Source organism: Mus musculus, chromosome 13, assembly GCF_000001635.26.
Source record: "Mus musculus strain C57BL/6J chromosome 13, GRCm38.p6 C57BL/6J".
Lineage (NCBI taxonomy): Eukaryota > Metazoa > Chordata > Mammalia > Rodentia > Muridae > Mus > Mus musculus.
This window is the reverse complement of record NC_000079.6, coordinates 73,182,787-73,254,875: the sequence shown is the minus strand read 5'-3', so window position 1 is coordinate 73,254,875 and position 72,089 is coordinate 73,182,787. Positions and strand designations below refer to the sequence as shown.

At 44.0% G+C, this 72,089-nt stretch overlaps 1 long non-coding RNA gene and 1 pseudogene across 1 annotated transcript; one reads left to right on the top strand and one right to left on the bottom strand.

The window, feature by feature from the left end:
- On the bottom strand, positions 21,002 to 21,541 carry Rpl31-ps2 (ribosomal protein L31, pseudogene 2; annotated as a pseudogene).
- Positions 25,776 to 48,785, top strand: 4930555K05Rik (RIKEN cDNA 4930555K05 gene). Its single transcript, NR_126459.1, has 3 exons — positions 25,776 to 25,983; positions 43,999 to 44,146; positions 48,598 to 48,785. It is a non-coding gene; the product is annotated as an RIKEN cDNA 4930555K05 gene (long non-coding RNA).
- The last annotated feature ends 23,304 nt before the right edge of the window (positions 48,786 to 72,089 follow it).

The following is a 72,089-nucleotide window of genomic DNA, read 5'->3' as shown; positions in this document are numbered from 1 at the left end:
CGTAGTGTGTGAGTGTGTAAATGTGGCCAGGAAAATGAAGACCAAGCAGGATTCTCAGTCTTCTGTGGCTTGGCCAGACACCGTAGCTCACAGAGAGTGATGGTGAGAACCAAGAGGCAGAGATCCTGGGGTCACCATGAAGCCTTGTGCTACTGAGGACAAAGAGGCAGCAAAGGAGGCCAGGTCCATGAGTGGGGATGATTCTGGCACTTCCCCCCTGCTGGGCAACACTGGGATTTCCCTAAAAGGGTTTTCTTGACCAGACCTGCCCCATGGTCCTGCTGGGGAGCTGTGGCACACTAGCAGCAGGTAGTGTGAAGTCCTAGTGAAATTCAACCCATTTTGTTCCTCACTGCCTCAGAATGCCCTTGGCTCGAGGAATCAAAGCAGGTAATGTCTGACCCTTCCACACATACCTTTAAGAGCTCCTGGGAAATCCATCCCTGTCCTTTCCCCTATTGACGCAAGCAGTGTTCCTAACAGCCGAAACCCTGCAGTCTGGCTCCCTGATGTGGAGCCATGGATCAGAGCCTCTGCCTCTCTCCTTGGGCTAGAAGCCCCATGTGATCCAGGGGCTGCTAGTTAGAGTAGCACAGGCCTGCCTGCTCCAGCCCACTGATACAAGTCAGATGAATAAGATCACAATATGGTTATATACCATTATGGGATTATACCGTAATAGAATTGTGAGTTGTATAATTATATATTACAGTAAATTGTGGATTATGTGCCTGTTATAAAAGATTATAATTTTACCACAGAGAAAGCAACTGGACAGAAGTGTTATATATATTCTTTTGTGGTTCTGTGGCTCTTGAGGCGAGTGTGTTTCCCACTGGGCTACCAGTCCAACCAAATACATTATCTTGAAGGGGAAATGTAATGGAAAGGCAGCATATATAATGTCAAGGGTGTAGTTCAGTGCTAGAGTACTCATTTAGCATGTGCAGGGTTTTGATCTTGATCTTCCTCAGTGTAAAACTGCAGCAGCAGCAGCAGCAGCAGCAGCAGCAACACCACCACCACCACCACCACCACCACCACCACCACCACCACCACCACCACCACAGGTGTAAGGACGCACACACAGCAACACAAACTAAAGGCTTAAAAACCAAATTCACTGTCTTTCATTTTCACAAGAACCTTGAACAAGAGTACATTATTTTCAAGGTTTTTTTTTTAAAATCTCTTTTTATCTCCTTCCCCATAGGAAGGAGGCTATTCTATGATCACAGTTGTGAGCAAATTGTGTGGACTAAGGGATCCCTCAGCATATCTAGAAAAATATTAGTAAAACTCAGGATGCTGGCTCAATGTGCAAAAGACCAGAGACATTCTAATATTGCCCTAAAAATCCCGAGCCTTCTTTTGTAGGTTTTTTTTTTTTGTAGTTTAAGGCAAGTAAAAACATTTCATATTTGATAACTTTAATACCAAAGGTTAACACTAATCGTTTAACACAAATGTTTTATTTTGATGTGGCTAAATCCATCACCTCCTGTTAGATATCTGCTCTCTCTATTTTTTTTAAACTTTTATAATTTTTATAATTTTAGTTTGCACACAGACCTGTGATCTCCATGCAGTTTATGTTTTGGGGACATGGTGTAAGGCAGGACTCAGTCTTTTTTTTTTTTTTTTTTTAATGACTGCTCTTCTGATCATCACTAAAGGCATTGTTTTTATTACATACACCTGACATTCCTGTTTATATTCTTCAAATATAAATCTTTCACAATGAAATTTGCTATAGTATATATAAAGTGATTGGTCTAACTGTAGGAACATGTAAACCCTGTCACCTCCTGTTGTCCACATGGTATATTGATTTAATAACAGATGTGCTTACTGTATGGAGTGTAGAGGAGATTAATGGTCCCAGAAGAAAGTGATGGCATTAGAGAGACCCATGAGGCTCTCCAGTAGTCCAGCCACAGTGCTCATTGCTGTGTGCCCCCACTTTATTCTTTATAAGGAGAAAGCTTACAAAAGCCCAGCCCAGCCTCCTTTGTAGTGATGAAGCTCCAAGTTCTCTTATAGTTTTAAGCTCCCTGCTGAGAGGTGGGAGGAAGTGATGGCTGCAGTTTTTACATGGATATGACTTCGAAGAAAGTAGCTCACTCACTCATGGCCCCCATTCTCACGGCCCCTTGGCTGATGTCTTAATTTAAATCTATGAACTTACTTTGTGTATATGTCTGTGAGTGGCACAGGTTGCACATGTCATCGCGCACATAGAGAGATCAGAAAATAGCTCTCATGAATCAGTTAATTCTTCTCTTCAACTTTGTGGGATTTGAGAGCCACACTCAGGCCTTTGGTCCTGCCCACAAGCGCCTCTACTCACTGAGCATTCTGCTGTCCCTTTAGTGTACCAATTGCATTTCTTCTAATGTGATGGATTCCTAACAGCAACTACCTAAGGGAGGTGAAGTTTACTGTGGCTCTGGGTATATGATCCATTGCAATAGGGGAAGGGAGACAGCCAAAATGACTGTCTATGGCAGTCGGTATAGGGAGTTAGGTCTGTTAGATCTCAGCACTGAATTGGAAGCAGCTATAACTATCAAGACCTGCCCCTAGTGGCCTTTTCCTATCAGCCACACCTTACCTCCCAAAACAGCGCCATCAGCTGGGGATGACTGCAAATACATGGGAGCATGGGGTGGCATTTCACAACCAGATCATAAGGGTTGAAGTCCATCTGCTGAGTCTTGCTGCTGCAGGCTTACCTGCAGCTCTGGATGAGCCCTAAACTCCGTGCCCACTCTCGTAGACGAGGAGTGACATGCTTCTCTCTGCAGCACATGTGACCCTGCAGTATGGAAGATGAGAGGCTTTGAATAATGGCGGAGGCCGACCTGGGTACTGAGAAAGGAAATAAAGAAGCTGCATTTACAGCCGATGTCCTGAGAACAGCAGGCAGAATGGGGGCCGGTTTTCACAGGAAGCCCAGAAATAAAAGGCTGTGTTCAATTTGATGATGGCTCTAAGCTCACCTGTAAGTCATGGCAGCTTGGTTCAATATTGTGAGTCCTGGACGGCTTGGATTATTGTCACATAGTGGAGCAAGATCTCTTTATTGGCTGCGGATCCCTGAAGCCCGTGCCCAACAGGAAATCAATGCACATCTTCCTGGCCTCACTGCCTCCGGGAGCCTCATTTTCTGGTCGTGTGTGTTTTTTTTTTGGTCAGTTTCACAGTCTGACTCCAGATTACGGCTTTGGTTGAACTTTTACTTCCCCAGTCCCAAATTGCAGGTTCTCACAGCTCCTGGGTGTTAAATAGCACAGTGTGGTCATTGAGTACCGGGCTGTCCCAGGCTGCAGAGAGAAAGACTATCTGTCTAGTGCTCACCTTTGGTTCCGCTGCTTTGCTTGGATGATCTCTTTCATAGAGAGCCTCCTGTGGGCAAGAGGCTGACATTACAGGCAGCCTGGAGAGTCAGCCAACAAGCCAGGAAGTCCCTGTGGGTTGTACCTTGATCACGTGTCTTCTCCCGAGGGGCTGGGCTACACGCCCAGCGAAGGTGAAGATGGAGCAGAGTCTTACAGGCGGATGAGGTATGGCACCTGCCCTGTACCATCAGGCTTCAGGGATAGTCCCTGTCATGCAGAAGGTTCTGTCCTTGGAAGACCCAGCAAGGCCAAGCTGCCTAGAGTAGACATAAGAGGGTAAAGACGGCTCTCGTACTAAGTGTCACTTAGCCTGTGTCTGGAAAGTGGAGCACAGGGCTCAACTGATTCGGATGTCTCCTTCCATCATCTTTTGTGGTACCTAGAGTGGTTAGGGGGAAGTGGTTCCATGGTCAGAGGTTTCCAGACCCCAGTGTTCTTCCCTTAACTTCATCATGGTCTTTACTTTTGACCCATCTGTTCCCATATAGAGACTTCAGCAGTCCCTTCGTATATGACCAGAAGCCTTGCCACACCCTGTTACTGGGTTCTTCTGACATAACCCTTGGGGTCCTGAGAGCATCTACTTTTGAGAAAAAGGTTCTATGTACTCAATTTGGGCATCTTTCTAATCAATGGCAAAAGACACCGTGTGAACAGATTAGAGATCCCTTCATGGCAGTGACTGAGAAAACATATTTTCTTTCTTTCTTTCTTTCTTTCTTTCTTTCTTTCTTTCTTTCTTTCTTTCTTTCTTTCTTTCTTTCTTTTTTCCTTCCTTCCTTCCTTCCTTCCTTCCTTCCTTCCTTCCTTCTTTCCTTTCTCTCTCTCTCTCTCTCTCTCTCTCTCTCTCTCTCTCTCTCTCTCTTTCTTTCTTTTTTTACAAAGTGAATTCTATTGCCACCATCTGAGTAAGGGCAGTAGATATTTATTCTTATGATTACTTCACAAGTTTGACACAATTTCCTTTAAACTGGAACAAATCAGCACAATGCCTTGGGCATACCTTTTGAGCACACAGAAAGGTGCTGAGGTTTATATCTGTGCATGTGGGGCTTGCTGTACTGTGGAGGTGTTTTGAGAAGGCTGCTCTGTATGTAGTGGCACAAAGGGAAGGTCTTGGAGGAACACAGATCTAAAGACCTCTGCTTAGGGCACTCTGGTGCGTGCTTCCCAGCATTCTATTGTGATACCCAGAGAGACACGCTGCTAACCTTTTCTGCATTCAATTTGTTTAGAGAAATTCACTGGGTCCAGCACTTGCTCAAGATGAGGCATGTACAAGGCCATCTATACCCCAACAGGCAACCTTCAGGAGGAGATGCTGAGTGCTGGGACAACTTTACAGATACTGGTCAGAATATGGTCAGGTTGGTCCAGCACAGCTGAGGTTGGCCACCTCTGGGCTCCCTGTGTCTTTGGTGTCCCCATCATTGTTACCAGCCCTCGTTGCTCTGTGCTTTCCTGTGCAACATCCCAGGGATCTCCGGAGGAAAAAAAGCTGTATGGGCAGAGTATTGCAGGAGATATAGGCTGCCTGGCAGAGAGGTGTTCATCAGAGGAAGGCAGATCTTCCACTGAGTTCCAGGCATTTCCAGAGGCTGAGGACAATGTTCATTAGAAGACATACTGGCTCTCCGTCCCAACTCACCTCCCTTAATGTCTTATCATAAGAAACATTGCAGGAATAAGAAAACTGGTTGGCCTCAGTGTGTGCTGGGTCACCTCCTCAGGTAGATGTGGGGTACTCACCTGTGGTGGGATCACTGTGGACTTACCTTCCTTCTGATGCTTGCTCAGACTCTTTCATTACAAGTTTGTAGGAAAGTTCCTTGGAGCTGCAAGCTTTCTCGTCTAAACAATTGATTTTATGGTACTCAGAACTGTTTTTTTGGTAAGCACCTCATTGGAGAAATATTCTTCAGTGTGGCTGCCAGCAAGCCGATGTGAAAAAGGACAGAATTGTCTCAGCCACTTTTCCACGGTTTAACTCATTGCCCCATTTCTGAAGCTTCAGGAAGAGTCAGCCAATGTGGGACTCTGGGGCACCACAGGGAAGGCTCCGATCACAGCACAGCAGGATGCCAAGCCTGAGACAAGCCATGGTCTTCTCGCCAAGAAGCAGCTTTGAAGCCATTCCTCAGACACAAGAGATTCCTCTCAGGCTCCCGCTAACATTTCTGAGGCCCTCTGCAGGACTTGAAGGTGGTGGGTTCTTAGCACATGTGTCTGAAAGAAGGAGTGAGCATGTCCCCCTGTTTACTCTGTCACACCTGGTCAGTGCACCTCTGCAGGGACTCTCTGTCCCTTTTACTCGAAGAGACTCCATAGTCAGGCCTGATGCTTTTGTTCCCACAGCCTCTGCAAAGCATCTGCATCCACAGCTCTAAGGATCACCCACATCTGCAGGCCCTCATTGCTGTCTTGGCTGGTTGAACCTTTGGAAGTGGGATCTGTAAGGGACATGTTATTATGAGGAATGTTCACTTGAGTGTTGAGTCATTTAGGGTCTCTAGGGATTTAGAACCCATGTGATTTAGAAGTGGAGGGGTCAGTACAGGAATGACAGTGGGAGTCAATTTATACCTACCCTAAGGATACCCACAAAGAGTAGTAGATTCAGTCCTTAGCCTCAGAACCCAGGGGCCACTGCCTAAAGGCTGGGAAATATGTCTAATACCCAAGAGCAGAAGAAAGGGGTCCCTCCTCCTGGGGAAGCAAAGACTTCACTCTTTTCTGCTTGTTCTATTGTCTCCAATAGATAGGTCAGTGCTACCTACTTGGGAGGGTCTGGGGAAGAACAGTGACGAGGATGGTCCTGAGAGGAAGCCATCTGCTCTAGGAGAGTGGGGAGTCTTGAAGAAGAAGCCCCATGGGCTAGGCTGACACCTGAAGGACCAGATTGAGTCAAGAAGACATGGAGGGGCTTAGGGGATAGAGGGGTCAGCCAGGATGAAGGGGATGTGGAGGCCAGGCAGTAGGGTCATAGATGTATGTGAGGAGTTGGATTTGTTCTAGGAGCCTTGGAAAGACATGGGGCAGGCTGTATAATACCACCAATCACATTTTCTGTAAGCAGTCATTCTCACCTGCTAGACTGGGACAAGAGGGTAAGTTGAGGTAGCACCTTCCTTCATCTAGGACAGTCCTGACTTGAGTAATGGTACTAAAGAAAAACCCCAGGCTGGTGTATCACTTCCTGGCAGCTGTCATTGCTATGGCATCTGTATTTGTGGCTCCTATACTGGCTGTTTTGACACAAGCTGGAGTTATCACAGAGAAGGAAGCCTCCCTTGAGGAGATGCCTCCATGAGATCCAGCTGTAAGGCATTTTCTCAATTAGTGATCAAGGGTGGGAAGGCCTGTTATGGGCAGTGCCCTCCCTGGGCTGGTAGTCCTGGGTTCTATAAGAAAACAAGCTGAGCAAGCCAGGGGAAGCAAGCCAGTAAGCAGCACTCCTCCATGGTCTCTGCATCAGCTCCTGCCCCAAATTCCTGCCTTGTGTGAGCTCCTGTCCTGACTTCCTTTGGTGATGAACAGCAATGTGGAAGTGTAAGCTGAGTAAACCCTTTCCTCTCCAACTTGCTTCTTGGTCATGATGTTTTGTGCAGGAATACAAACCGTGACTAAGACAGCTGGTGCTCTACTGCTGAGCAGCAGGAATGACTACATACTGATATTCTATGGAAGATAAACCAGAAACCAGCATCTTGGTGAGTCTGAACCTCTTACTTTCAGAGAGAAAGAACCTTTAATATTCTTATGAGGGTCCTATGATTCATCAAACATGAGGAGGGTGTTTGCCCTGACCAGGCTGCTTGGGAGCCATGCTCCTTCCTAGGTGGTAGCTATGAAGACACTTGGCACACACACACTTTAACTTAGAACTAGGGCCAGAGTCAAGCCAGCAGTACATTGGCCAGTGGCTTCAGAGCTTCCATATGGTTAGGCAGGAATGTGTGAATCCTAGGTAGTTGCTATGAGCTGAGGGGCAGATGATATGTAGCTGCTCTCCTGCAGGATCTGCACCTCCAGGGTCTTAGTATTAGTTAGCCTTTTCTAGATGTTGGAATGACTTTCCAGAAAGAGTGGCTTACAGGTGGGATTATTTATGTCAGTTCTTGTCTTCAGAAACTTTAGAGCATGGTAGGGCAAGTGTGTGGTAGAGAATGGTTCATTGAAGGGCAGAAGGGAGCAGAGAGAGGCGGAAGGACTGGGGACTAGGTGTAACCTTCAAAATTACAAGCCCCAGTGATCTGTTTGCTCTAAATAGGATGTGCCTGGAGCTCTTAGAGAGTAGCACCAACCACACATGAGCCCGTCAGACAAATGTCATGGCGCCTCTGTGACTGGATGAGGTCAGGGGGATGGTTCTGGACATCGTAGTATCTCTTCAGAGTAGAGGTAGTGAAGAGACCATGGATGGTTGTTCAAACTCCCTAGTCTTGTGTCTAACAGCAACCTCAGGATGAGCTGACAAAGAAAAAAAATCCCTACAGATTGAGTACTGGGTATAGAAAACAGTTGCCTCATGAGTTGTCATGGCTGACCAGACTCAGTGGGGTCTGACAGATCCCTGGTTTATAGAGGGGCAAATCCCCAGAATAGAGGGTTAGCTATTCTACAGTTACCCATGGTTATTTCAATAAGCCACAGATAAAGGCTAGCTTGGTCTCACAGCAATGAACGGAGATTTAACTGCAGGAGGATGGGAGGATGTGCATGTCTCATGGATGCCACAAGCTTAACTCACATATCAAGACCTATTCTCTCTCTCTCTCTCTTCCAGATTATTCTACATTATCAGCCTTTTACTTTGTTTAAGTCTATCCTGAAAGTAAAATATTTGAGATAAAAATAAAAATTGTTGGTGTGTAAGTTTGAGGCTGCCTTGTAAAACTACCAGTGGGTTAATGTCTACCAGGACAAATCTCAGCCCTCTTTAGTGGAAGATAACAGAATCCAGACCTAAAACACTGTTCAGTGTTTACTATACAAAAAGAAATTACTAGACATTCTATAAAAGTAAAAAAAGAAAGAAATGGACTCACATCCACAAAAGACCCACATGTTGAATGAACAAAAGCACTGACCAGTTGTGAGTCTATTACAGACAGAGCTGATGGGAAAATACAGCCTGTGAATATTAGCAGAGAACTGGATAGTAAGAATGAGGAGTCCAGATATGAAAAGTACAGTGTTTTACATTAAAACATTCTCTTAGCTAAATGTAAACTGGGCACAGAATAAAGGGATCAAGATTCAGGCTTGTGAAAGAAAATGAATTGAAAGAAAAAAAAAAGAAACCAAACAAAGGAAGCCAAACATGTGTATCACCACCCACCACAGATGAGTAAGTATGACTGAAGGTAGCCCAGGAGGACATGGGGAAGCAACGTGTACAAGAAACACTTGAAGGGGCTAGAGAGATGGTTCAGCACCAACTGCTCTTCCAGAGGTCTTGAGTTCAATACCCAGAACCCACACGGTGACTCACAACCATCTGTAATGGGATCTGATGCCTCCCTCTGGTGTGTCTGAAGACAGTGACAATGTACTCACATACATAAAATAAATAAATAAACCTTAAAAGTTGCTTAAAAGAAAAAGATAAATACTTGACAATCTACCTGTCTCACTATTCAACCTTATGGTACTCAAAGGTTCAGAAAACCACCAGTAGAAAAAAAAATCCAACCACGAGAAAAGAAACTGGGACATGATAGTAGACAAATGTCTGTAACCTTCAAATGTGGAGGAAGTCTGCAATGAGAGAATTAAAGCAAGATTTGTGTTGGATGCAGCAAGTGAGGGCTGACCTTAGCAGACCAGTGCTGGAAAGGTGGAAAGGAGCCTTTGCTAGAATTCCGAATCCACATAGGTAGCTAGCTCTTCAAGGGGGTGGGGTCACAAGAATCAGACACTAGAGTAACAAGGCCATTTCCCAAGTTTATAAAGTTGATGGGGAGAGGAGACTGCACAGTAGAGCTGACTGCTCACTGCACAGGGAACACAGGGATGTAGCTTTCATGTGTTGCCTCTCCCTCTGAGATGGGCTTTGCAGTGATGTAGCCATATCTGGCTCCACTGTTCTTCTGTAGGTAATAAACTCACAGGTTTACTAAGAGGTAGATTTACGTAAGATTATATTGTTGGTGTGTCATTGGTGCCCTATCTGCGGTGAACAGACATTTGCCCATGTGTCCCAAAAAAGAGTCACAGGATACCACTAAAGCCATCATTCAGTTATGACCATCACACCACCCATTAACGAAAATAGGCAAGAATTAAGTGACTCACTTTCCACTGAGCCAGTACCCTGGAAAGGCCTAAGTGGTTGTAAGATCATGGCACAACAGAGCAGGATGGTTCAGGATGTGACGGTGCGGGACAGGAGGGAGGTGCTAGAGCTCTGTGGAACAGTGGGATGAAGGTGGCTGGCAGCAAACTAGGGTCTTTCAAAGTAGCTGATGGAAAGGATTCCCCCACGTTCCCGACAAAAACAAATGATGCATATGTGAAGTGCCGAGCCTGCCATTGACCTGGACCCTGTCGCTACACAGCATACACTTGCGCACACATCTGTACCCCATTAGTATATTCAGCTTAACAATTAGAAATAAAGCTTGTTGAGCCGGGCGTGGTGGCGCACACCTTTAATCCTAGCACTCAGGAGGCAGAGGCAGGCGGATTTCTGAGTTTGAGGCCAACCTGGTCTACAAAGTGAGTTCCAGGACAGCCAGGGCTACACAGAGAAATCCTGTCTCGAAAAACAAAAACAAAAACAAAAACAAAAAACCCCAAAAAACAAACAAACAAAGAAAGAAATGAAACTTGTCCTAAAGCAGTGAGATAAATTTAAGTGCCCCTTTCCTTGGTTCCTCTTAAATTTACCAAACAAGTGAAAATAATTAAAAAATGCATAGTGAGTTCTGTGAGAGATGCAGAAAAAAAAGTAAGATTTTATATAGAGAGACATGGAACATGCTGAAAAGAGCCACAAGCAAGTCTAAGATGGGAGAAAATGGCATTGCTCACAAAGTGATGTAACGTGAATGAAAAGGTTTACGGTGGGAGTTAAGAGCATGGAGGAGAGTTATCAGATCTAACAGAAAACCAAGGAAGTATAACTACAAAACAACAAAGAACACACTTAATAAACTGTTAGCCTTTATGAGATTCTACTGAAATGCCAGGTGCAGGGAGGGAAACATGGGGTTTTAGTTTTAGAGGAACACATCAGACTGCGTTGGCTGCAGCCAAAGCCGCAGCAAGAGGTGAGCACGTAGCCTCAAAAAACTGATGGTAAAAACCGAGAAGCTGAGAATCAAACACTTTCTTCCTTCACAAGAAGTTTTAAACAGAAAAGGAAATAAAAATCCAATCAAACCACAAAAATTAAAACTGGAAACAGATTAAACAATAGAGAAAACTGATAAAACCGAGAGCTGGTGCTTTGAGAACTTAAACTATTGGCAGGCCCCCAGAGACTGGGTGGGAAAAGGGTTAGAAGACAGGCTTCTAATTTTAAGAACTGAGAAGGAAACGCTCCTGTGGAATGGAGGAGAGGAGGTGTCATGTCTGTGTCGAGCACGTGCGCCTTGCAGTCTGTCTCTTCTTTCCTATCAGTTCCTCTTCTGAAGTGCAGCTTTCAAGCTATTTCTCCCTCTTCCTAAATCACATGCAAATTCACGAGTTTGTGTATTCTGCATGCCAATACTTCAAATGTTGATGCCGAGGCTAGGATGCTGTGATAAAGATCTCTGCAGGGTGAGTGTGGTGTGTCTCAAGGACTCTGGGGTTTACAGATGCCTTGTGGTGACATCACACAGGCCATTTGATCTGTTAAATAAAAACAAACCATTAAGATGCCAGTGCTCAGAGAGCAGCACACGTTTACTTAAACACAGTGGATAACATAAGAGAACGCTCCTACATGGAAACTATTTCTCGAGGCCTGGCCTGGCCAAACTACCTTCTTCTAGTGGCACCTTTGCATGTGAGTGGACACAGAGGTTGGGCATCTGCCTTTGTCTGAAGTCTATGCTCTGGCTGTTGGGCCTTCTGTTAGATCTGTGCATAAAGTCTCGGTGAAGCTAGAAAGATACCATAGACCCCAGATGGACACACTCAAGTTTCCAGCCCAGAGAGCCACGAAAAGTAAGTGTGGATTTTAGGAGCATTGGTATACAAATCCATAGAAAAAAAAAACAATAATTAAAACAGAAGAAAAGAAACACTAAATAAATGGACTTATTCCTATGGTGTGACTAAGGTCATTGAACACTAGGAACAACTTGACTAACTGGGTTAGGGATTATATTTAGAGGATGATGGTGATGAAGATGATGGTGATGACGATGATGACTATGACCACGATGACAACAAAACCACATTGAAATGGCTTGCTCATATGAGCCACCCTATCAATAGAAAGTTCAAGGCCAACCTCTTGACACTTCGGTTCCATGAAGACCCAGGCTTCTTGTATTGTTCTGTTCTACAGTCCCAGTAAAGAGAGTTTATTATGATGGTCACTTCATGGTCCTAGATGGTGACTGGCATGTCAGCCATTATATTCATCTTCCAGCACTGGACAAGGAGAAGACCAAAGGTTCCAGCTCTGCTGGGTTAGTGTGCTCTTCAATAGCCTGAGGGCCACACCAGCTCTGCAGTATGACTCTACCAACCCAGCACCCATCATCCTTTTGGGAGTTCTCTCTTCTGCCAGCCCTAGAGCCCTCATCTCCTACCTGGGCAATGATGCTTCTTTCTTCCTCTGCCTTCCTCAGCCCCCCCGCCCCCATCCAACCTCCGGATGAGATGGGATTTCGTCATGCCAGTATGGCTGCCTGAGAGCAGCATCTCACTCTTGATGCCTATTTATCTTTTAGCAGATTGGATCGTGGCTGAATCCCGTATTGGTCCAGAGCACCACGTGGATATTTCAGAATCCAGTTCTCCTGCAGCCAGAGCCACAAGGCTTCTGCCCTAGCAATCCCACCTATCGGATCAGCCCCACCTGGATGTGTATGAAGCGATGGACTTTAGGAAGACTCACATCCATTGCCAAGGTCAAGTCTCTGGAGACATCTGACATCTGAGTTGAGTGTGGGACAGTGGCTGCCTGAGTATATCACTTGTTGTTGTAACCCTCCATCCAAATGACAGAGAGTACAGTACATCCCATGATGGTTTTTTTTTTTTTTTTTTTTTTTTTTTGTGCCATGACATGCATCCTGCCTGTAGAGTCATTTTGGATATCTGCCTAGAACAACTGCCCTCCCTTCCTGAGCTGTGCCTGGTTCAGCACTACATGCCTTGTAGGAAAGACAGGGGCACCCTAATATGTACAGTGTGCACGGGCAGAGGGCTTATTATCGCTGGTAAGGCATCCCACCCTCAGGATTCTGTTTCTGCTGGAAAGAGGAAGACCTACTGTGTATGTGAGGACCCTGCATTCTCTCTAGCTTTTCTACTTTGAATCCAAGAGTGAGGGCCAGCAAAGGTGGGTGGTTTTTCACGCAAGGAATGGCAGCCGTGACCCACCCACTCCGTTAGTTCATTTTTCTTTTCCTCATTTTCTGTGGTCCCTCTTCCTGACCTGTGATTGCTTCATGCATGGTCAGAAGTGCTAGGTTTATGGGAACCCAGAGACACAGTAGCACAGTTACAATTACGGCTTCTCAGTCCCTTGCTGTGCAGCCTGGAGGAGATGCTGTTCCCATGGCTGCAGGTTTCTTGGAGTATTCTCTAACTGTGTCAAGTCAGCTTCATTCATTCTGCATGCAACGCATGCGAACTCCCATTCTTGCAGTATCAAGCACAGGTCTGGACTGCACTGTCTGTCTGCCCACCAGCTATCAGGCACTGAATTAGTACCATGCTTGTGAATTCTGCACCAGGGAACATTCATGGGTAAGTGAACTGAGACCTTCACAGAAGACTGTCTGCTGTGTGGCTGTGTTCAGGTGGCTGGGGTGAGGTCAGGCACTAGAGCCTGAGTGCTACTGCATACTGGGCTTCTGTGTGGTGGAAGTGCTCCTGTTATTGAGCAGTGCACTTTAAACTGACAGATTTTTATGGAAAGTGAGTTGCGCCTGAACATTTTTGAACATTTTTGAAGCCAGACCTTCCCTCTGAAGGCCATTTATGGAGCTGTGTAGGCTGCACTTCTCCCTTTACCTGCAGGCATGCTGGCACCTTTGCATTTGTGTAGCTAGTAATAGTCTGTGGCATGTTCAGACTTGGTCTTTAACTCGAGGAAACTGGGAATGGGGTGGGCTGTGGGGGACCACGTGGGTACTTTGAAGGGTGTTCGTAGAGGTACAGCTGAACCTTAGGGGAGATCCAAGCTGGGAAGACCTCTGTCCTACTCCATCTGGGCTCTAGAGACCCCGAATCAGTTGCCACATGCATTTGTCCAGGAAAGCACCATCCTCATAACTGTTCTCTCCTTCTGTGACCCTACTGCTTTCCTGACAGGTTCTGCTGGGGAAGGTGGGTTTGGGCTCAGTTGTGTCTGAAGACTGCACATGTAGCCTGGACAACTCTGAGGAAAAAGGAGAGGTGGTTTCTTGGATGGAGACCTCAGTCTATAATGTTTTTTTTTTTTCTTGCCAATCTGCAGCTCTGGAAACAAAGCAGAGAGAAGAGAGGAATCTACCAGCAGCGAATCTCTAGGGGAGGGTTTTCTAATACTGGTGATATGGTTGTTGCCTGAGCCAAAGTGACAGGCAAGACTTAGCATGAGCTCCTTTGGAGGTCAGCACACGCCTAAGACTGCACCCCCTACTCACATCCGCACACAGGCACAAAGGCACACACCTACCATATACATGTAAATGAGGCATACACAGGCACATACTCAAGCACACATATGCACATACACACATATACTTGCAAACACAGGCACACACAGGAACATACACATGAGCACATAAACAACTGTACACAGCCATACACAGGAACATTACATGTACACTGGCACATATACAGGTACATACACACATAGAGGCACTCCACCTCCCCCAACACACACAGAAACACATGGGTGTGCGCGCACACACACACACACACACACACACACACACACACACAGAAGAGAGAGAAAATGAGGGTCATTTCTTGTTCTTTTTCTCCATCTAAAATCTCATATTTCACTGGGCGTGGTGGCGCATGCCTTTAATCCCAGCACTCAGGAGGCAGAGGCAGGCGGATTTCTGAGTTCGAGGCCAGCCTGGTCTACAAAGTGAGTTCCAGGACAGCCAGGGCTATACAGAGAAACCCTGTCTTGAAAAAAAAATCATCTCATATTTCAGTTGACCATTGCGCAGAGTTGTAGGCACATTATTAAATCATCTGTATCCTTGTAGGGCAAGGTTTCCCTTTCCTAAAAGGAGTTCACTCTGGATTCTAAGTGCTTGGCTTCACTTCTTAGTCTTTCAATTGTAGGTAGGGTATGATCGATGAACTGTTCAGTTGGGTCATCACCGTTTGTGTCACATACTGGTCATCATGGGGACAGGCACCCCACACCCTGCACGTTCACCTGTGGGGGCTCTGGGCTCCCACATGCTGACTCCGGCCTTGCTGAGCAGTCTCCCCTCTTTCACCAGGAGTGTGAGGATGATGAACATACCACAGGACTGCTTTCATTAGGTGCGGCTCATTTTACCCGAAAGAAATCAGACAAATTGGCTTTTCCTTCCTTCCCTCTCTTTCCCTGGGATGATTATTTACAGCAGGCTTTTATTCCTCTCCTCTATTCCTCCAAAGGCAATGAAAAGCAATTCTGAGAGCACAGCAGAAAATCAGTTTTTAATCAAGAAAAAACAATCTGTGTGAAATAGAGATGTGCGGCTTCACCGGGGAGATTCCTGCAGCCAGCAGAGCGTGCATTGCTACCCAGGCTGGGGCCTCTGCCTGACAGGGCACACCAACATACTGAGGGGTGGGGGGCACAACGAGCCTCCTGTTTCCAGGAGCAGGGACAGGGGCTATGCAGCCCCTCACTGGGATGGAGGGTTAGAGTTTGTATGTCCTCAGCACATAACTCCTTTGTCTGGGATTGGAAGCCCAGGTCACAAGGTATGGTGGCTGCCCTCAGGTGTCACTGACCTGGCTCTTCAGTGTGGCCTCTTAGCACTTCCATCCTCCCCCCAACCCCCACTCCAGAGTTCCCAACTCAGTTCAGAAGATTTGTAGTAGAGTCCTGGCCCAGAGGTTGCAGGAGCCAAGCAGCTTTCTGGCTTCAACCCTGGGCTGGACTCTTCCCTTGTGACTATACAGAGGTCTTTCCTTTAGCCGAGCTCTCTAGGGTATCCCTAAGGGTGGGCTAACTTTCCTCTTCAGTGCACATTCGTACCATGGTGGCCCATGGCAGGACTCACAAGTTCTATGCCCAATGCCCAGATTCTCAGTACACAGGTCTAGTGTGAAATGTTAGAAAGTGGCCTAGTTTTCTACTTTGCTTTGAATATGGATCTCTTCCAAAATTCCAGCTGAGGTTTAATTGCCATGGTAACAATGCTAATAGGTGTGACCTTCCTGGGGTGGGGTTCAGGCCTGAAGGGCTGCTCTTCTGGGTGAGGTTGAAGTTTCTACACTTCTCCGTCTTTCCCTGGACTCCTCACATCAGTTTCCCCCTGTATGGGGTCCCCATATCCTCTTACTCCCTTGGGGGTCACAATGCCCTCTCCCTATTCTTTTTTTTTTTTATAGTTTTTTTATTATTATTATTATATGTAAGTACACTGTAGATGTCTTCAGACACACCAGAAGAGGGAGTCAGATCTTGTTATGGATGGTTGTGAGCCACCATGTGGTTGCTGGGATTTGAACTCTGGACCTTCGGAAGAGCAGTCGGGTGCTCTTACCCACTGAGCCATCTCACCAGCCCCCCCTCTCCCTATTCTTAAGGTTCCCATGTCTTCTCGCCTTTCTTGGAGATCCCTGCACCCTCTCATCAATCTCTGGGTCTCTGGACCAGTCCTTAAAGTCCTTCTCTGTGAGAACTGGATTTGGTTTGGACAAAATGAAAGCTCATGCCCCCAGACTCTGGTGCATGGTGTGTAATGGCCACCATGGGTTTGGCAGCTCAGGATTCTTGCTCAGGGATTTAGCCACTACATTATAGTGGTGGGGTATAGAGGTGATAGGGTTGGAGGCACAGTTGTCGAGCCATCCAGAGGCTAGTTGTGTGTCTGGAGCCCACCTGTCTGTGGTGTGCCCTTTTCCAGTGAGATATTGCACAAAGGAGTCTGAGGTCAAACTCTGAATGGTGCTTTCTGCTTTGAGAAGACTTTGAAGAAGATCCCAGCTGATCCAAAGCCCCAGACCTGAGGATGTTCCCAAGGAGCTCTGTGTTGTTGTCTGTACTCTCTGTCATTTGGATGGAGGGTTACAACAACAAGTGATATACTCAGGCAGCCACTGTCCCACACTCAACTCAGATGTCAGATGTCTCCAGAGACTTGACCTTGGCAATGGATGTGAGTCTTCCTAAAGTCCATCGCTTCATACACATCCAGGTGGGGCTGATCCGATAGGTGGGATTGCTAGGGCAGAAGCCTTGTGGCTCTGGCTGCAGGAGAACTGGATTCTGAAATATCCACGCTCTGGAGACAGGTACAGAGGCTCATTTGAAGTCTGGACTGGTGTTGTAATACTTGGGTGAGTCTTTCTGCTGCGACAGCAACCATGCTGAGATGCAGGACAGCTCAGTGCTGAATAAGGCTAAACAACAGCCTCTCTAAACACTCGTGTTCTGAGGAGTCAGAAAAATCACAGACTAAAATGCACAGATGCACTCTGAAGAACTTTGCTCTTTCACTTACTCCAGGGTCAGGAAACCCAGCCTCAATCTGTTTCTGGGACTATGGTTAGCTAAGAGGAAGCTAGGGTGGCTGGGGACCAGTGAGGCCCAGCGTTAAGACTTTAACCACACCACTGACTGTTGATAATTAGCCCAATGCATGTACACCCTCCAGGCCTTAAAAGGTTTCATTTTAACTGTAAATTATGTGAGTAACTATATATTCACAAAGTGCAAAGTGGTACCGAGACTTCCAACTACAATATGAGGTAATTAAACCAAAGGACTCAGCACATCCATTCTCCTAATATTTACTGTATTCACACATCTTTTGAATGAAACAGGGTGCACTGTACCTTGAAGAAAAGACAGACCTTGTGGGGAAAGAGGATGGGGTTTGGAAGCAAGCAGAGACACTTTGACTGTGTCCTGACTAGCCAGGGTGCACTTGTGTTCCTGGAATGAGGAAAGGTGCGTATGGGGATGGGTGTTGGACACCCCCTTCTTTTAGATGGGGAAACTGCCATGGCATAGGCAGGAGAGCAGAGAGCTCCTCTATCTCTTTGCTGTGGCCTGGTGAGGCCAGAGACCCTTGACCATCTCTCCATTCGCTTTGCTCTCTGACACATTAGTAGACAAGGTATAGTGATCTAGGATGTAGAACTCCCTGCATGGCCTCCAAGCCAGCTCTCTGTGTTCCACTGGCTATGCCAGGAGCAAGTGACTTAGCCCCCTGGCTCCTGGCCTATCCTCACACTCACTGGTCTCTTCTGGGCAAGCAAAACCCTCACTGCTCTGACTGGAGCTCTGCAGGTATGGAATCCAGGGGCATCTCCCTCTCCCTCCCCATTTCTATTTAGCTTCCTCTAGCTAGTCATCCTGGCCCTCCCCTCCCCCTCTCCTCCTCTCCCTGTTCCGTCCTTCCCCTCCCCCTGCAAGCCCCTCTCCTGCCTTTAGCTCCCTAGGGTGCATCTTTATTACTTTTCATCTGCCAGCCTTCTCGTTTGATCTCCTTCCTGACTTCCTCCAGGAAGCTCCTTTCTGCCTGGGAAGCCATGCACACAGCAGCTGAGTATCCTCAGTTCAGGTCCCACGTGATAACAACGCTCATAATTTCTTTTGAAAAGAAAGACTACAATGCTCATTTTAGAACCTACAGAAAAAAAAATCCCGCAACAGAAGTCGTTCCGGCTCCGCTGCTGAGGGAGAGTCACTGATAATGTGGCGGGACTCCTCTCCTCTTCAAATTTATTTAGAGTAATTTGAAACAGTTTTTTTGTGATCCATCATCACCACCACCACCCCAGCATGGGATGCACAGTAGGCCAAGTATACTGGTGGCTTATGAATATGAGGGTCAGCAGGACCTATAAGGGCCAGGTCCCGACACTTTTATTTTGGAAAACTATGTTGATACTATCCAAATGCCCAGACCACAGTGGTAAGGCCTTAGGGGAAATTGGTAAACGGAGTGTGTGGGTAAAACTATTTCCAAACACATGCAAGATGGTTTGGCAAGATGGTTTCTGTGGTATGTAGATGAAATTTTTTATTTAAAGATCAGGGTCTCATGTAGCCCAAGTTGCTCTGAAATTCCCTATGTAGCTTTGAACCTCTGGGTCTCTCCTTTTGACATCCCGGTCCTCCACCAAATACCAGGACTTCACCATGCCTTGTCTTATATGGATCTGGGACTGGTACCTAGGGTTTTGTGAATGGTGGGCAAGAACTCTATCAGTTGAGCTATATCCCCAAACCAGAATAAAACATTATCTGTAAACACACATAAGCAGATTTAGGTAGTGTGTGTGAATAAAACTTCACTGGCCAACACATGGAAACACATTCTCTGTGGTGCATCCCAAAAGAACTCTCTTCATAAACATGATCTCAGAGGACTGGTGTATCCATAGGAGTTTGTTGAGTTGGCATAGTGTGCAGATATAATTTTATTTTTAAGACCCAGTGGCAGGTTAATTAATTGATGATGATGATGGTGATGATCATCCCTTTGAAAGCAAAGCAGAGTCTCTAAGATACTTAAGATCTAGGTGTGTCCAATCAGGCCAACGCTGCTAAGGGAATTTGCTCTTTCCAGGGCCCTTATTTTGATGTACGCTTCCAGGAGGATAAACATTTGGTTTTTAGAGGTAGAATGTGGGTAGTTTTCTGTTTCGATTGACAAGTTCAGGTTATGAAAACCTTTGTCCACTGCACATGTCCTCTCCCATGGTGCATCTGATTTTAGTAATATGCCTATCTACTCACACATAGACATAGGATGGTAAGATTTTCCTTCATGCAAAGGACACAGTTGATTCTTTTGAACTTGCATTTAAAGCTAGCATTGGCTAACTCTGTGCACTGCCTCTGCTTCTAGGACACCCTTGAGGATGTGTTTGGTCACAGAGGGACGTTACCAAAGATTGCTGGAAACCCATGGGGAACTCTAGGTCAGTGACCCATTATGTTTTTAGAGACGGATGTGTGTACAGTTTGATTCGGGTGAGGGTCCCAAGTTGTTAAGTGCTTTACTGGGGGAAAAGTGTGTGTGTGTGTCTGTGTGTGTGTTTCAAGTCAACAGAGTTCTTGGATTACTAGTATCTTCATGCTTGCCCGTCTCAGGTCGGGAGTCCTGCTACCTTCCCAGATGCTCTGTGATGCTTAGTCAGGTGCAGGTAAAATCCGCCAAGTCAGCTTTGGTCTCCAGAAGGCCAACGACTTCAGAACTGATTGATTCAATTATAAAAATAGTGACTCACCAAAACATGTGCCCTGCGACTCCTGTGTCTTGACGGGTGCTGCTGAGAATCTCTGTGATGTGGACTTAACCAGAGCCACTCCTCTGTGTGCTGTGTGACAGAGGAGGTCAGTGTCACTGGAGTCCAAAGATCTCTGTTAATCTGAGAATGAAGAGAATATTTCTGCATGTCTATAGGAGAAACATCCCATACTCTCATATCCTCTATATCCTACATGGAGCACAGAGCTCCATCTCACACTCCCTGGGATGTGGAGTGTAGACATGGGACAAGCCTGTGAGTCTTGGTCAAGTGCAAAGGATGGTATCTGAAGTGAGGAATTCCAGGCTCAGAAGCTCTCAGACACAGGAAGGTCCGCAAATATCCTAAGGTATCTATAATAAATACCACACACTGATGACATAAACGTGAACAACATATTCTCCACAGCTCTTGAGGCCAGAATCTGGAATTAAGGTGTGGTGGGCGTTGATCCTTTGGAGTCTCCAGGGGCCATCTTTTCTGGCTCTTCCAGCTCCAATGGGTCCAAGTATCCTGGGTTTGTGGCAGCATTGCCTTATCTCTGTCTCCATCTTTTGATGATCTCCTCTTGGATGTCTTATCTAATTTTGTTTGCTCAAAGTTTCAAGAGTATCTTTCCTTGGACTTGGGGCCTAGCCAGGTTTTATAAACAGGTGCCTTATTTTAAGTTTCTCAAACCGATAATTTCTTCATAGACCTCTTTTCAAGTAAGGTCATACCCAAGGGTCCTTGAGGTCATTGTATCACCCTGGCTGACTATGGGGCATAGCTTCAAGGGCTGTGCTTTCAGCAGACAAGGGAGAGGCTTTGCTTGGGCAGAGCTGGGTTTGGAGGGACTATAAGTATATTGTTGTTTTATGAGAGCTTTCTAGGAGATTCCTCAAAGCCTTCACATCCTGTAGGCCAACCATTTGCTTGGGTCAAGGGGACATGGAATGAGAACCTTTGACTTAAGAGCAGAGTCTGGGTACTGGATAGGTTGCTAAAAAGGTATTTTTAAAACCAACATTGACGAAGTCAAATGAGGGTGATCCAAAGTGGAAAACAGGGTTCTCTAGAAAGCAGAGGGTCCCTGTCATGAGCTTCTTTTTTTCTTTTTTCTTTGGCAGCTCTACAATTTTATTTGGCATTCAGCAAGTTTGTTCTTATCCACATTGACTATCTGTAGATTTTTGAATGTGGTAACAGGCACGTAAGTTACCAATGTGTAGAACTTGTTTGGTAAATCCTCATCCTCATTACATTTTCTGGACAAATAGATGTACTTGGATATGATATGAAACATTCCTTATTCCCTTGGCCCAGATGGTTTTATTGAGCCTGGTGTCAATGCACACACCTGGTGTCCCCATTTCCTTCATGGCAAACTTCCAAATTTCTTTGAGTGCCTGAGGAGCATGCTTCTTGAAGTCCACTCCATGGATGCACTTGTGAATGTTGATGGCGGAATGGTCTTTCTCGCCACCTTTCTTTTCAGGAGCCATTCTGCTGGGCCCAAGTTGAAAAGGAAGGGCATAAGGGATTGTGTCACCATGAGCTTCTTTCTCAGCTTCCATAAATGAGCAAAAATTCAGAGTCTGTGTTGAAGTATCCAGAGGGAAATGTTGGCTGATCAGTAGGCAAGAACAAAAGAGAAGATGCTCACTAACTTCCATCAAGAAGAATTTGAGCTTTCATGTTACTAAAAGACAATGGGAATGCCAGCAATGTCGATAAATTAGACATGTGTTCTGAATGTCATGGGCATCATGGGTACAAAGACAGGCTAGGGCTCTGTAGGCCCAGCTTCCTCCAGGATTGGGGCCTTTTCTGTTTCTAGTACCATCTTATTTGGCTTCCATCTTAAGTGGTCTTAGTGTGGCTGGTAGTGTTGCCACCTGCCACATTTCCATGCCACCTGCCACCTCTCCATACCACCTGCCACATCATCATGCCACCTGCTACCTGCCACATCACCATGCCACCTGTCACTTGCCACATCACCATGCCACCTGCCACCTGCCACACCTACATGCCAGGTAAGAAGAAAACCCGGACAAAAGAAGCTGGATCTTTCCATGAATTGTTGGATGTTACAGAATCTGGAAGATTTTATTTATCTGTAGCAAGATGTTAAAGATGAACAGAAAGAGTTAAAAAAAAAATGAAAGGGGTTATTTGGCACAGTCTATCAGGAGAAACCATGTCAGGAGCTTGAGGCAGGAATGTGGAGGCAGGAACTGAAGCAGAGGCCATTGAGGAATACTATCTACTGGTTTGCTCCCCTTGGTTTACTCTGTTTTAATATGTCCCAAAACCACCTGCCAGGAATGGCACTGCCCACATAGAGCTTGACCTTCCCACATCAATCATTAATCATGGTGTCTCATACACACACACACACCAATCTGACAGACAGACATATATCCTTAACTGACAGTCCTCTTCTCAGGCGACCCTAGTTTGTGTCAAGATGACAAAAAATTAACCAGATACTAACTTTGCTCCCCAGAACTATATCACATTCGTTACCAGTTTTTCCAGCTTCTGTTTTTTCTATGGCTTACTCTTCTACTTTGTTTCTCATGGTCAGATCTGAGCTGTGGATGCTTCCTACAGTAACTGAGGTCCAAGTCTCTTAGATTTCAGGTCTCCTATTTTTTGTCTTTCTTTCTTTTGAATGACTTTTCATTTTTTAACATCCCTGCACCAACAGTTTTAATTAAATTGTTTTGTTTTACTGTTAAGCCAAGTGATATGCTGTATTTTCCCTGGTTCTGTGACTTTTCATTTCTCCTCTAGTTAATGTTTGCATGATTGTTTCCCATGCTTTATTTTTCCATGAAAAAGTGCTGACATGTTTTCCAAGATGTCATCAATCTGTCGAACACCTAATAGCAATGTTTCCAAACATCTAAACAGACCAAAGAGTCCTTCAGCTTCCTCACCTCCAGGGATGCCCCTTCCTACCCAGCAGGCCTGGTGTCTGTCTCTCTGGAGCACTGGCCTTGGGAGTCTCTGATATCTTACGACATGGCAGTGAGCACTCCTTTCCTGCTGGCTTACCAACCTGTTCCCCTTACCATCTTTCTCCTTCTTGTTCTGCCTAAGTATTCATTTTCGTAGCATTTTAAGAAAGGGCACACAGGAGCCATTGTCTTAAGACGGTTGCTGTGTAAAAAGGCTATTTTCATTGTGGGTAGGAAGTTTGGCTACAGGTAGAATTGCAGGTTATAAATCTCTATTACTCAAGATGCTTTAAAAAATCAGTTTTATTGATATATGAAATTGTGCATGATTTTAAGTGTCTAGTTTAAAATTTGAGAAATACAGACATTTTGTAAATATCAACTCAGCCCAGTATTAGAACTACTCCTGTTCCCCCCCCCCCGAATCTTGCTAATCCCAATCCAACTCTCAGCCCTAGACTGTTTCTGTCCACATAATCTTCCATTTTCTAAGAGTCTAACATTAAATGATTCCTTAAATACACTCTGGTGGTTGGCCTCCATTCTGGCGCAGTGTTGATTATTGTCTGTCAACTTCGAGGTGAGTGTCCTGGGTAATTTTTGTTATTACCTTTATTGGACCAAGAAATGACTTGGGAATAATGGAGGTCACCTCACTATGAAGCCTTGGTGGTGTTTCCAGAGAGTGCTAGATGTTGTCACTGGATAGGATCCTGACAGAGTCACAATATGACAGCACTTTTGGGAGGTGTGGAAGGTAGGAGGTAGAGCTGAGGTGGATGCAGGAAGTAGGTCAAGGCATATCCACAGAGCCGTGTTGTATCCTGGTCTCTTTCCATAACTCCTCTCTCTGCTTTCTGTCTGCCATAACCCAGATTCTGCCCATGAGTGTGGGGCCAAGCAACCCCAGACTGAGCCCTCTGAAACTGTGAGCCAAAATAAATATTTTTCTCCTGTCAATCATCTCCATCAGGTATCTAGTCACACTGTCTTTTTCTTTTTGCAGCTAAAAGTTTATGTGAAAGCTAAGGGTTGTCACTGTCTGATATCTTCATGGTGAGCTGAGCATGTCCAGAGAGCTGCCATTTTAACTTTGAACATGGGATATGTGACCTTGAGCTAAGCAGATCACCAAAAGTCCACCATCTTTAATCTTAAACTGAGCATGCTCAGTAAAGTATTTCCCTACATACATATCTATAGGTTCTCCAAGCAAAGTCCCTAAGCATTCCATTGTAGACATTTGACTTTGACCTCCATAACACAAACATGGTCAGACATATGAAATATCTAGTCAGTGTGGATACAGAGGTTTACTGAATCAGGGTCCCAGCAGAGTGTAGTGTTTAGGATTATCACCTTAAAATAACCAATTTTGAGATTTTTTGGATGTGGTTGAACATGCCTTTAAACCTAGCACACAGGAGGTAGGGTTGGAGGCTAGCCTGGTCTATATAGCAGGTTACAGGATAGCTAGGGGTACGTAGTGAGACCTTATCTCCCCAAACAAAAAGGGAACCGCTAGGACAGGTGGGATGAGGTCAAAGCATACACCTGTTATCACAGCACCTGAGGGTCAGACAGCAGGATCAGGAGCCCCAGGGCATCCTGGGTACACAGTAAGACAGTGAGACATCATCTCAAAAGCAAGCAACCATCAAAAATCTCAAAAAATATAAAGTAAAGCAGAATTGTAATGGAAGTGGCTTCAGACCCTCTTTGTGGCTCTTTGTGCTTTGAACATTTACTGAGTGGGGCTCAATAACTCCTATAACTCAATTGTCTGTTTTTCCTCAGCCTGAGCTTATACTCCAGTGTAGATACAGAGAACACCCTCCATTTCTGTGTTTTTGAAGACATACTTGGGGTTTATTCTTGACATTTTGTTGAATCCACAATTTTTTTTCTAGAGAAGGTGGAAGAATTACAGTTGCTGTGAGTTTGCTACAGGAATCATTGGTTGGAGAGGGGTTCCATTAGCACATGTGATACAGTGTGTGTGTGTGTGTGTGTGTGTGTGTGTGTGTGTGTGTTCCTTCTGCCTGAGTGCAAACCTGGCCTCTGTGGGTGTGCCCTGCTGCCTGGCCTCTTTCCTTTTAGGAAGCCACCAGTATTTTGCCGGCTAGACCTTGATCCTGTTAGAGAGACTTCAGGTCAGGAGCCATACTCTTTGAAAAGCCAGTGGGAATTGAGCAGCCCACGTGAAGGTGGCCTGACCATCCAGGCGTCAGCACCTCCTCCTTCCACATGACAGCACAGGCCACACAGAGGTAGTGTCCCCTTCTTGCTCAGTTCTTTTCACTACTAGGGCAGCAGTGGCCAGGACCTGTGGGAGGCACTGCCTCATTCTGGAAACTGCCTTGGTCCCACTACAGAGAGGTGGGGAGGGAACTTTTCTTTGGTCTTACACATAGATTCTACTCAGGTTAGATCATAACTACAGTGAACAAAAACGAGATGAATTTCTCTCTTCTGCTTGTGAATTTAGGGTGAGCAAGCTTAGGGCACCTTCTCCATTTCTGGTCTCTTGTTAATGAAAGGCAGGATGGAGAGCTGACCAGCTCCTAGTTACCCTCTTTGTCCCTTGTTTTCTTAATTGATGGGCCAGCTCATCCTTGTGGCGAGACATATGTTCTGCGTGTCATGCAGCCCCAAGTCCTATAGCCCTTTGATAAATATGATTCCATGAAACAAAAGGCTCTTCATAGCTGTGGAAACAACTGAATGAAGAAGAGAGAGCTGTCACACTGACAGAAATTCTCTGCTACCTGTGTCTCTGACAGAAGGTTAAGTTCTAGAACACATAAAGAGCTTAAGAACTAAGCAACAAGAAATCAAGCAACTCAGTCAACAAGCAGGCTAGTAAGATGAATAGGCAGCTCTCCAAAGATGAAACAAATGGCCAGAGACATATGAAAAATGTTCAGTCTTTGGTCCTCAAAGATGTGCAAATCAAAAGCCACACAGAGATCCCATCATACCCCAGTCAGAATGACAGTCACACAAAAGAACACATGCTGCTGAGCGTGTGGGCAAAGGTGAGTTCTGGACGTTGTTGGTGTGAATGTAAACTTGTGCAGCTACTATAGAAATCAGTGTGAGGCTTCTCAAGAAGAGGTAACAACAGGTCAACCATAAGAACCCAGGATACCATTTCTGGGTATTTACCTAAAGGACCCCAAGTCAAGTGTCACAGAGATGCCTGCACACAGTGTCTAGAGTTATGGAGCTGATAGGTATCCATCAAAAGAGAACAGGGTAAGACAATGTGGTTTCTATCTGTAACAGATTTTTAATAGTTATTAAAAAAGAAAATGGATTCAACTAGAGCTATCCATATTGAGTGAACAAAGTCAGTCTCAGACAAATTCCTTGTGTCTTTTTCTCAATTGTGGCTCCTAGATTCTATAAAGATAGATGGATCATTCATATGTGTACATTACATACATGTAAATATATGGCAGGATAGTAGAGGCGATGCTGTGTGGAGAGGGAACAGCACTGACAGGGGGCTGTGGGAGGGAGAATGTGTTCAGTGTACGGTGTGTGCTTGTGAAAACTTTATTATATAACATTTGTGCAGTGAATATACACTAATGCAAATAACATAGACATTTAAAAAACCCAAATACAAATCTTTACCAGTTCTGTTACATGACCAGGGTCCATTTCTGATCCCAACAAGTGCTTGCTCTCAGCTGCTCCTCTCTCTGCCATTGCATAGTGCTCCTGAGTCTTGTTCACACTGAGACCTGTGCTTAGGCCACATCCTTCATCCCCCTCCACTTGTGTCTCCAGCCACCAGGCAAGTCTCCCTTTTGTCTTCTTGTATACCCCTGACCTCTAAATCTCTAAATTTATCAGATCTGTCTCATCTCTGATTCTCCCTCTCTCTCCTCTCTCATTCCTTTTCTGATTAATTTTGTACATATGTTTTTCTTTCTCTCTATTCCATGACTGGGAAAGGGGTTTCTACTTGTCAAGGTTAAGAAAAGGTAGGGTCTGTCCTATTACTGTCCACTAACACTGAGTATGGGCACCCCAAATCCAAAATCAGGGAGACTGGAATTGTAGCTGCTAGTTGCATACTATAGGGTTCTGTTTTTTGAGTGAGGCTTTGGTCTTCATGGAAGAACTAGGATTCCCAAGAGCCTTTCCCAGAACTCAGGGTCAGGTCAACCTTAGGATGTTACCAGCTTGGAATGGTTGGGATTTAGTGATTACCATAGCAGAAAGATGGGGAGTTGTCTAAAGCTATGGTGACTCTCAAGGAATGAAGCCTTCTTGTGTGGACCATGTCCATTGTCCCTGGCCACGTTTGCTGTGGAAGGACCCAGGAATTTGGGTGCTAGCTAGTGACCCTTAGGCCAGTTGTGCCTTCAACTGCTGAAGCAGCCTTTCTGTGCAGTGAGAAATCAATTGTAGCAAGAGCAGACAGGAAAATTTCCTCTTGGAGCCTCAAGTCTCCCAGGCTGTGTTGTTCAATGAAATGAGTACACGAGCTGTTCAGCAAATGTATCTTTCAATTTCTCAGACTTGTTGTTTAGTAAGAAAAAAAAACCTCTAATCAGCTGGGATTTTAGAACTTCAGCAGTTTAAATGGGCTGAGAGTTGAGATAATTTACAAATGTTCAGATCTTGCAAGCAAAAGCCAAAGAAACTCAAAGTTTGCAGTATTGTTTTCAAAATAATTTTGTCATGGATTTCAAGACATGCAGCTTCAGTCACATGGGAAATATAGTTTTATTCCAAAATCTTGTGTTGTTCAATAAATAAATCCATCTTCATATGACATCTGCTTTGGAACATGATAATCCATGAACAGAGTGGCTGCTTTTAGAATGAGTAAAAAATTTACACATAATTTTCCATCAGCAAAATACCTAAATATAATAGGTTCTGATCAATCACCTATCCCTGGGTTTGGGGATAGCAGTACACCATTGTGAAAAAGTGGGATCTTTCCTATGAACATCATCTAAGTCCACCCTTCAGCCCTGCTTGGGTCCATCACAGGTTTACTTTGGGGACAACTTGGAGGTGTTGGGGGGTCAAACACCAAAAAAAAAAAAAAAAAAAAAAAAAGAAAAAAAAGAATACAATCTGCTATGCAGCTCATAGGAGCTTCTCTAAAACAGACCATATCCTGGGACACAAAACACAAATCTAAATGAATTCTGAGAAACAGAAATAACTCCATGCATACCATTTGACCATAATGCAATAAAACAATATTGACAGCAAAAAAAAATCCGTAATAAGTACACAAACTATTGGAGATTAAACAACTGAGCAATGAATGGGTCAAAGAAGAAATCAAGAAAGAAATAAAAAATTCTAAGACATTTAAATGAAAACATAGCATGAGACTTCTGGGACATACTAAAACCAGTCCTATGAGAAAATTTTATAGCTCTAAGCATCTATATTAATAAATCAGAAAAAGCACAAATAAATGAATGGATGATACAACTCAAAGATTGGGAAATCAAGAACAAAGAAAATCTAAATCCACTGGATTGTAATATATAATAATAAAAAAAACCCTAGAGCCAGAATTAATGAAATACAAACAAAAGTTATAAAGAGTCAATGCATCTAAGAGCCAGTTATTTGAGAGGATAAGCAAGACTGATAGACCCTTGCCCCAACTAACCAAAAAAGAAAAGGAAAAAGAAAAAGAAAGAGAAAAAGAAAAAGGAAAAGAAAAAGAAAAACAATGCTTCAAATTAAAAAACTCAGGAATGAACAGGGACACATTACAGAAAGACACCCAGGACATTTAGAATATTATGAGAAAATTTAAAAAAAAACTATACTCCACTAAGTTAAAAAAAATTAAAATAAGTGAAGAAATTTCTAGATTCAGCCAAACCACCAAAATTAAATCAAGAAGAGATCAATAACTTAAACAAACCCGTAGCAAATGAGGAGATTGAATCAGTTAATAATACTTTTCTAACTAAATTAAGACCAGGCTCAGATGGATTCACAGCAGAATAGTCCACCAGCTTTCAAGAAAGACGTACAGTCAGTTCTTCTTAAACCATTCAACAAAACAGAAACAGAAGGAGAACTCCCAAATTCTTTCTCTGAAGCCGGTATCACGGACACCCAAACCAGATAAGGAAACAAAGAAAGAGAACTACAGGTCAGTATCTCTGGCTAACATAGACTAAAAAATACTTAATAAAATACTTGCAAACAGAACAGACATACATTGGATATTTTCTTTATTTACATCTCAAATGTTGTCTCCTTTCCCCGTTTCCCCCCTTCATGGAAACTCCCTATCCCATCCTCTCTTTCCCCTCTTTCTATGATGGAGTTCCTCCATCTACCTACCAACTCCCACCTCCCAACCCTCAACTCCCCTACACTGGGGCATCTATCAAGCCTTCCCAAGGACCTCTCCTCTCATTGATGCCTGACAAGGCCATCCTCAGCTACATGTGCAGCTGGAGCCATGTGTACTCCTTTGTTGATGGCTTAGTCCGTGGGAGCTCTGGGAGGTCTGGTTGGTTGATATTGTCAGAACAGACATACATAATAAAGATTATCCATCATACCAAAGTTGGCTTATACCAGAGAGTAAGGGATGGTTCTATATATATGATAAGTGTAATAAACCACATAAATGGACTTAAAGACAAATATATCACGTCAATAGATCCAGAAAAAGCATCTGACAAAATCCAACAAGTCTTCAGGATAAAGGTTTAGGAACGTGGGACTAGAGGGAACACATCTCAACATAAGAAAAACTGTATCAGGAAAACCTATAGTCAACATCACCCTAAAAGAAGAAAATCTTGAAGCAATCCCGCTGAAGTGAGGAAGGAGACAGGGCTGTCCACTTTCACTATTTACCCCTCCTCCTTTCTTTTTGAGACAGGATTTCTCTCTGTAATAGCCTTGGTTGCCCTGAACCACTTTGTAGACCAGGCTAACCTCAAACTCACAGAGATATTCCTGCCTCTGCCTCCACATTGCTAGGATTAAAGACGTGTGCCACCACCGCCTGGGTTCAACACTCCTTTTCAATGCTGTACTCGAAGCAACTTGCTGGAGGAATAAGGCAAGAGAAGGAAATTAAAGGATACAAATAGAAAAAGGCAAATTATTTCTCTTTGCAGATATCATGACATTACACATAAGGGAACCCCCCAAATTTCTAGAAGTGATAAACAAATTCAACAGCATGGAAGGATATGGAGTCAAGTTACAGAAACCAAAATCTTTTCTATATACAAACAGCAAACACACAGAGAAAGAGATCATTGACACACTCTCACAATAGCTTCAAATAAAATAGTAAATCTAGGAATAGACGTAACCAAGGTGGTGAAGGATTTCCACAAAGAAACATTTAAACCTCCGAAGAGAGATTGACAAAGACATTAGAAAATGGAATGATATTCCAAGCTCGTGGATTTGTAGAGCAAATATTGTAAAAATTGACCCATTCTACCAAAAACTCTATGACAGTGTTCTTCACAGAAATATAAAACTATGCTGAAATTCATACGGAACCACAAAAGACCCTGGATAGGGAACACAACCCTAAGCAAAAAAGAGCGATGCTGGAGAGTATAAAAATATAGTACAGAGTTAGAGTAAGAAAACCAATAGGTGACTGGCACAAAATAGACATTTAGACCAGTGTAATAAAATCAAAGATCCAAAGATGATTACTTATAACTACAGCCATCTGATGGTTAACTAAGATGCCAGAAAGATACACAGGAGAAAATAAAACATCTTCAGCAAGTGGTGTAGGGGAAACTGGATATCCACATGTAAAAGAATGAAATTAGATCCATATCTTCCCCTGCATTTCATTCATTTTCATACTGCCATTTTCCATCATTTATGCAAAATTTAAAATATATGGTAAATCGAGGGAGTTAATTTTGTTATCAACATGCGCTTATACTTTGAGCCTACTACTAACCTTCTATTCTTGCCTGTGACCTTTTCAGTATGTATCTTTCAGTGTTTGAAGATTGGACTGTGGAGTCTTTAGCTGCACCCCAGACTTCTTTTTATGATGTGTGCATGCTGTTGTGTGATTGAGTGTATGTGTGTGTGTGTGTACTTGTGTGCAGAGGACTATTATTGGCGGCGTTGTCCGTCCACATTATGCACAGATGCAGAGTCAGTCTCTCCATTTAACTCAGAGGCTGTTGATAAGAGCATCTCCCTGGAAGCTCATTCCAGGGTTTCTCACTCTAGACCTTCCCAGCACTGGGATTACAGGCGAGTAGCCCAGCAGTTTCATGGGTGCTAGGGAGTCATACTTGTGTCCTCATGATTACACAGTCTCTTCAGCACCTCTATCATGATTTTGACATATATTAAATTAGATGCAGACCTCAGTGTGACTCCCGACAGTTCAGCATGCTTGCTGTTGCCCAGTGCTCACTATTATTACACATAATATTCATTTAGAGGTTAAAAAAAAATCAGATTGAGCAAAGGGTTTACACTGGCTTCTTTTACTTGGCAATGGGTACGTAAGGCCCTTGTTTCTTTTCATGGCTTGACAGCTCACGTCGTCCCTTTATTGTTGTTCTACTTTTTAGAGACCGTTTTGCTAAGTATTCCTGGGTGTTCTGGAACTTATTATGTAGACCAGGTTGGCTTCGAACACTCACATAGATCCACTTGCCTCAGCCTCCAGAGCACCAGAATCAAAGGTGTGCACCACAATGTCTGGCTAGGTCATGTCCTCTTAGCACTGACCACTATTCCATTGTCTGGGTGTATTACAGTTTATCCATTTACCTACTGAATTCCAGTTGCTTCCTAGTTTTAAACAAAGTTGTTATAAACATTCTAGTATAGGCTTTGTGTAAATAAGAGTTTCTGTATATTTGGCCAGACACAAGGCTCATGACTGATGGGTGATATAGAGGTGTGGTGCTTTGAGTGAGAAATGTCCATAGCCTCAGGTATTTGAATACTTAGTTCCCAGTCAGTGGGGCTATTTAAAGAGCCAACTTGCTGGCAGTGGGCTTTGAGAGTTAATAGCCCCACCTTCGAGAAGTAGAGACTTCGAGAAGTAGATCCTAGTTGTAAGGTGATAGGGGACATTATCAAAGTCAGGTCCTGTTTCCTGACCAGTCCATTTCCCAATCTGTCAGGATGTGAGCCACCACCTCACATGCTGGCTGATACAGTGGAGCTGTTCATGCCATAACCCATGTCCTCCTCATGATGGAATATATGGCATGAAACTATGAACCTAAATATATCTTTGATATTTGATGTTCCTGTCAAGCCTTTTGTTACAGTGAAGAAAAGTGTGGCTGGCACGTTGGATAATCTGCTTCTGGATTGAGGTAGCTACCCTATAATCCATGGTGACGTGTAAGACCACACCCATGTTGCCCATTGCTCTGGATTCTTTTAGCCCTTTTCTTGACTTCTTTTCCCACAAATACTCTCTGTAAGACCTCAACTCTGACTGGCTTGCTCTTTCTTCATACTTCAGATGCTGTGCTAGTGTTTACCATAGCTTGAAAAATGCCAGTATTTCTAATCTCAGAGGACTACTGTGATCACTTCTCAGACAGCTGTGACTTCAGACTTGTGGCCCTCTGACTCCCCCTGACTCACACCACTGAATTTTGGTTTTGGGGGGGGGTCTCCTGAAGTCCCCCATGATCTCATCACTATCAGGTTTTCTTGAGCAGCTCTGCCTGGCTATTTCCCCTTGTCTTGTCCATGCTACACGATCTTGTCTGTACATCAGCGTTTTCATGAAACTATTTACTTGGTCATTCATATACCTGTTTCCTCAGATCTTCCTGATTGCCCAGAGTGCACATTTTAGCCTGTTTGAGTTCTCTTAGTTTGGTGTAGCTCTGAGCTGATGGGGCTGGAAAAGGGGAATGTCTATTATTTCTGTATGGGGCTATGCTTTTTAATTTATAGTACAAAGGCACTTATGTGAATCTTGATCTATCTGCAGAAGCAGTTATGTCCTCACCTTAAAGACAGGGAAATTGATGCAGAGGCCTACAGTGACTTGTCATGACCACATGGTCAGTGACTTTCCAGAGACAAATCCTGGACACCAAAGCTCTTAGAGAGCTTCACAGTACATAGCTTCTCCCCAGTTTCCACTTTACTCTGAGGGTCAAAGTGTTGATCCAGTAGATGGTGTGGCAGCCATCTCTATCATAAGCTTGATGGACTCTTGCCCATGAGCACCACGGTGTGGCTGTGTGGCATCTGTGGGTATGACAGGGTCCTATTCAAGTGACTTTAACAGAAACCCCATTTGATTGGCAGAACTCTTGGCTCAGGGGGCTCCCCGAGCAAGAAGCTCTCCTTGTAGAAGCAGTATGCATTGATGGCTTCAGACAGCTCTTACCACTGGCCTACCTCTTGATTCAGACTGTCTGGCTAGGCTGAAAGTCAACTGCTAGCCAATTTCTTGCAGAATGATTTGGAGAATCAAATAGGACTCTGAGTGACTGGACCCCGTGATACTAAAGAAAAGAAGCAAGTTCTTCCCGCAGCAGCCAGAGGAAGGCCATGCTGGCCCATGGTGAGTGTATCTGCACAGGTGCAGATGAACATCACGGAGAAGGTGATGGGGCTGTATACGTGCTTTTCACACAGTGAGGCTCACTACTAGTAGGGCCCCCTGAACTTCTTATTCAGCTCCTGGCTCTCTTCCTGCCTTCAGCCCAGGATAGCAGTTCATGCTATCCCCAGAACACATATGGGCAGAGATGAACCTGCTCACTAAGGGAAGGCAGAGGGTCTAAGAACCATGCTAGCGATAACCATGGGTGTCATCTGGATTTTCAGAGCTGTCACTCAAAGAAAAGTAAGACTTCACTGAGAAGATTTGATTTGATTTTTCTGGAAACCTAGAGGGCTGCTGTGTGCTCCACAGGAACGAGGCTGCTAAGGGATCACTCAGGGAAGATCCAGCCTCGCCAGGCACATGAAGGAACTCTGGAAAGTTCAGGGCCCTGCCTCAGAGATGATACTGTGCCTGCTGGTGCTCAGACTCACACAGGCTAACTACCCCTTTCTCTTCTGCTGACTAGACAGTGGGTGTTGATGGAGCTCAGGTGACTACCTTCTCACCTTCTCATTGGTCAAATGTGAACTAAGCCAACAGCAGCCAAGTGCAGACCCCGCCCTCCCACAAATGTCTCAATCCTCAGAATACATCAAACTGCAGAGATTGGAAATGCCACTATTAGAGTGACAAATGAGTTCTCAAACACAAAAATAAAGGTAGACCACTGTGCTCTACAATACTAACTTAACATACAGTACAATAACAGTTATGCCTCTGGGGAGCCAACACATGCCCTGTACATTGTCAAGAGCTAAATATTTAGGGTGTGAAATCTTTAATAACCAAAACTCATCTCCCAGGCTTCTTTGAAAAGCTAGGCTCTCAGCTGATCACCCTGAGCTCCTGCAGCCTGCAAGCTTCATCCAAACTCACAATGCCTTGAAAACCCACAGCATCCATCTTCTCATCTAACCCATACCCCACCAGAGGCACACTGCAAAGCAATCCTGGCTTTTCAGATAGGACAGATAGTAGGCTTGGGTTTTTTCTTATTCAGCAAACCAGCCCTACCGTGGGAGCTGCGGTGTCTGGGGATTTTCCAGGGCTTTCTCTGGAGGCTGTCTTTGCATGCCCTGCCTTCATGCCTCACCAACACCTGGGTGCTGCCCGAGGCAGGGCAGTGATCACAGGCCTGTGCACCCCTGCCTCTGTCTGTCATCACTACCTCTAACGGCCTGCGCTTCCCCCACTGTGCCCACACTCACTGGTTTATGGTTCAAACAGACCAGACGTGCCCAACTCACCACCCACCTTCCCCTCCTCCCGCCTTTTGCCACTGTAGCCAGTGCCAGAGGCTGATCCAGGTGGCTCCTTGGTTACACTTAATTGTCCAAACAGAAAGTAAAGAAAGCAATAGACTTCTTCAGCAGCTCCTCCCTTCTCCACTGTGAGGCCTGGGCCCTAGCTTTTCGACAATGGGAGACAATGGGCCATCACATAGGGAACATCTGTAATTTTTTTCAACATTGGGAAATTGTCAACGTCACAGGATATGGTAGAGATTGGTTGCTCAGTTGGTTGCTGTGCAAGCACGGGGTTCTGAGCCTGTGTACAAAGCCAAGCATAGTGGTAAATGCTAATAATCGTATGGAGGTGGAGACCGACAAAGCCCTGCGGCTCACTAGCCAGACAGCATGGCTTAATTGGTGGCTCCCGGTCCCCCTGAGAGGCTCTGTCTCAAGACGGTGTACACGATGCCTGTCCTAAGGAACACTACCTAAAGTTGACCTCTGGCCTCCACATGCATGTGCACACATGTACACATACAATGATACATGCACATGTGCACTCACAAGAACATCCCCCCACCCCACTGCTCGCAGAACAAGCCCTTCCATCATTGTTCGCTTGGAGGGATCCTGTGTCTTTCCTAAATGGTTTTTTAGGGACTAATTTTCTCTGCCCACATGCAGAGGACATCCTTGACACAGCTTTTAGGAAGAGTAGTGACAATGACGAATCCCTTGTTTGAAGGTTTGACAATAGTCAGAAACATCTATGTTCACAGATCAAAGTTACTCTCACAGAATCATTTGTTTTGTGCTGGGAAATCTGAGGTGTAGGGACATCCTCAATTGAGGCCATGCTTCCTCTGTTCCCTTTTTAAACAAGGATTCCCTCTGGGAAACTCTCCCATCATGCAGTACTTCAGAGCTGGCTTGGAATGGGGAACTCCGATGGATCTGTGATGTGCCATGTGGTTAAGTGGTAGGCATACTTCTGTAAAATGATCTTTTCCAGAGCCAGGATGGTCTGCTTGCAGGGTGTCCTGCTTTGATTGGGAATAGGCTTTCTGGGACATCGAGATGTCCCCAGGTCCCTACGTACCCTTTCCTTGACAAGTCACCAGTGTTTCAGTCTCTTAAGGCCAGAGCAGCAACTAGCTGTTAGATTCATTACACCATATGGGTAATTTTAAGAGTTTCATTAATTCAACATGATGACTCTAGGGTTTTTTTTTTTTTTTTTTTTTTTTATCTAGTGTGAGGAGCTGAGCGAAGAGCACACCTCAGCAAAGTCCAGTCCTACTTGTTAATTTCTCAGTTGGGCTTTGACGACAGACTAAGCTTCTGTCAGAGTCACTTGTGAGCCAGGTTGTATTAGCACAAAACCCTTACCATCCATTCAGAAATATTACTGCAATGCCCAGAGGCAGCAATCAAATGGGTTATGGACAATTCTCTGTCAGGGAAAAATGTTACCGTGCTAATTGGCTCAAAATAAAACTGAGTGTATGTCCCTTGAACAAGCCAAATGGCTTGCTGCTGAAGAAGTGTGCTGAAAACATAGCTTCACGTGTAAAGTAAAGAAATCCTTGAGACACTCTTGTAAATACAACAATGGACATAGACCATGGCATATAGCCTCAGTGAGCCTAGCTTGCCTAGATAACAGTTTGATAATGTGCCTGGATGTCTGCACCCCCCTCTGCCTTGTACTGCACAGGCCTGTAGAGACCACTACTAGATTTCAGCCTTTTAGGAAATAGGTACCTGTTCCAAGGTTCTTCCAGACAGGGAAAAGAGAGAACACTGTGAGCTGCTACTGTCTGGCTTGCCTCCAGCCACTCCCCTCCCTCTGGATAATTCTGTCCTTCTTGTTTTTTGTCCCACCTGCCTTTCTGACTCAGTAACACCCCTGAGGCTGTGAGGTAAGCCACGTTTGATTCTGCAGATGTTGACACAGATTGCAGTGAATCTGGGTGTTCAGTGGGGTTCATCAGAGTGTTGTGGAATAGTTAGCTGCCTGTGCTTTTATTTCCAAAATCCTGCTAATGTCCCCATCATGGAGGCTCTGGGTGTTTGAAGGCACATGCAATTGAATCATGCTTAGCCAGAAATGGGTGGACATCTCACTGGGTCCATAGCAGCCTGTACTAGGGCATCCTTTCCATCTTTAGCTAGTTGAGGATCTAAGGCTCAGCCACTATGCCTGGAAAGGGGCAGTACATCTTGGGATGGTGCAGGGATGTTGTCTGTGACAAGACTGCCTGGCTTAGGATGGGGAACTCAAGAAGGTTTCCCCCATGGGTCAAGGCCTCTGAGTCAGTCTCATGTTAGCCTCTATAATGAGCAATACAGAAAATGTTATTTAAATCAAACTGTTGTCTTATTTAGCTTAATTTCCATAGTGCAATACTTATTTAATTGATCAGCTTTTACTGATTTTTGTGTATTTTACCATTGTAAAAGTTGAGATAGATAATAGAGTTAAAAAATTTCAGGATTGTGGGCTCATTCCTACTTCCTGTGGAAGAAAATTACTTATTTCTCTACTTTAGTAAAAGAGGAATGTCTAAGAATTTCAGTCAATGTAATAAGAACTACGGAATTAGCACACCATGTAGACCTGTGCCTGTCTGCCTTTTCTGGATGTAATCTGGGCTCACCACACATGGAAGACTTCACCATCATCCTTTCAAAGTGCTGGATGTCAAGAGGTATTTGGGACACAGACAGTCCACACTACATTTCTACCACCTGTTTAACCACAACTTCATTCTACCATTTGGCGTTTCCTGGAAACTGCCAATGGCTGAATCTTTGTCAGAAGATTATGTGAGTGACCCTGGAGTTCCTCAAGGATTGGGGGAGGTGACCTATGGCTTGACAACCTCAGGCAGAGGATGGGGTCCTGCCCAGCAAGCTCTCAGAGTGTAGAGAGGGGAAACGGAGGACTAAAAGCCCTGGGCACTGGGTGATAGCAACCAGTATATCAGTGGCTCATAGAGAGTAGAGCTTCCACCCTTACCCACATGTGGGCTCTCCTGGACTTGAAAGGACTCTAACATCCCTTTGGGTTCTTTCTACCTCTCAATCTGCAACTGACTTCAGTGACCTCAGAGAAGCACTATTTCAATTCTATAACAATAGAAGCATGGGACCTACTTTTTTTTTATTGGATATTTTCTTTATTTACATTTCAAAACCCCTATCACATCCTCCCTCCCCCTGCTTCTATGAGGGTGTTCCTCTACTCACCCACCCACTCCCACCTCCCTGCCCTCAATTCCCCAATCTGAGGTATCTACCGAGCCTTCATAGGACCAAGGACCTCTCCTCCCATTGATGCATGGCAAGGCCATCCTCTGCTACATATGCAGCTGGAGCCATATGTACTCCTTTGCTGATGGTTTAGTCCCTGGGAGTTCCGAGGGGTCTGGTTGGTTGATATTGTTGTTCTTCCTATGGAGTTGCAAACTCCTTCAACTCCTTCAGTCCCTTCTCTAACTCCTCTATTAGGGACCCTGAGCTCAGTCCAATGGCTGGCTGCTAACATCTGCCTCTGTATTTGTAAGGCTCTGGCAGGGCCTCTCAGGGGACAGCCATATCACGCTCCTTTCAGCATGTACTTCTTGGCATCCACAATGGTGTCTGGGTCTGATAACTGTATATGGGATGAATTCCCAGGTGGGACAGTCTCTGGATGGCCTTTCCTTTAGTCTGTGCTCTACACTTTATCTCCATATTTGCTCCTGTGAGTATTTTGTTCTCCTTCTAAGACGGACTAAAGTATCCACACTTTGGTCTTCCTTCTTCTTGAGCTTCATATGATCTGTGAAGTGTATTCTGGTTATTTGGAGATTTTGGGAATCGACAAATGGGACCTCATTAAATTGCAAAGCTTCTGTAAGGAAAGGACACTGTTAATAAGACAAAAAGGCAACCAACAAATTGGGAAAATATCTTTACCAATCCTACATCTGATAGAGGGTTAATATCTAATATATACAAAGAACTCAAGAAGCTAGACTCCAGAGAATCAAATAGCCCTATTAAAAATGGGGTAAAGAGCTAAACAAAGAATTGTCAACTGAGGAATATCAAACGGCTGAGAAACACCTAAAGAAATGTTCAACATCCTTAGGTATCAGAAAAATGCAAATCAAAACAACCCTGAGATTCCACCTCACACCAGTCAGAATGGCTAAAATAAAAAACTCAGGTGGCAGCAGATGCTGGCGAGGATGTGGAGAAAGAGGAACACTCCTCCATTGTTGGTGGGAACGCAAACTGGTACAACCCCTCTGAAAATCAGTTTGGCGGTTCCTCAGAAAATTGGACATAGTATTACCTGAGGACCCAGCTATACCACTTCTGGGCATATACCCAGAAGATGATCCAACATGTAGTAACGACACATGCTCCACTATGTTCATAGCAGCCTTATTTATAATAGCCAGAAGCTGGAAAGAACCCAGATGTCCTTCAACAGAGGAATGGATACAGAAAATATGGTACATTTACACAATGGAGTACTACTCAGCTATTAAAAACGATGAGTTCATGAAGTTCTTAGGCATATGGATGGAACTAGAAAATATCATCCCGAGTGAGGTAACACAGTCGCAAAAGAAAACACATGGTATGCACTCTCTGGTAACTGGATAGTAGCATAGGACCTTCTAATTTACCTAAAATGCCTCTAGCAGGACATCATGGCCTTGTGGGTCATGTGATTTTCAAAACCACAGTTGCTGATTCCAAAAGCAGGTGCCCTTTCTGATTGCTTTTCCTCCTGCCTTGACTGTGCAGAGTCCCCACATGATCAGAGGCATTCTTCTCCCAGAACAAGACTCCTGAGATAGAAACCATCTCACCAGCAGCAAATGTTGTTTTTACAGTAACACACATAGCCTCACTTGTTAGACACATGTGTCAGACAGGCTGTGCAGCGCCACAGCCATGCCAGGAAGTTTCTATAGGATGGACTCTTCCTTCCGAGGATTCTGAAATCTTCTACCACCCACTTCCTTTGTTTCTGCTCCCCTTGCTGCTCTGTACCTTATGACCTGATGCAGCTTCCATACACATTCTGTGCCCTGGGCATTATGGGAGCAATCTTACCACACACAGTCCACCTGCTGTTGCAACACACCAGTAGCATGGCACAGTTGTTATTTATTTTTTAAAAGTGAATAGGGTGGACATTAGCTGTACTTTCATGACTTTTTGATACCCCAGGAGATGATAGGAACAAGTTGGGTGTGCAGAGGCTCAGTGAGAGTGGGGTACATCCTCTCCAAGCTGAATAAAGGCTCTTGACAAGGAAGGGGTAAGAGTGGTCATAGTGACTGAATTAAATCTGGATCCTCCAGGATTCTTCAGGGTAGAACTCTCTAGGAACTTAAAAACAAAACAAAACAGGAAAGCGGCCCCTTTAAGAGCGTTCCTCTGTTTTTATTGTTGTTAGTATCATTTGCATATCTGCCTCAGCTAGCAAGCTGGAGGAGCATCAGGAATGGAGATGAGCCAGAGCTCCCTCCTTCCACCTGCTTTGCATGTCCTGATGGCTCTGGCAGGCCTGGCTGGGTGGCTGATCAGGACGGAATGAGGAGCATCACGGATGACCGCTTTATGATGTTTAAGTATGGGCAGCCCATGCGGATCTGGAGAATATGCTAAGGAAGCTGAACTGTGCGCCTGGTAGTGCTCACAGTGAGTGACAACCCGACAGCTTCTCAGAGATTTCCCTGCAACCCAGGGAGACACGGAACACACCGCTTGTCCACTTGCTCCCCTGAAGCAACAGAGAACAGATCTGAAATTACTTAGCCAATTAAGATACTTTGCCGTTGAGTGTCTCTCCTCCATAGATCAACCTGAGATTTATGAGTCTGTGCAGGTATGGGTGATGGTGCTAGTCAGGAGAACAGAAGACGAGACTCTAAGGAGCCCCTAGGAATCTACTCCCAGAATTCTTGTATATGCTGTTGGTGGTAAGCAATGCAGCAGCTGTATTGGGGTTGTTGGGGAAGGGAAATGCACACCTGGGCTGTGCGTGTTCAGTCTGCTCCCTAAGAAAGCATCATTTGTCTTTGTCTCATAGGTCCTGGGGCAAAGCCTACTTGCCTTACCTCTTCCTCATGCTTGGTTACTTGAACTTTCTTCTGCTGCTGTACCTATGTGAGCCCAGTGGCGGTGTGTCACTGCTGTTGATCTTATTCATTGTGTTCAAAGTGGCTGGTGATTTTGTGCATTTAAAATCTTAGGGTTTACACCTTCCTGGGGTAACAACTTGTATTCAGTGCCTGTTCAGTCTTAGACTAATCAGACGATTTGGATATTCTCTATTTGTCTCATTGATTCAGAAAGTAATCAACTAAAATATAACCCACCACATGTACCAGACACATGTGTAAAAGAACACACATGCACATGTACACGGATACACCACACATACACACACACCTTTTCCACAATCCAATATTTTTTTATCCATGCTGGGAGAAACTTCGTATTCTCAGAGACTGTTGTGCGCAGGACTTGGAGACTTCAAATCCTGATCTAGGATTGTGGACAGGGCTGGAAGAATGAGTGATGTAAGACATCACTGTCATGTCACACAGATGGGAGTGTGTCCCTGACCCCTGGGAACAGGCTATTTAACATGGCAAAACTTAGACAGAGAGGCTACAGGTAGGACAAATGTCATGTCCCAAACTAACTAAGCCTGTTGTTCTTCCGGAGGACCCTGTTCTAGAAAAGTAATTTCAAATACTAGGATGAACTACAAGAAAAACTGTCTCTTAGTTTAGTTTGGTGATGACCGCCAACCTTGGTCTCACTCTCTCACTGTGCACCATCTCTGCCTCCCTATCTCCTCACAAATAACTGTAGTGGTTTGAATAACAATGACCTCCATTGCTCATTTATTTGAATGCTGAGTCGCCAGGGAGTGGCACTATTTGAGAGGATTAGAAGGATTAGGAGGTGTGGTCTAGTTGGGGAAGCGTGTCACTATGTGTGGGCTTTGAGGTTGCTAAAGACCATGCTAAGCCCAGAGACTTTCTCTCTAACTACAGATAGGATGAGGCTCTCAGTTATTGCTTTAGTGCGTGCCTGCATTGGTCATGCTTCCTGCCATGATGACAATAGACCAAACCTCTGAAACTGTAAACAAGCCTCCAATGAAAAGCTTTCCTTTATAAGAGTTGCCTTGGTCATGGTGGCTTTTCACAGTAATAGAACAGTAACTAAGACAGGAGCCTAACAGTACACTCTGTGCTATCTGTAAGCAAGCTAATGTTTCTGATTTAGATCTCACTGCTGTCTAGTTCTCAGGAATCCATTGCTTGAAGGTCAGTCTGATGGGGTGTCTCTTTATTCTTGTTCTAAAACCTACTGGAGTAACAATAGCACCGTGGAGATGCAGGAGGCATGCAAATAATAGAGGTTAAGGCATTATGGGACAAGGTTGGGCCTTACATAGGCTGGGGTGGTGAGTAGGAGCTCAGCAGAGGGGCCATCTAAGGTGATGCCCCTGGAGCATGAGACATGTTAAGTTCTTAGTGTCTAAGCAAAGTGGGGCCTAATGCAGAGAAGAAGATGGTAGGGAGACATTTAAGCCAAGAGAGTTTCTGTCCAACCTGGTAGATGGGGATATTGATGGCTAGAGACAGAAGTAGCTGTAGGTCTGCTCTGAGCACTGTAGCTCCATCTTCTTTTTTGTTTTTAAAAGTTGTGTGTGTTTGTGTGTGTGTGTGTGTGTGTGTGTGTGTGTGTGTGTGTGTGTGTGTGGTTTTAAAACAAAAATCTCAAACATTTTGCCAATAAAGGCTCAGGAGCCAGATGCTGGGGTGAAAGGCTGTGACATCCCCAAAGAAAAAGAAAGCTCTCCTTTTCTATATTGTTTCAAAACCCCTCAAGCTGAATGTCCTTTCCTTCTACTTCCTGTTCACCTCTATATCCATTCCCCTGACTTCTTCTCACTCTCTATGTCCCCCCCCACCATGTTCACTCCCTGTTGACTGGTTGCTTGCTCTGACTTTTGACCTATGGTTGACTTTATTTAAAAATGTCTACAATATTCAAACAAAAGCTCTTGGAGTAAAGGTGTATGCTAGGGTTGAAACTCACCTTAACTAGAAACAGGCATTTCTAGCAAATTGCACAATTTTGGGGTTTACAGTGTGGTGAAATATCCTGCAACTTGTTACTGTGCATGTGAGTATGTGCGAGTGTGTGAGCATGCATGTGTGAGTGTGTACTTGTGTGTGTACATGTATGTATATGTGTGCATGTGTATATGAATGCATGTGCATAGATGTGTATATGTGCACATGTGTGCACAAACACACACTTGCTACTATGTGCATGTGGAAATCAGAGAACAACTCTCATGAGTCAGTTCTCTTCTGTCACCTAGTGGTATTTCAGGATTAAACTCAGGTAGTTATTAGGTCTGTGCACAAATGTCTTCATCCTTGAGCCATTTCCTAGGCTCTGCAGTACATTTTCTATGGAAAGTCTAAATTAGACCCCATCTTTTCTCCCACCATAACCTACTCTAGCCCACTCTGTAATTTCTCAGTGTATGCAAAATATGCTTGACATCATCTTAGTTCTTCCTGGCTGCAGTGCCTGGCTCAATTCTGCTTCAATATACCAGCTCTTTACTTGCTCTCTGTCTGGATACAGTGCTGTGCTATGAGATATCCTTGCATTGTTTGTGGTTCTCCACTGGGATAGAACATTGGGATGAAGGATGAGATATTCAGATTTAGTATTTATGGTGCTCCAGTCACTGGGCACAGCTGTGGGCTGAAAGGTTTGAGTACTATATTGTGTGTTTGTGGTCCCCCTGATTAGTGTGGGGTGAAGGATGTAAGGATCATGTGACTTGATCCTGGGCTAGGTCTACCTGCTGGAAGTGAGACTGCATCCTCTGGTTACATATCTACAAGCTGCCTCATGATAGCTGGGTTCTAGGCGATGTGTTCACACATGAGAGTAAGCAATGCATCAGGAGGGTGCCCTTGTTCACTTGCTGCCATCCAGCAAGGAGTTAAGCCATCAGGGCTAGTGACTACTAAGGTTCCTTGACTAGGTTCATGTTCTCTAGATATTGCAGTCCTTTAGAGACCTGTCCCATTGCACCTTCTTCAAGTAGCCATATAAGGTCATCTCTAGGCCTGACATCTTCTCTTATGCTCCATTCTACCCAGGCATCTCCTTCGTGGGAAAGTTCAAGGTGAAGAAGATCTGAGAGTCACTGTGTGGTTATAGGAGCTGAAGGTCATCATCCAGGTGAAGAGTCTGAGGATCACTGTCCTGGTTACCCCACGTGTTGGTTAATAGCCTCTACTTGAAAAGGTATAGGGTTACTATAACTGAGGAAACAAACTCCTGGGCATGTCTGGAAAGGAGTTAGATAACTTAGTTTAGGTTGAAAGTTCTCTCTAAGTATGGGTAGTACCATTCTTTAGGCTGGTTCCTGGACTGAACAAAAGGAAGAATGTGAGCTGAGAACCAGTAGTTTCATCTTTGCTTCTCATCTGAGGACGTAATGTGATCATCCTTCTCAGATTCCTCCCAACATGACTTCTCTGATATGAGGGACTTGACCTTCAAGCTGTGAGCCAAAATTAACCCTTCCTTTCTCAAGAATTATTTTATTAGATATTTTCCCACAGGCAATTAATATAGAAAATTGGTACCAGGAGTGGGGTTACTTTTGACCACATGGTTCTTAGGACTTTGGAACTTATTCTTGTGGTGGAAGTATTTTGGATTTTATGCTTTAGGTAGAGCTTATTGGGTCATCTAATTGGGCTTTTGGAAGACCAATGTCAAGAGAAGTGCATATGGAGGAAGTCTAGCTCATGAGATTTCACAGGGCAACAAGATCTTTGCTGGGAACTGGGCTAGAGGTGCTCAAGTAATATTCCAGCAAATAATTTGGCTTCATTCTGTGTCATGAGAACTTGAATGAGGGCGAATTAAAAACAGATCAGTGTGCTTGGTTGGGGAAAATTTCAAAACAGTGTAGCATTCAGGTGGTGGCATGGCTTCTGTTCACTGTGTTTATTCAGATACAAAATGAGACAGTCCAAAAAGATATGAAAAATGTCAAGTTTGGTGAAGGAAGAAGTATGAGTGTGTTAAAATTGTGGAGAAGATGGAAACTGTATGAGTTAAAGAGATTAGGATCATGTGGCAGTTAGAATAAGACTGTGCTTCATACTCTCAGTTATTTGAACATTTGATCCCAAGTGGGTGGTGCTCTTTGTTGGAAGTTTAGGTGGTGCAGCCTCACTGCCCCTAAACTGTATGCATTTCTATTGACTTTCTGGTCTCCCAAATGCCCACGAAAATGATTCTGTGAGATCTGCTTACAACATAAAGTTCCAAACTCTTCCACATTACTCCTTAAAATCAATTCCAAAGGCTTAAGAAGCACAACCAGGAAGAATGTAATTGGGATAAATCTGGGAAATTAAAAACCTCACACCACTTTTAGGTTTTCCCACCATGTTGGAAATATTATTCCTCTGGAACTGTAAGCACAAAAGTCTCTTTCTTCTGTAAGTTGTCTTGGTCATGGTGTTTTATCACAGCAACAGAAAAGTAACTTGTACAAATCATTAAAGAGAAATCTTCTGTTATGCAGTGGGATAATAGGAAATGTACCACGAGGCAGTACGCCAAACACTTAAAGCTCCATCTTGTGAAAATTCATAGTTATCAGAAATAAGAGAGCCTACATTGAGAAAACAATCCTTGGAGGAAGTGTTTACCCATTGCAATTGTGGGCCAATGGGACCCAATTACATCTTAAGCTGGCAGAAGGACTTAGCACTGTTAACCACAATGTACTTGTTTTACAAACATACTAGATGCAGGATACTGAGGACAGGCAATATGTGGAAGGGTCATATTCCCTGCAAGAAGTACCTGGGGGGATTATCTCATGAAGCCATGACATTGAAACCTATTTTGGGGAGGATCCCAGGATGTTGGAGATGCCAGGACTGTGGACTTCCACATAGGAAAGCTCTATGTATGAAATAGAATTGTTGCAGGTAAAAGCCTATGTATTCTATAGCCTCTAATGCTAAGTGCCAGGGCTATTCAAGCCCTTTGGAATCCAGATGAATTCATCATAAACTGAAAATGCTGGACATGAAACCACAGACTTTGCTCTCTTGGTTTTCAGCTTTGCTTTGGTCCAATATCTTGTGCTATGTTTTACTCTCCCATTTGGAATGGCAATGTGTACTGTGTGCTATTATATGTTGGAAAATGTGTAATTTTTTTTTTTTATGTTGCAGGGTTTGTAGTTAAGAGACTGCCTGAGTCTCAGAAGAGACTTCACATTTACATTTTTTGACAGTATTGGAGTTGTTAAAAACTCTAGGGACTTTTGAAGCTGGGCTGAATGCCTTTGGCAGTATGGGATGGCCATGGAGACATGGGATAGAAGGTTATAGTTTGAAACGGAGGGAAAAAGAGTGGAGATAACAATGGTTAATATTAACTTAACAGGATGTAGACTCACCTGTTCTGTGGTGTGTCTGTGAGGAAGTTTTTGATTTGGTTAATTTGGGTGTGCAGACCCACTGTGGTTAGGGACTGTACCTCTGGACTGAATGAATAGGAGAGGATGAGCTGAGAACCAACCTTCTGCTCCCTGATTGTGGAGAATGTGGCCAGCATCCTCAAGGTCTCATCACTATGCTTTTCCCACAATCAGGGACTCTATCCCAGTCTGTGAGCCAACATAACCCCTTCCTTCTAAGTTGTCTTAGTTGAGTATTCCACTGCACCAGTAAGCAAAGTAACTGACAGAGGAGCAGAAAGCAGCTGCCCAGGCGGAGTCTCTGTCACACGCACAAAAGCAACCATTGTCTGCATCTTTATTTTATAGGGTTGCAGCTTGTAACCACTCTTGTCTTCAGTGACATGATTTGTAACCATATCATTAAGTTTCCTTTAAAATGTTGTTGGCAGGATGTGGACCCATGTGCTCCACCCCCCAGAATGGGCATGTCTGTTGGTTGTTGTTCGCTTTGGAGCAACTTGGAAACTCACAATCTATAGAAACCTCTTAAATATGGATGGGTAAATTCCTGACTGTCCACCCTGTTGTCTACCTTACTGAGTGATTCCTGCCTGCATCTTGTTAATGCCTGTATTTAAGAGACCTGGAAGCCATACTTCTAAATGCTGGCCAAGACACATGTGGACACCTGTTGATTTGGTTTGCTTTTCCATTGCCCTTCTTGTGAGTTAGGGCTTGGCTTATTATGAGGCTGTTTGTGAGGTCTTTACTGGAAAGGAAGGCCATCTGGGTCTCCTTCCCACGAAGTCATGTTTGGGATTTCACCTGTGTTGTGTCCAGACAGCTAGTTGGTGGCCTTTTGGGACCACACATCAGTGGAGGTGGCATATGATATGTATGCCCTAGGTCCTTTCTGCTGATAAAGAGGTACCATTGCTACCCCTGGTAGCAAATTCTGACCCCTATATTAATTCACTGTCCTCCTCCAAAGACAATTATAAGTTCTGTGGCACCAATTGGAGCCTTGCTGCCTGAGAGGCCACATACGTAGTCACTGACCACTTCCTGCAGTGCTCAGAGCTGACTTTGACTCTAGTTGTCGCTGGACTACAGCAGCAGGTTCCTTAGGGTGAGGTGCCAGTGTTCACACCTGTAAAAACCCTCCAGCCTGTTAGATCAAGGATAGCAAGAGGACAGCAGTCTGTGTGATTCTATTGGGGCTCTCACTGTCTCCAGGATGTCAAGGCTCCCCTGAAACCACCTTAGCCCAGCCTTGTCTTCTGTCTCACCGATAGTTTTTATTTTTCTCAGGGGTGCCACTTACCCTGTCACTCTCTCAGTGTCCTTGCCCCAGGTATGACTCTTGGACTGTGCTACCTGCTGCAGGCACCCCCAACTCATCTCAGTCATCTCAAAAGCTTTCCTGCTTTCCTCCTTCCCTCCTTAGACACATGTCTTAGTCCCTTGAATCTGTTGTCTCTTTTACGCATCATGCATGCAATGGCAAGCCAAGGGCACTCAGGCTTGGGGCATTGCAGGCAAGCCAAGGACACTCAGGCTTGGGGCATTGCAGGCAAGCCAAGGGCACTCAGGCTTAGGGCATTGCAGGCAAGCCAAGGGCACTCAGGTTTGGGGCAGTGCAGGGTCTGCAATTGGATGTTTACGTTTCCATGTAAACCCAAGGACCAGGCTAGACTTTGTGCATTCTGTCATCCTTTAAACACCCAATAAAGTCAGTGGGATAAAATAATGAAATAGATGCATGATTTGGAATTTTGTTTTGTCTGCGGTTCTGGTTCTAGGGATTGACTTTAAGGTTTTGGGCAGACTAGACAATTACACTACCATCCAACTACTTCTTCAGTCCTCATTTTCACTTCTTAAGATTTTAGGATGTGGGGCCAGAGAGATGTTTTCATCAGGTCAATGTGCGTATTGCCGAGCTTGACAGCCTGAGTTCAGTCCCTGCGACTCACATGATGAAAGGTGATGGGAGGAGAGAACTGACTCTCCCAATGTGGAGGTTCCTTGACCTCTACACATGTGCTTTGGCATGTGCACGTGTGAGCACACAGACACACAGCCAGAATCAGTAATGTGAGACTTTAGGATATGGTCTCACTAAATTACCCAGGATAGCCTTGAACGTAGAATCTTGTTGCTTTAGCAAGTCCTGAATTTATGATGACATAGATATTGGTTTTGTATTTAAAACTGCACAGGACATTTTTGACATATCTTAGAGTTTTCTTTTTCAGCACAGCAGACACGGGGCACACATGGTCACTGAGAGCTGGTCAGCTGATGCTCCAGGGGAAGGTGCACCCACTGGCCTTCTGTAGTGAACAAGAGAGTCTTCGAAGAAAAAGGAAATGTATCAGTAGCAGTTTAGCATTGATTCTGTGGGGTGGTAAGCTCTTGACTGTATCGGGTTAAATAAAATGTTATTAAAATTACTTTCACCTGTTTCCCATTTCTCAGTGTAGCCATGGAAATTGCAATAATGCGTAGGAGACTTGTGTCTGTTTCTTTTGGACATTCTGGCCTACAGGATACCAAGAAGAAAGCAACTCATCTGGGTAGGATGCCAAACAAATGGAGATGAGAAACCTACCCCACCCCAAGAGGCTGGGCTCAGCCTGGCATGAGGCCTTGGCCATGGAGAAAGCTCAAGGCCTGAACCAACCATCACTGGTCTGGGTGATGCTGGGTCAGTGTGTGACAGTCTGCTCCCTCACAGGGAGTTGTGTCTGCATTCAGGGTGATCTCTGCAGGGGATGTTCCACCTCCTGTGGCCCCTCTCCACTGGCAGGAAGTGCAACTCTACCGACATGCTCCCTCCTGAACTTCCTAGAGCACAGAGAGCAGCTGTGGGAGACACAGTGGAGATGAAAGAAAATTTTATTCTGTACATTTCTGTTTCATGAGCTTGATGACTGGGTTCTTTGACTAAAGACAAGTGAGACTTTTTTTCCTATAAAAATAAAACAACTGGCAATCCTATACTTGATGAAGAATTAAGACAAACCACATAATTTGAATAGCAAAAGGAATATGAAACCATGATGTAAGAATTGTTGTCTGTGAGTCTGAAAGTCAGTGGAACCATATATTACCTATGAAGTTTTATCTTTACACCCAAATCGTATATGTGTCAGTATAAGTTTGACACTAGTTCAGGTGGTTTTGGGATGCTCAGGTTCCTTTAGTGGCAATGGAATTCTTGGGTTGGTGAGACACTGTGGATCTCTGGCAGTACACCTGGTTAGGTTTATGCTGGTCTTACTGGCTAAACTTCCAGGGGTGTGTGGAGCTCCTAGCAGAGGTGTTGTGACAAATGAGTCATGGTTGCTTGATGCTGAAGATCAAGAGCCAGCCAGGCCTTACAGGCCAACCATGGAGTTGATGGGGCCCAGTGAAAACTAGCATTGGAGCACTTTGCCCTGAAGTTGGGAGCAATGACTCTCAACAGCAACACTGAGTGAAGCATGAGGACGTATGTGTATGGGATCTGAGTGAGCATAAAGCATGCAGCTGCAGATGCCAGCCCTGCCTAGACAGCACCACTGAATACCTCATGGGCTCTCTTGGTTGGGTGGAACACTGGCCTACGGTGCAGGGACAAAGGATGGTGATGGCCATATGATGACCTGGGAAAGATTTAAGGAGGCCCATGTGCAAGAACATGAGTGTCCTTCATGGCTGAATTTGTCATTCCCCTTTTGAGTTTTTGACTGCAGCAGGGGAATTCTGTTTTCTGAAAGGATTAAATACATCCAGGGAACTAGCCTGTCTACCTTTCTTCCTTTCCTCTCTCCTCCTCCCTTCTTTCCTTCCTTCCTTCCTTCCTTGATTCCTCCATCTCCTCTTCCTTCTTTCTTTCCTTCATTTTTCCCTCTCTCCCTCCTTTCCTTTCCTCTCTTTCCTTCTATTCAATTCATTTCTGATTCCCTCCCTCCCTCCGTCCCTCCCTCCCTTCCTCCCTTTCACCTTCTGTCTCTTCCTTTCTTCCTTCCTACTCCCTCCTTTCTTTCCTCCCTCCCTTCATCCCTTTCCACCTTTTGTTACTTTTTTTTTGCATGTAGAGTTTGCAGACCTAAGAGCAGCATCATTCCAGTAAATCCCCATTAACCCCTTTGTCTTACTGAAGTGACATGGTGATGATCTCTTCCTATGCTGAGTGATTTCAGTAGAGCAAATCTTAGAAGCACATTTCTCCATGCAGGTTGGTGGGTCCAAGGTTTTGCACTAAACATATCTGTTCCCCTCCAGTGCCATGCTTGCACCATAAACCATCTCAGAACTCTACTTTTGTAGCAGGCTGTGTGTTTCAGTCAGACCTGGCACGGTCCTTGGAGAGCCATGGGTTGGCCCTTTATAGTGGTTCAATCTTCCTGGGCTGGCCTGCTCTTTAGCAGCATACATGCGGATAGGTACGATCAGATTTTGTGTCTGGATCCTGGAGGATGTACTTTGCCAGCTGTACTGGGGCTCCTCTCCACCAGCTCATCTGACTCAATCTATTTAGGATCTGGATTTGTGTTAATGGTGTCTTTCTTGAATATCTCTATCTGTACATCATCCCTGGGATCCAGGTGTTTGGTGACTCATTGAGTCTCCCTCAAGCCACTTCATTAAGTGTGCTTTCAATGCTGTTGCTGGCGGAGTGTTACAGAAGGTGCTTGGCAGGGGCAAAGCACCTAAAAAGCAGGACAGGAATGGGAAGTGGCCTGGACAAAGCCACAACTAAATTGATACTTGTTACTCTTCTTTTCTAGCCAAGGGAGGTTGGTCCTGACTGGCACTGGAGAAGGGGAGTGTGCGGTGCCCAGATCCTGTGATTTTCAAATTATGTTTATAAGATACTTCACCAGATCTCCAGGGAATTCTGTAATGAAAGAAAAACATTATAGTACCTAGTCTCTTAGAGACAACAAAGCATGAAGGGATTGTGTTTTATCATTTAAAACAGCCCTCCAAGAGGAAGCTAGAGTCAAGATGTCAGATTGCCCTCATGCTGGTTTCAATGTGTAGCTTTCCCCACTCTAGTTCTGTTCTCACAGGTGAGGGTCTGACTCTGTTCTCACAGGTGAGGGTCTGTCTGTTCTCACAGGTGAGGGTCTGTCTGTTCTCACAGGTGAGGGTCTGTCTGTTCTCACAGGTGAGGGTCTGACTCTGTTCTCACAGGTGAGGGTCTGTCTGTTCTCACAGGTGAGGGTCTGACTCTGTTCTCACAGGTGAGGGTCTATCTGTTCTCACAGGTGAGGGTCTGTCTGTTCTCACAGGTGAGGGTCTGTCTGTTCTCACAGGTGAGGGTCTGTCTGTTCTCAAAGGTGAGGGTCTGACTCTGTTCTCACAGGTATGAGTCTGTCTGTTCGTTCTCACATGTGACAGTCTGACTTTGTTCTCACAGGTAAGAGTGACTGACTCTGTTCTCACAGGTGAGGGTCTGTCTGTTCTCCAGGTGAGGGTCTGGCTCTGTGTTCTGTAACCTTCTTCCTTACAGTTGAGTTTTCTCTTAGGATTAGGCCCCCAGTTTTCTACCATACAATGATGAAGCATAGCTTGGAACACCGAGTCCAAAGTCAAACCCCCTGGACTGATTTTTGGATCTCATGTCTGAGTCTAACTTCTTCCATCTTGGCTGTAATAACAGGGCACACCGTGAGGGAGTGCACAATGGAAGCTTCACGAGTGATTGCTCTCTCAGTCTTAGACACGGAACAACATAAGAGCAGATGGATGAGTCTTGACATCTCCACGGAGGAGAGAGAAACAGGGCAGCTTAATGGACCCCAGGGGTGCCCTGGGAGCAGCCACCAGCTCTGCCCATTAAATATTAACCCACTCCTTGGTGTGTGTACTGCAGCAGGCACTGTGCTCCCATAGAGGCAGGAGCAAGGTGCCATGCCTGCTCTCCAAACGCTTATACTCAGGTGGTTCTCAGCCAAACAGACCAATGTAGTCATCCTTGAAGACACAGAACCAGAGAAGAGTCCACCAGAAGCATCCTTCTCAAAGAGTAGCAGGCACCTAAGCTTCCGGCAGTTGGTGCCTTCCTAAGCTTCTACAATGGCAGGCTGGCTCATCAGGTCTAATACCAGCAAGCCTCAAGGAAGGCCATAGAAAGCATCGGTTTGCATTCTGGAAGGAATGTATGAGGAAAGGAGCAGAGATCTGCTCCTGGGATCAGTCACCCTGGGACTCAATCTGGATGTCTCCACCTTCAGACTAGTGTCTGGCTTCTCCGTAGAGGAAGGCAGGGTGGGGTGGGCTCACTGGGCTGGGTAGTTTTATGCAGTCAGGCCAGTCCAGATTTGCATAGATTTCTCAAAGGAAGGTATGGAATCCATATCACCTCCTTCCCTGGTTCCCAACAGGACTCCTCCAAAGCTGGCTTGTATTCCTGCTGCTTAGGTGACTGCAGCCAAGCTAAGGTCCCTCTTTTATGGATAAAAGTCCTAGCTTGTAGTAGGAGACATGGCTGCTGCCCCAGGCTTGGAACGTAGAAGGGTCTACTTCGAACTCTCTCACTTGGGGATAGGACATGGTTAGTGGCCACTGTGCTGCAGACTATGAGACCCATTAAAAACAGATTTCATTTGAATTCAGAACTAATTCTGAGAACACTGTCCCACATCTGTACCTTATGGAAAACGGGGCTATATTTATGGACTTTTTCTTTGCCTCGGCATGAGTAGACCTTGTCTAGTCAAGATTCTGTTTTCTCTGCTTCCTGGCTGGCTGCAGCTCAATTGTGGGTATGTAAGTGTAGAGCATGGTGGGAAATACACTGAAAAGTATTTTATCTGGGTCTGTACTGAAATGAGGAGAGTTCTTACTGACATATTAGACTGACTGCAAGCAGCCAACCACCGGGAGACTTTACTTCAACAGTGGCAGGTCAGTGTCTTGCACCACGACACTTGCCTGTGTGAGGATCATTACATGGGTGCTAAGCGATGAGAGGAGACAATTCTTCCACCTCTTTTGTATAATTCTTATTCAAGCTCTATATATCTTGGCTTCAGTTTTAGTAAAATGCACGGCAGACATGAAGGTGACTCCTGGTAAAACCACTTCCTGGGAAAGGACCATGAAGACAAGGAGGTCCCACCCACCAAAACTCAAAGATGCTATCCAAGGCTAAGGAGTCCTCTGTCATTGTTAGGATGACAGCAGGTGCTCTGTAGAGATGATTGCAGCAGAACAATGTGCTGTCGGGAGGAAGAGACACTAGGCTGGAGAGACGGCTCAGTTAAAAGCACTTGCTGCTCTTACAAAGGCCCCAGCTTTGATTCTCAGCATGCACATGGGGCAACTCACAACTCCAGTTCTAGGAGATCTGATACCCTCTTCTGTCTTGCACAGACACTGCACACAAGTAACTCACATACAAACAAAAGGCGGTGTGCACATACACACACACAGCTATACATACATGTCAAATTAAAAAAAATTAAAAAGAAGAGATAAAGGGACTAAAATGTTTTGAGGAAATCTTGAATTCTACACCTTTAAATTGCCAGACACCTTCAAGACCTCAGACCCTCTTCTGGGTCACTAAGCATGAAAATTCATATGCACATGGTACATTTATTTTCTTCTATTTTTATTAATAGCATTTGTTCTTTAATAATTTTGTGCATGCATATAATCCATTCTGATTGCTCTCAACATCACCCTCTCTCATCTCCCCCCCCCCATCCACCCCTTTCCATACTGACCTTTTTACACATCTATGTCTTTTTGTTTTGCTTGTGTTTCTCTGGGTTCCACCAGGGCTGTCTGTGTGGACTCCTTATCAGAACTACTCATTTGATTGTGGTCTAGACCAGTCAATGACTCCACAACTGAAGATAATGATCTTACTCTCAGACTCCATCACTAGGCCATAGCTCAGAAGTAAGGGTGACTCCTCCATCTAGGACTGAATGTTGAGAGGTCTGTCTTGTGCATGCCCAATGTAAGGAACTGTTGCTACTGTGAGTTCATGGTTACTTCACTCTGTCGTGTTTAGAGGATTGAATTTCACTGTTTTCCTTCTGTATTCTGGTTCTTAGATTCTGTCTGTCTCCAGGAATTTATCTGAATTGGGGGATGTGTAGTATAAAAGCTTTTTAAAGGACTGATCCATTATCTGTCACTGATTCTCCGCATCTTGAGCAGCTGTGAATTTCTGCCATTCACAGCAAAAACAAACAAACAAATAAACAAACAAAAAAAGCTTCTCTGACTCAGGTTAAGAGCCTTTGTATAAGGATGAAAAGGTAGACACTTAGAAGTTAATTTGATGTTATGTTTATTTAGCTAACTATCATTGGCAATTTCCCTATAAGCCTACAACTTTCTGAGGCATGAATTTGTGGTCAATCTTACAGCACCAGACATGAGACCCCCTTCTGCTGAGTGAGCCTCAAATCTAATCATGGAGTGTTTGTTTAATTTGCTCAACTCCATGTTCTAGGGGATTTGATACCCTCTTTTGTCTTGCACAGGCACAGCAAAATGTGTTGTCACATGTCTGTTGGACTGGTGGTGTAGTTCATAGAGTTCTCTCTTGTGTAAAACTGTTGATACTTTTTCTCTCTGAGCTGCTGGAAGATCATCCTTGCAGCACTTTGAGGTGTGATCTGGGGACAGGGGGCAAGGCTACATTTCAAGCTGGCAGATAACCCTGGAAAAGTGCAAGAGTTTTGAATGCATGACATGATCATGCAAAGTAGAGAGAGCTTGGCACTGTATGGCAGTATTGAAGTCTTCATGAAGAGAGACTAAGAGAAGCCATTGGTAGACACCTTTCTCACTGGCAGTGGAGAACCCAGGATTGTAGGGGTCATGGAGAAGAACTGAGGCTTGGCGACATGTGACAGGGTGTGAAACCCTGATGAGGCCAGGAGAGATCACTGATGAAGGTACAGCCTCAGCTGCACCAGAGACCCTGCATAGGAGATGCCAGGAGCATGAGACTTGTGCAAAGACAAGCAGTAGGTATGAAATGAAGCCAGTCTGAGTCTTCTGAACAATCTATGTGTTACAAATGGAAGAACTGGACCAGTGGGACTGTTCAAATCCTTGAGAGCCCAGGAGATCATTAGTAAGTCCCAGACACTGAACATTGAACTTTGGATACTGTAAAATGTTGGTTTTACTTGGATCTGATTATAACTTGCCAAGCTCTTCCCTCTTAGAATAAGCAAGTATTTTTAAATTTTATTTTATAGGAACACATAGTTAAGAGATTTTACATATTTTAAACAGATTTTGAAAATTTAAATCATTGAAAATTTTAAAAATCATGGACCTTTTAGAATTATAATATGTTTTATAGTGTGACATTAACATGAGATCTTAGAGATAAAAAAAGGAAAGGTTATAGTTTGATAGTGATGTGTATGTGTTTCAAGTTGATAAGGGGTCAATTATGCTAGTTATACATTTTGTCAACTTGACACAAACTGAGCCATCTGGGGAGAAGGAACTTCAATTGAGAAATGGTTTCCATCAGATTGGCCTTTGGACACACCTAGGGGATCATTTTCTTGATTAGTAATTGATAGAAGGGTTCAGCCCACTGTGGGTGGTTCCAACCCTGGACAGGTTGTATACATCACAAGTTGAACAAGCTATGGGCGAGCAAGCCAGTAAGCAGCACTCCTCGGATTCTTGACTCTGTTACTTTTTGAATTTCTGCTTTGGCTTTGCTCAGTGATGGGCAGTGATCTGGATGTATCAGCCCAGTACATCCTTTCCTCTCTAGGCTGTTTTGGTCATAGTGCTTTCCATAGGAATGGGGAAGCAAGCTAGGACAGTGGAAAAGAATTTGTTGGTATTGTTTATCTTTTATAAACTTTCCTTGTATTTTTAAGTTTTGTGTGTATTGTGTGTGCTTGTATGAGTTTTTGTACACCACATGGGCATAGGAGCCTGTGGAGATCAGAAGTGGGCGCTGGAACTAGAGCTACACACAGTCATGAGCCATTGTATAGATGCTGGGACCCAAACTTAGATCTGTATAAGTCAAAAGTGCTCTTAACTGCAGCTCCAACTCTCTAATGCCTTGTTTTATTTGTTTTCGAAGAACCAAGTGTGTGTTTTAATGATTCTTCATGTTAGATTTGCTTTTATCTTATCTTCTTCTTCCCTTATCTGAGTTATTTCTTTTAATCCACTGCTTTGGGGTTTGATTTGTTCTTGTTTTCCCAAGACCTTAAGTTGTATAATTAAGCTATTTATTTGCAATATCTCATTTTTAAATGTAATTACTTAGGGCTATAAACTTCCCTTTGAGGACTGCCTTCATTGAATTCCATAGATTTTGATATGTTGAGTTTTCATCCCCATTCGGTTCTAGGATTTAAAATTTTATTTCTTAACTTCTTTTTTTAAAATTTAATTTTATTTTACATTTTTTTACACTCCTTATTCCATTACCCACCCCCCTATTCACCCTCTGACTGCTCCACATCCCACACCTCCTCCCCACCTCCAACCCCCGTCTCCATGTGGATGCCCCCACCCCCACCCCACCTGACCTCTAAACTGTCTGGGGCCACCAGTCTCTTGAGGGTTTGGTGCATCATCTCTGAATGAACACAGACCCAGTAGTCCTCTACTGAATGTGTGTTGGGGGCCTCATATCAGCTGATGTATGCTGTCTGTTTGGTGGCTCAGTGTTTGAGAGATCTCGGGGGTCCAGATTAATTGAGACTGATAGTCCTCCTGCAGGATCACCCTTCTCCTTAGCTTCTTTCAGCCTTCCCTAATTCAACAACAGGGGTCAGCTGCTTCTGTCCATTGGTTGGGTACAAATATCTGCATCTGACTCTTTCAGCTGCTTGTTGGGTCTTTCGGAGGGCAGTCATGATAGATTCCTTTCTGTGAACACTCCATAACCTCAGTAATAGTGTCAGGCCTTTGGACCTCCCCTTGAGCTGGATCCCACTTTGGGCCTGTTGCTGGACTTTCTTTTCCTCAGGCTCCTCTCCATTTCCATCCCTGCAGTTCTTATAGACAGGAACAATTATGGGTCAGGTATGACTGTGGGATGGTAACCACATCTCTCACTTGATGTCTTCCTGCTGGAGGTGGGCTCTATAAATTCCCTCTCCCTACTGTCAGGCATTTCATGTAAGGTCCCTCCCTTTGAGTCCTGGGAGTCCCAACTTCTTTAGGGACCTACTTATCGTTTAACAGTATGTTGTTTAAATACTATATCATGGTCTTCTTGGATTTCCTCTCATGGTTGATACCTAGATTTATTCCGGGAATAATTTCAAATATCTAATATGTTTTTAAGACTTGATTATGTTCTAATATGTGAACTCCTTTGAAGAAAGTTCCATGTACTGCTGAGAAAAATCTGTGTGAAAAAATTCTTTGAAAAGATGGATAAAGTAAGGTACTAGAGCAATGGCTCTGTAGTTAAGAGCAGTGGAGGTTCTTGAAGAAGGCCCAGATGAGGCCCAGCATCTACAGGGTGACTCACAGCCATCTGTAACTCCAGTTCCAAGGTCAGAAGGTGGGGGGCATGCTTTGTTATGTGCATTTGAGATTTGGTGTCATTTAAGTCCAGTCTCTCTGTTTATTTCTTTATTTTCAGGATGTCCTGCCTATTGGTCAGAGCAGGGTATTGAAGTCTCCTAATTCTGTTGGAATTCATCTGTGGTTTAGATCAATTAGTGATTGTTTTATAAAATTGCACACCTATGTTTGGAGTGTGAATGTTTAAGATTATGTTTTTTCCCTCAATTAATTGTTATCTTTTAATTTCGTCTGATTACTTTTAGGTTGAAGTTCATTTTTTCTATATATTAGAATACCCACGGTGCCTTGTTTTGTAGTTCTGTTTGCTTAGAATACCCAACGATGCCTTGTTTTGTAGTTCCATTTGTTTAGAAGACCCATGACGTCTTGTTTTGTAGTTCAGTTTGTTTGGAATATCCCTTTCTACCTTTTTGCAGTAAGGTATTGTCTATTCTTGGTGAGGTGTGATTTTGGAAAGCTGTAAAATAATGGATTCTGTTTTTAAATCCAATCTGCTAGTCTATCTTTTTATTGGATAATGGAGATCAATAATATTTAGAGTTGTAATTCGCATATGTTGTTTATTCCTGCCATTTTGTTAACTTATTTTATTTTCTTAGACCTCTTCTCATGAACTGTCTTGAGATTGTTTATTTTTCCCCTGTGACCTCTTGGGTATGTTTATGTATGTTTATGTATGTTTCTCTTCATTCTTAAGTGTCCCTTCCAGTACCATTTTAAAGTCTAGCTTGGTGATCATGACTTCTTTTTGTCTGGTTTTATTATGGAAAGTTTTTATTTCTCTATCATTTATAGAAGACAGTTTTGCTGGGTTAAATAATCTGGGTTGGACATTGTGACCTTTCAGAACTTAGGCTCTTGTTTACGTCTCAAATATCATCTAAAGCTTTCTCCTTGGAGTCTATTTCTCTGGGATTGGTGACTTTAAGGCATGGAACCTATTGTGTTGGTTGTTCATATTGTTTATTGTTATGATGGTAACCTGGAGTGAAGATGTTGGTTGCAATTTTTGATAATTTTTTGCCCACCTACCTTGAGTCCCAATAAAGGATGATGGGTCATATTTAAGAGAGAGGAATGGCAGGGAAGGCTCCTGAGTCACTAGGCAGTGGGTCTTGGGTCTCTAACCCTGCCAGTCATTTGGAACAGAGGGCAAGATCTGATATTCTTCAGGTATTCTTACCTTGGTTGTGCTGTGCAGTAGAAATGTGGCCTGTGTGATGGTGGCTGAGGTAGCAGGAAAGGGGGTGTTGGTATTTTGGGTCTGTAACCCTATCAGCCATGTGGAGTGGAGAAACAGGACACTTGCTGCGACAGTGGGACCTGGGTTTAGGGTCTTGGTATTTTGAGTGTTTTACATTGATGGTCATGTGTAGTAGAACAGCAAGAGGTTGTGGAAGGGGCAGACAGTGGGGCCAGAACTATGTTTCTCAACCTTCTTAATGCTGTGATCAACCCTTTAATACATCTCCTCATGTAGTGGTGACCCATAAAATTATTTTTGTTACTACTTCATAACTGTAATTTTTCTACTGTAATGAATACTAAAGTAAATATCTGTGTTTTCCGATGGTCTTAGGTGACCCATGTGAAAGGGCCATTTGACTCTCTGAAAGTGGTCATGACCCATAAGTTGAACTGCTGGTCCAGAGTGTTTCAGGTTTCTAACATGCTAGCCAAGTAAGCAGAGAAGTAGGAGAAGTTCAGCTGGTGGTACGACCTGGGTGTTTAGGGTTGCCTTGCCCATTTCATGATATCAAGCAATAACAATGTATATCTCCTAATATAATTTTGTTTGGTGGGTTAAATAAAATATATGTTCTATATTCTCTTAATATTCCAGTTAGTTATAAGGTAAAAGTGTTTAGCTTTTTATCAGTATTTTAGACTAGGAGAGATATTTATTATATAACAAACATTATAGAGATATTGTAAAATCAGGAGAAACTGGGTTTCTGTAATATTTTAAATATGGTGAAGAATCAGAGCTCTACCAGATCCACTTATCCCAAGAGCTGCCATTGGGAACTTTTCCTAAGGAACTATGATTTCTGCTGTCTGTGGTTTCCTCTGAGCGCTTGTTCTAATGCTTCTGTTATCCTGGCTAAGCACGGGCTTCCATCCTCTGCAGAACCCTTCCTGGTCTCATGAAGTGAGCAAGTCAATGGCTCATGTGGATCATACTCCACACAGATCAGAGGACTTGCCCTCTTAGCCCACAAGTGACCCTTGAGACCCAGCAATCTTATCCATCAAAACCTGCAGAGCCTCTGTTTTGTGCCATGGTTAATCTTCACTGTCAACTTGACTGGATTATAAAGCACCGAGGGCCATAGTAAGGCACACCTTGGGGTGTGTCTATGAAAGCATTTCCAGAAAGACTAGCCGAGAGGTAAATTTATCTCTGAACATGGGCAGCATCTTCTCATGGGCTGGGGTCCAGGATAGCATAAAAATGGAATATGTGCAAGGGAGCTCAGCCCTGGTATCTCCCTTTCTTTGCTTCCTGATATGTTTGAGTGTGAGCAATTAGTCTCATATATCTACAGGCAAGGACAGCCACACTACTGCAAGCCTTCCCGGCCATGCCGGATGGCACCCTCCAAGCATGAGCCCTGAAGCTCCTGCCTACCTTTTTTTCTCTTTCCTCCCTTTCTTTCCAGCCATTTGATTATGTCAAGAGAAGCAGCTAGCACGTAAAATTGGTAACGTGAAGATGGTGTTGCGGTGGTAAACCTGGTCATGTGATTTAGATCATCTGAGCTGTTTTGTAGAAGAAGCAAGAACAGATTTGGAACTGACTAGAGAACCCCGTATTGTCTAGGAGAAGAGCTTACCGAGGTGTTTTTAGGGAGAATTTAGACAGTAAAGACTGCCCAGGATACTTTGGAGAAGAGTAAAGGACTCTATCAGGAACTGCTAGAGGTTGTTCATGTTATTGTCTGGAAAAAGACATGGCCACTTGGTACCAGCATCTGAAAGTTGATTTAAAGAGTAATGTTGCTTGGTGGAGAAAATATAAAGATAGATAGCCCACCTGGGCTCGGACAAAATTATTGCTTTCTTCATATACAGGATTTATAGAAAAAGAGAGTAGAAATATGTGAAAAACATGGAATTGGTGAGGGAGAGTGAACTTGGTTAAAACTGCAAGCAGGGTGGACAAAGCAGCTATAACTGCTATTAATGCCATTGTTGAGAAATGAGACTTTCCAATGGGACAATAGGAAAGGGACCTTTGCATGCCCAGACAACCAGAGTATAACAAGGGAAACTCATTTGTATTTCCATTAGAAAAGAGAGGACTCAGATAAAGCCACTAGAGCAGACACAGAGGTCAAGAACCCTCTGTGGGGCAGACAACCCTTCCACAGGGGTCACATATCAGATATCATGCATGTCAGATATTTACGTTACCATTCACAAGAGTAGCAAAATTACAGATCTGAAGTAGGCTGTCTTGTTTCAGTAGGGTGTTCTAGAGCAGCAGTTCTCAATGCTCCTAATGCTGTTTTAACCCTTTAATATAGTACCTCATGTTGTGGTGACCACAAAATTATTTTGTTGCTACTTCATAACTACAATTTTGCTACTTTTATGAATTGTGATGTAAATAGTTTTGGAGAGAGAGGTGTCCCAAAAGGGTTATGACCCACAGGTTGAGGACTGCTGATCTAGAAGACTGTACCTAGAGCTTAAAATGGTAAAATGGTGAGTATAGCTGACTGTAGTGGAAAGACACAGGAAGTGGGAGGAACAGGCACTTAGAGGCACAAATAAGAAAAATTTCAGGTTTTGTGATAGCTATAAATCCACAGATCCAAGAACAAATGCGAAAGAATCTATGAAACCATGGATTAAAATAAAATTGTAGAAGACATTGATTAAGGGAAAAAAATCTTTAAATCAATTATTCAAAGCACTACTGCTACCTGGAAGAACAAAGACAAGGGTCAAAAGGCGAAAGGGAGAAATGAAGCAGAAGAAATGAATGGAAGAAACAGTGCTCTTTTGCAGCAAATCATCTTGTAAAAATGAAGACTTAAATTGTTGTTTTTATTTATTCTTGAAAAATGTTGTACATGTGCACAATGTGCCTTGATCACATCCACTCTCCCATCTTCTCTCAGCCCCTCTGTCATATCTCTTTCCTAACTTTATGTCCTCCTATCTATCTATCTATCTATCTATCTATCTATCTATCTATCTATCTATCTATCTATCCATCCATTTATCCCCTCCTATCTATCTATCTATCTATCCATCCATCCATCTACTTATTTGAACCTTTTGAGCCATTATGTACATTGGTGTGGGGGTCATCAGCTGGAGCATGTGTAGCCTACCATTGGCCATATTTCTGAAGAGCAGTAACTCTCCCTATCGCTGCAGCCACCAAATTCTCATTGCTCCTCAGTTAGGGGTGAGGCCTTGGGAGCCCCTCCCCCAGGTCATGCTAGGAATTTCTAGCTTGTTTCATCTTGTGTAGGTAATCACTTTGTGAGTTTATGTGTGCAACTTCCATGTCATATCTGAAGGACAGCATTTCACAGCACTCTGTGCTATTCTCTGGTCTTTAGACTCTTTCTGTCCCTCTTCTAGGTTTCCTGAGCTTTATTGTTGTATGTGACCTGGACATCTATGGCAGAGCACTCATGGTTGCTCATTTTCTGTCCTTTGAGCAGTAATGTATTTCTGCATTAACCACTACAGGAAGCTTCTCTGGCCAAGGTGGAGAGCAGTGACAATCTATGACTATTTAAATATTTAGAAGACAATTTGTTATCAACATCAATAGGGTTTCCCCTTGGGCCCTAGGTTTCCCTACCCTCGGGTTTTGAACATGTTTAACAGGCATGGATTTCCTTCTGTAGAGAAGGCTTCACATCCAATCAAGAGAGTGTTTTGCTCTTTACATGGACAGTGATGCCACTACTGCACCTAGGCACATCTTACCTTGTGAGTGGGGATTGTAACATGAAGAATCTAATGCTAGATAGAATGATTGATGTCTTTTTTTACCTAGCATCCTAAGCAGCACCTCCTAGCATGAAAAAGTTGAAAGAATGTATTCCTAGCAGACACTTAGAGTAGAGAATGTCAGTCAGGTTTCTTTAGATGGAGGGAAAATGTAATTAAGCAGATACTTAGAACACTGCAAAGGGCAGGAAAACTCACAAATGGCAGCCACAGAAGATCACATGTTATTTTTTCTCTGAGTTAAATTTCTTTGTGAGATAATTTATTGTTTTGATCTGCATATGAAGAGAAATACTGTGTTTGGGGGCTGTAACATAAATGCTATTGAACATCACAAACAATAGCAGCTCACAGGCAAAGTGGGACAGTCACAGTTGCACCTCCATATGGGCCATATAGTGTCCCAGTCTCCACTGAATGTTTCTGTGAGAGTCAAGATCTTTCTGTCTCCCCAATAGCTACTAGGTGGAGGGCAAGTTGGGTAGGAGAGGGAATGGTCTCATTCCTGCTTGGTCTGGGCTGTAGTCAATTTGATTATTTGTTTAGTCCTTTTGATTGGATAAGACACCCATTTTCTGAAGCTGTTGCCCTAACAACTTGGAAGGGTATTTCTGACTCAGGCTACATGTTGCTGTCTTTAGCAGGCTTAGGGTGGGATCAGTGAGGGAGTACCATCAATGAACTGTGTACACATCCAAGTTCAGGGTGTTCTATAGGCAGCCCATGTTTATGTGCACTCATGCACAGGGTCCTCCATGGCCCTGCTGCTGCACTAGAAATAAGGCTGGAGAGTGCTCCCTTTGACAAAACATGGAAAATAATGCCTGTGTTAAGATTTGCCTGAGTGTGGACCAAGACAGCCAAATGAACACACCTGTAGCTTCCCTAGTGGTAGAGAACATTTTGTGACCCCCCCCCCCACCCATGACACATCAGCAAGCCAACTGGATATGGTGAGGTGGTGACTCTTGAGAGAGATGGGATTTTTTTTTGGGGGGGAGGGGGCAGGGTTGCTTTTTCTCTACAAAAGCAGAGGATCCTAGGGAAATCTTGTTAGACTTGATAGGCTTCTCATCTTTTAAAAGATGTGTTACTGAACTCCTGTGAATTTTCCCAGAATGTAAATCAGATCAAGCACATGGCCACTCATCCTGCAGGTCAGTTTCGGTGACTTTGTTCTATTGTCAGGGACTATCTTTTCACCTCCAGGGTAAGGAAGCACTAGTGCTGGGTAGCTGCCCCAGCAAGTCACACCCACCACGGTCACTTCACTGTGACCTCTCACCTGACAGCAATCTGCTTTTTGGAATCCTTGCCAATCAAACTGTCCAGCCTCTTTGAAAAGGCCTTTTTTTTTTTTTTTGGTGAAGGTCACTGGTTAGGAAGATACGACACAGAGAGAGCAAGTGTCTTCGTAAGACAGTTGCAGAAGCATACACAAAACTACAGCCAGAGTATGAGCTGCCTTCCATCTCAGGCAGCAGAGGGAAGTCTGCTTGATAAAAATTTCCACTGAAGAAAAAAAAAAGGGACTTATGTAGTCAACAATATCGGATCTAAAAAAATGCAATTTCCGGATTAATAACGAAGACAACGTTCCAGGGCGCACACTCCTTTAGGACGTGTGCTTTTGACCCACGGAACATATTGTGCCCTGTGGCTCTCAGCTGAATCGCAACTTAACAGTCCTCCCCCTTTTAATGCCTGATGTCTATTAAAACGAGTCACTGCTTGTACCAGGGCCCCTTCTGGAAATGAGAATCACACCTCTATGGATTGGCCACTGGTTAAATATTAAGCTGGCAACTTTCATATTTGTGTGTCTATATATTGCATCAAAGTACAGAAAATTTCACAGAAAGACTTTCTTATATGAAAGCTTCAATATCCATGCAATTTTGATCTCTTCTATCCTTCGATAGATAAAAGTTTTACACCAATAACACATCTAGACACAAAATATGATCTGTCTCACATATTCATTTCCACACAATATAAACCTTAACATGCACATATGTAAATGTATTTATGTGCACATGCCAGGGAATTAATTTATTAATATGCTAAAATTTTTCATGATTTTAGAGTCTACTTCAATATCCGTGTCTTATCAGACTGGGGGTGGGGAAAGCCTATGCTTGCATTGAAACAGTCATCCAGGTATTTCTGAGATATACTGACTTGGAGTCTTGCAGCTATTTATCCGGAAGTGATATGGTCGGGCCATACTGATTTCTGTGGTGGCTGGGCCAGTTTCTATCTCCACCATCAGTGTGTAAGGGCTCCATTTCCCTATATCCTTGCCAACATGTGTTCTTGCTTTTGTTTTTCTTATTTATTCATTTATTTATTTATTTATTTATTTATTTTTTGGTTTTTCGAGACAGGGTTTCTCTGTATAGCCCTGGCTGTCCTAGAACTCACTCTGTAGACCAGGCTGGCCTCGAACTCAGAAATCCGCCTGCCTCTGCCTCCCAAGTGCTGGGATTAAAGGCGTGCGCCACCATGCCTGGCTTGTTATTTCTTAATAATAGCCATTCTGACTGGGATGAGACAGAATCTTTACCTAGTTTTAGTTTGCATTTTCTGATGGTTAAGGGTTTTGGAATACACATACACATAGATAACATACATACATACCGTATACATATACAGCATACACATCACACCACACACACATAGACATACACACTCACTCATACACACCACACACACACCACTGACACACTCACACAGACACAAATACACCATACACACATACCATGCCCCCTGGGAAGATACTAGTGCAAAGGTGCAAGAGGAGAGACCCAGAGAAGTTTGTGCGAGGGGTCAAATATGGTAACTACATAATACGCTTGAAGGAAATTCTCTGTGAAATTCAACACCGTGTACAATGAATATATACAAATAATAAAAACAAGTCTCAGAGCAAAGAACTTGACATGACACAATTACTATAAACACAGAAAACTCCTCAAACTACAGGACAGAGTACCATCAACTCTCTTCTCCAGAGAGATCCAATAAGTAGGAACCCATGTATAGAGTAGAGAACCAAGAAGTAGGAACATGTGCACAGTAGACTGGTGCAGGTGAAGAACACACACAGTAGGTAGCACAGGTGAGGACCCTCACATTATGCTCCACATCAGCTGGGTGTATGAATGGAAGGCCAGGGAAATCCTGCTGAGAGTGCTGAAGGTTCACTGCCAGCCACTCCATGCAGAGAGAAGGCCAGAGGGGAAAGGACCTGGTCTCTCACAGGGCAATGAATTCAGTGTGCAGTTTAAGCAAGAGGTAAAAATATGAAGCCTGGGCTAAAGAAGTGACTCTGTCGTTAAGAGCACTGACTACTCTTCCAGAAGACCCAGATTTTATTCTCAGCACTCACATGGCAGCTCACAAACACGTGTGACCACAGTTTCAGGGACTCTAATGACCTCTTCTGGCTCCTACAGGCACTGCACAGGTGCACGCATGTGTGCACAGGCATGCATGCAGGCAAACCACTCACACACATAAAGTAAATTATAATTAAAAGAATAAATCTAAAGCCCAAGATTAATGTTTTCGAAAGCACTGAAAATTGCTCTACTACTGAGCTACTAGAAAAATAAATCTCTATTAAAAAGGCAAAATACATAATATTCATCCTGATCATTGTCAATTATTTTAATGAATAAGGTAGATATTTGAATATATGGTCTCATTTCTTCCTAGTTCTTGGCCAGATATAGCTCACAAAGTAATAAGTGGCACTTCTTTGAAAATTCATATATTGTGAATTAAATACAGTTTGTAATAAATGTTCATATGGTTGACTTTTATGACAAAGTAAAGTAAATCTCCCTGAACATTGTACCCTGGCTCTTTTCACTATTAGCTTGACATTCTGGGTGGGAGATAGATGCACATCTATGTGGTGACAACTACCCTGTGGTTGCCATATTCTTTGCATGAGGTATGCATGGGGTGACTAGAAGCTGCCAGAGATGAGACAGTACTAGATACATTGTTTTTCCCCCCACTGCATGTTTGGGGTCTGTCACAATCTCTTAGGAGAAATAATGTCATCCATTATTTAAAGTGGATGCTATTCTGGCTTCTGTTCTCTTTTGTCACAGATCATGTGCTCTCTGTACTTCAATATATGTACACAGGTATATCTGTAGTCACTGGATATATTCATGGTGAGGGCCATGGAGAAGGCTATGGTAAATGTCTTACAGATGGAATTGGGACTGATCATGGGGAAATTATCATGACAGTGTTCACCGGTAGAAGTCACAGATGATGGTGGCCAAGGGCAGCAGTCACACACAATGGGTTACATCAAGATCATAGGCAATTGTCTTGGGTAATGGTTGTTGGTGATGCGTATGAAAAAGATAACAGTGGAAGTCACGGGTAGCATCCCTAGGAAGCAGCTAAAGCAAAGGTCATAGGCTATTGACAGTGGTAATGATTATGAATGACTGTCGTCTGAAAAAGTCTTGTTGATTATTGATCGTAATGATCATGGATGCCTTGGGGGAAAGTACACTGCTTTAGGAAACAAAGAACACAGATGGACCTTTGACCCACCTGGACCTGGACAAGTTCTTAAGTTGCAGGTGACCTACAGGACCCATCAGTGATTGGAAACCAGTAGTAGAGTTGAGCATGCCCCACATATGGTGTGACATGAGTATGGGAGGGAACTTGCAATTGTATTGTCTCCCATGAAGATTGTCAGAGTGTTACAACCCATTGTCTGTCTGTACAGCGAGAGCCACATCCCCATTTTAATTAGCTTGGTATACTTCTGCAAAGATTTTCATTGGCGGCTAAAATAGTCATTCCCAGTGGTTTCCAGAGCTGCCTTTGCGCTCCCTTTCCTGCCTGAATTCTGAGCCTCTCCCTGGTTTGACATAACACAACACTCTTCTTGGCTAAACAGGTGCAAACATTTTGCCTTTCATAGCTGGTCAGTCCTTTCTCAGTCTTGCAAAGCAAAACAGTTGAGTAGGTTTTGATGAAAATTCCAACTGAGCTCATCTTTGTGTGGAAGTTATTTCTGGAGAAATAACCTTAATCTCAAGTGTGAGCTTTGGAAAGAGGGCAAGAACAAGTGGCTCTGAGGTCTGGGTAGGGAGTCCACCCTGTTCATCAAGTGGTGTGCAACGATGTTCAGTGTACAGTCTAATTTCACAGCTGGTGTGTTTTCTGTTGATCTGAAACTTAGAGGAAAGAACAAACAAGGGTGGGGGTAGGGTGACCCTCAGAGGGATTAGACATAATGAAGTGAGGGTATTGATGGGTAAAATCTGCTGGACTGAAGTGAGACGTGTCTATAAGGTTCCGAGTTTTCAAAAGTTAAACCTGGAGGTGCAGAAATGAGACAAAGCAGGTTAATAGCAGAGCTGACACTTCCTCAGAAGTGGGTTTTGTAGATGGACTTATTCTGGCAATCGATCATTTCAATCCTTTGCTCGTGTGCTGAGATGCGGTCTAGCCTTTACTGTGGATGGATCAGGGTGTGGGTGTATTAGGCTTATACTCGTTATGCATGTGAGTCTTGGTTTTGTACTGCATGGATAGGGGACAACTTAGTGATACCTCTACTTATATCCTTTCAAGTGGAAAAGCAGGCCTAACTGACATCATCTGTATGGGATCTAACAGGGATGGGGAACCAGGCTTGTAGGGTCAGGATCCAGACCATTAGCTGGGCTGCCCTAGCCCCTCAGTTTAATTTTCTCTCACTTTAGTGTCCTGGTGGGACTCCATTGGTCAAGCTCACAGGACACTTTGAAGCTACTCACACCCCAGCATTTGTGGAGGAAGGCTTCACCCATCCATAATATACTCCTTGGGGCTTCTGCCACAAAAAGCCCATGGCCACGGTCACCAGACACAATTGTTTTCAATAGCTCTGTCAGGAGAGGAGGTCATGCCTAGGAGAAAACCACGGTTTCCTGAGCTAATGTGTAGTAGGTCATCTGTTCTTTACCTTGACAGTATCTATCAGGTGAATTTCACTTGGGCAAATGACACAACACAATGAGAAGGCAAATGGGATTGAATCAGAAATAGACAAGGGCCCCTCATAGTCTACATTGAGTGGGGGGCTGTTGAGGTTGTGGCAGAACACCAGTTTGACTCCTTTGTGGCTGCTTTATGGTGCAGTAGGACATCATGAACCTAGCCAGTGGCTTGTGGAAAAACAGATATTTACAATGACATGGGATGGTTTCTCTGGAGAGGAGAGGAGGGAGGGATGATGGATGAAACTCAGTGAAAAGCAAATTATCAAGTTCTGAAGAGGGACCTGTGGCAGAGTCAGGACTCATGGCCTTAGTTGTTTGCCATCACAGTGGGAAGAGGAGTGTCCTGGGGATAGCTCTATGCTGTAAACTCCAGGCATCATCATCTGAAGTGGGATAGGACAACAATGGAGAAGACACAGAAACATAGGGACTTGGAAATGGTCAACAATCACACCAGCTCAGTGCCTCAGTCACAAATCAAAGCAGAAGAGGCTTCATGGTTGAGTGGCACAGCACAGAATACAGAGAAATTCTAGTTCTTCAGCCCAGGCTGCCCCAGGAGACTGCCACAGGTTAGCACATGCCTCAAGGTCCTGGTCAGAGGCTGGGATTTGGAGAATGAAGTATCAGGCCTCTGCTCTTGGTTCACAGATACCATCTTCTCCCTGTGTCTTCTTGTGGTTAACTCTTTGTGTGCACTGCTACCTGTTCATATGAAAACCATAGTAAATGACTCAGGCAAACACTTCAAACCTTAAAAAAAACCAAACCAAAACAAAACAAAAAAAAAAAAAACAAAAAAACAAAAAACAACTCCAAATGCAGCTGCATTCTGAAGCCTGAAGACTGAAACTCTAGTGTGTGGATCCAGGGATCACAACTCAACTCTGAATAAAGTTAGTGCAGGTAAAAGATATGTAGGATTCCATGAAGCAAAAGGAAAAGTGGACAATGGTATACGGATAGTTTGGAAGTCTAGATAGATCTGCTGCTAACCTGGGCTGCAGGTCACAGCCTTGATATGGGACCCTGGAGTCATTTCAGGCTTGCTGTTTTTGGTGATATCTGCCTTGGACCTTCTGCCCCAGAAGCTCCTGATTCAAGTCCAAAAGTAGGGAAGCCAGTGTCCTTGACAAAGCACCACACAATTTGCCCCATAGCAGCAGATCCCTTTGTATCCTGGAGCCTCATAAGACGTCTAAGTGTAGTGAAAATTCACAAAGAAGCTTGAGGAAAATGAGAAAAGACTTAGTTAGGTTTTCATTGCTGTGAAAGACACCATGACCAAGGCAACCCTTAGAAGGGACAACATTTAATTGGCTTACAGGTTTAGAGATTCAGTCCATTTATCACCAAAGCAGTAAACATGGCAGCATCCAGGCAAACATGGTACTGGCAAAGGAGATGAAACTTCTACATCTTGTTCTAAAGACAAACAGGAGAAGACAGACTACTGATTCCACGTGGCTAGGAGGAGGGTCTCAAAGCCCACTCCCACAGTAACACACTTCCTCCAACAAGGCCACACCCACTCCAACAAGGCCATACCTAATTGTGCCACTCCCTGGGCCAAACATATTCAAATCACCACAAAATCCTTTAATAAAGCAATAGAATAAATAGAATAAAACAACAGAGGTAGGCCAGAGGGTTGCTATCCACTTTTCAGTATATAGCAAAGGAAAGCCACGGTACCCTGAAGCTCGTTGATTCTATGCAAAAAGCAAAATACCAGATTAGTTTTAAAGAGATACACACACACCCTGCTGCAGTACTCAGGTCAATTCAGGTAGTGAGTAAGTGGCTTGAGCTAGGGCAGTGGATGTGGCAGTGGAGCCATGGGGTAGCCAGAGCAGGGAGCTTCCATCCATCAGTTCTGTGCTGGAAAGGCCCCTTTCAGAGTCTACTGCTATTCCCTCTGTCCCTGGGGTCTGCTGAGGCCAGTCCCAGGGCAGATTTTCCTCTGATCACTGATACCCATAACACATTGAGAAACCTAAGTCCTTCTCAGACAATGCAGGATGAGGATGAGAGCCCAGGGCAAGGCACTTCTGCTACTCCTCAGGACACACAATAAACCAAGTGTCTCATGGTCATAGCTTAGTGCATATAGACTTACTAGAACCATCATACAGATTGGGGAATAACTTAGTAAGAGAATCCTATGAACAGTGATGAAGTACTACTGCAGGAGAAGCAGGTAGTGAGAACTGGATAGGACACAATGCTGCTGAAGGAGGAAGAATGGGAGGGTCAACCCAGGGCCGGAAGAGGGAGTCAAGAGCTCACTGGGGGGCAAGCTCCACCCAACAGCTCTTTTACCTATTCAAAGTTGCTGCATGTTAATCACCCCAACTCAGCTTCAGGGCAAGGATTAAATGAGGGGGGAGATGGGAGAACACGTTAGAAGATGGGTTATGGGAAGGGATAAACTAAGATAAGGGTCTTTTGAAAATGTCATATGGAAACCCATCACTGTGAAAGTTTTCATACATACATACACACACACATAAATATATACATGTATAATTTAAATGGGATTATTCTATATTGGGGTAACAGTACTAATACCAAGAATGAGTTACGTTTCTTTGGAATTATTGACCAAGAGGTCCCATAGATGCCTAAACATTATAAGCAATTGCTTATGCTCTTGGTTACTTCCAGAATTTGATGGTAAGACCTTGTTGGTCTATCAAGACCATATACTTGACTCATAAAACATGGACAAATCAAGACAATATTCACCTAGAAGCTTCATCCCTACTGGCTCATTTTCATAATGCTGGAAGGGTGTTGTGCATGCTATGCTACTAGAGGAGACAAGTAAACCATCAATCTTGCCCAGCATTGAATCCTGCAAGCTACAATAATTATTATCTTGGCAAGACATGCCCAATGGTACAGTTATGGCAGGAATATTATGGTAGTAACCAACCACTTTCTGATTGGATTTAATTCCAGATCTACAAGATGGAACTCATGTGTGTTACTGTTACGAGGGCCAAGAACCCAAAACTAGGTAGGCCATAGTCCCTAAGAAAGCCCAGGCTATAATTCTGTTAATGGCTATAGTATATTTAGTTAACTTCTAATGATTTGTTGTTATACTCTATGTATAGATTAGGACATCTCTTAACCCTCATCAGACAAGCTTCTTTCTGAATTAGATGGTGATTAACACAGAGAGCCAGAACTG